The 72,089-nt window shown below is 36.5% G+C and overlaps 2 protein-coding genes across 5 annotated transcripts; one reads left to right on the forward strand and one right to left on the reverse strand.

The window, feature by feature from the left end:
• The first annotated feature begins 4,583 nt into the window (after window positions 1-4,583).
• On the forward strand, window positions 4,584-11,612 carry LOC130255330 (uncharacterized). The gene is made up of 4 exons (XM_056495872.1): window positions 4,584-4,657; window positions 6,100-6,447; window positions 7,693-7,796; window positions 11,112-11,612. The coding sequence occupies exons 1-4, from the start codon at window positions 4,606-4,608 to the stop codon at window positions 11,289-11,291; spliced, it is 684 nt and encodes a 227-aa protein (XP_056351847.1). The 5' UTR covers window positions 4,584-4,605; the 3' UTR covers window positions 11,292-11,612.
• Window positions 11,613-16,792: 5,180 nt separating this feature from the next.
• Window positions 16,793-39,002, reverse strand: PNPLA4 (patatin like phospholipase domain containing 4). 4 transcript variants are annotated; one of them, XM_056498897.1, is made up of 9 exons: window positions 38,755-39,000; window positions 37,550-37,858; window positions 36,733-36,859; window positions 32,067-32,251; window positions 28,177-28,271; window positions 27,873-28,008; window positions 24,554-24,619; window positions 19,467-19,619; window positions 16,793-17,637 (listed from the first exon to the last, which is right to left on the reverse strand). In XM_056498897.1, exons 2-9 carry the CDS (start codon window positions 37,706-37,708, stop codon window positions 17,488-17,490), a joined length of 1,071 nt encoding a protein of 356 aa, XP_056354872.1. In that variant the 5' UTR covers window positions 37,709-37,858; window positions 38,755-39,000; the 3' UTR covers window positions 16,793-17,487. The 4 variants fall into 4 exon arrangements, with proteins under 4 accessions (XP_056354872.1, XP_056354880.1, XP_056354898.1 ...); XM_056498905.1 differs by having other exon boundaries at window positions 16,793-17,619; window positions 38,755-38,998; XM_056498923.1 differs by having other exon boundaries at window positions 17,024-18,273; window positions 38,755-39,002.
• Between the last annotated feature and the right edge of the window lie 33,087 nt (window positions 39,003-72,089).

A 72,089-nucleotide genomic window follows, 5' to 3' on the forward strand; every position in this document is an offset into this window, starting at 1 on the left:
ATGATATTTGTTTAAACAGTAACTAGTTTCAATTTAGTAGTAATACATAACACTCCTAGGGTAGATGACTTCAGAAGAAACTTACTCTAATTTCCAACCTGCAGATCCACTACTGAAATGCACTCTTGGCATCTCTATCCATCCTGCCCCTCACAGAATGGTCTGGGCTGGAAGGGACCTTAAAGATCATCTAGTTCCAACCCCCTTGCCATTGACAGGGACACCTTCCACTAGACCAGACTGCTCAGAGCCCTATCCAATCCAGACTTAAAACTTCCAGGGATGGAGCAACTTACTGAAGGGAACACTGCATAAACTTGGGTTGCAGATTTCCAGTGACTAATGGCATTTTTAATTCACAGTGGTTAGTAAAGAGATGGTAAATAGCCTAGCATTGATGGAACACCCTCTCTTGGCTCCAAAAATTTGAAACTGGTAAATAATTAAAATAAGCTTGTAAATTTGGTCAAATAAGACGACATGCTCTTCCATGTATCATCTGTGTTATCATCCACTTTCTCTCCCAGCTGGGAATGTAGGGTACCATTAGAGTATTTGCTTTTCCCTTCTGAATTTAATGTATACTCCTGTATTTTCCAATGAAAAATTTAACTGGGGAACCTGCAGGTTTGCTCTGAAATTTTCAAGAGCACTCACTGGTCATAAAGCAGCTCTGGAGTTAGGTAGGTTCTCTCAGTCTGTGCTAGTGCTGCAACTCTCTCTCACCTTGTACCCCTGAGTAGAAAACAGAGAAATCCTGAGGCCATACACAGCAGCAGCAAATCACATCTTGCATTGTCAGAAAGTGCTGGATCCACAACATCTGTGTCATTCTTGCCTCATCCTTCTCAAATGTCTCCTGCCTCACAAAGGCAGCTATTTCAGAGGTCTGCTGTTTTACACTATTAGGAAGATTTTATTGTGCTAACCTGCTTTGTTGGACTCTATAATGAATAAACAATAAACTGAATGCAGGTTATGCTACTTGTTTAACAAATACTAAGCAGATGCCTATTTTAGGTTGTTCTATATTGTAAAGTAGCTGTTTTGGGGTAGTTGTCAAACAATAAGGCACTGGTTTATTTCATAAAGCCACATTCACCTCCACTTTTAAAGACTTCATAAAATGCTTGATTACTTCTCACAAATATCTCCAAATCCTTATTGGTAAAGGATATTACTGTCTGAGGCTGACTCATCCCTCATGTCTTGTTATCCTTTTCACTGCTTCAGTTGGAAATTAGCACAACATTTATTTTCTCATCTCTTGGTGATACTGTTATCAAAACAAATTACGTATGTGTTATTCATTTAGCCACTACATAACCATGCCACTCCTCCAGACTGCAACTGCAGAGCAGGAAAAGCAACCAGAATTATTGCAAACTTTGCTGTATTATATCATAGGCACTGCTCCCAGTGTAACTGAGCAGCCCCTCAGTTCCATTCCCAACTATCACATAAGTCTCAGCATAGTGGAAAATAATGTTGATAATGGAGGGGCTACAGTCTATTCATTACATACATCCATGTTTTTCTCCAGTCCCATGGAAGGACAATAATCAGAGGGAATTAAGGCCTTCTTAGTATGTATTGACATTTTTTATGAGCCAATATCTAATCCTTCTTTCAGCAGAAAATTAAAATATATACTTTTAAAGTAATCAATTTCTAAATTCCTGTGGAATTAGAGTTGAAGCCAGAATAAGAAACCACACAGAACTGACATGACAGAAAATCTAAATGTGATTTCACTTATATGTTAGTATGTCTTTAATATCATCATAGACCCAATTCTTATTTTCATCATCATGAGATGGTCCTGAAATAGATCTGAAACTGATCCTCTGACCCTTAGGTATCTCAAAGTTCTGCACTTCTTTTTAAGATTTATAATGTCATTGCCCATTTCCTAACTTGTTGGAAGTTCCAAATCTTAAAATCTTGTGTGTCAGCCATTTAATGCACAGGGAAAATATAAAATATTTAAAGATTAATATCACTTCTGTGCTAAGGAGTGAAAGCACTTTTTATTCAAGGGCATTTTAATAGTTCCTCTTCTATGCCATAAAAGAGCATTTTTATATTTCAACTTATTTAAACTCTTTATTTCAAATCTGTCATCATGTTTTCTCAGCCACTAGTTTCACTTGCATAGCAAAGTATAAAAGTCATCTGATCTCTCTTCCTGAAAGTGCTTCTGCCACATGCTTATCACTCCTATGGGACACAGCTTCTTCTCAAACATCTTTAATGAAGAGAAAAAGAGTAAAGCACAAGCTTGTCTATAAGTATGAACACAGATCCTGGTGAGGCAAACCTCAAGGTTATGGTAGGGTTTCAGCTCATCAGTAATTTTCTCCAGCATTTTAGAAAGATAAAACCTGCTTTTTGTCTTGTATACCAGTAACACAGAAACCTCAAGCAATTAAAATAGAAATTTTTATTGTTTAGGTAGTCACAACTGTAGGTAAGCTTTTCTGTTTTCTGAATATTCAGCCAATAAACCAATGCTTATTTATAGCCTGCAATTCTACTTAGTAATATAGTTCAGCACTATTGCAATTACATATTGTTAAGACCATGTTGAACCTTTTCAGGACCAAATTCATTGAATCAAGATACTAAGATAAACAGTGAATTAGAGTATAAAATAAATTCATTGCTATATAATTAATTAAATTAATTTCAGAAAAAAAAAAAAAAAAACAAAAAACAAAACAAAAACCCACCCCACTTTTTCTGAAACTGAATAGCTGCTTAAATGCACATGTGAATCCCAGACTAGCTTCATTAATTTATTTATGCTTGTCTTTGATCAGTTGTCTCTTTTCCTATTCAAGTCAGTACCTTAAAGGGCTTTTATCATTGTTTTTCAAAATGTTATAGATAAAAGTAGAGTGTTATCTGAGGAGTTACTATCTAATAACAGGAAATTGGCTGGTTTGCACTTTCTTTTTGTTTCTCTATTTAACCTAGTTAGTTTCAGATATGATGAATAAAAAGCATATCCAATTAGATATTTTTATATTCAAATGTTGGTAAAAGTAATTAAATACATGTGTTTATCTGCTGATAACAAAAAGAGGTAACACAATTAGGTTTTGGATTCTTTTTCCCCCAGGAAATGTCCTTTGAATGAATATAAATTAAAAGAATGGAATTCTTTCAGAATAAGTGCAAGGTATTATTAGAGTATACAATCAGTGATTGAAGATCAGTTTAACAAAACACCTCTGAAAGTTACCATTGAGGAGACATCTTAAAATAGCATCTACTGGAAAGCTGGAGGGTTTGATTGTAGCCTTAATTTTACTTAGGGAATGTGCAATATTCCTGTACCACATAAGAAAGCAGAGACTCTGAAAAGATACATTTCAAATAGAAAATCACTTGACAGGGAATTCCCAGTAGGACTCTGTGGAGAAATAGTGTTGTATCTATAAATAAGATGGAAGGAGAAAAAAATAGAAATTAGATTTTTAACACTGAATAAAGAGGTTTTAAAGGTGTCCAGCTTTAAATCACAACAGTTGCAAGAAATTTTGAATTTTTTAAAATAATATCAGGAAACTATCCTATATAAGGTATAAGTATTACCTTAAAAAAAAGGGGGAGTGGGTACTAAAGGGTGATAGAGGGGCTGCAAAGCTGTTTCAGTGATGAGAAACTGAAGACAGGGCTCAGAATACAAATTAAGGCACAGCCACTCATGGTGACAGTGAGTAGTCATTGCAGCAGCTGACCTCCACCTCTCAAAGCCTTCAGGTCAAAACTGAATATTCCCATGGAAGTTACCTCTTAGTCAAACCCCAAAATTGAAATCTGTAGGCAATGAGGCTGGGTAACCAGTTTTAACTAAGCTGAAGAGAAACGTTTTTGGATGAAATTTAATACTCTACAGAAGATGCTACAAGGACATTAACTAACCTAGTTGGCTCCTGTAAATCCAGAAGGTATATGTTAGGAGGTTAGATATATTGCCCTCTTTGCCATCATACAGTTTTTGGTAGTTAATGTTCACGTGTCCTGGAATGCAAGGATGATAATTAGACATTCAGCAAAATTTCAGTGAACAGAAATAATGTTTCCTCTGAATCATTCCTGTAGCACACTTGACTTTTCTAAATGAATCAATATTACATAAAGCAAAGTCACCATGTGGTGTTTAAGGTGTAAATGGAACTTTGAGAAAAAGCAATCAGAATTATTGCACTTAGCTGTACTACATCATAGGCACTGGTCCCAACCTTAGAGGGTTTTGCCTTTTTTTATTTTGAGATGGACAGCTTTGAGAAAAGCTGCTATACAAAACTAATCCTACTCCTGGTCATCTGAAGAAAATTCTCAGAATGGAAAAATAATCCCAGTTGTGTTAAATCTGAAACTATATTAGAAGCTAATATGCTGCAATGTCCAAGATGTCTGATGGTACAAAAGGAAATAGTTACAGTGAATGAAACCACAAGAACTTCCCCTTAAAAACAAGATGAAAAACATGTTTTTTGCAGAGATTGAATTTACTTTTCAGCTACTTGCTGAAAGCTGTGTTATCAGTAGTCTTGGCAGAGGTTTTAAAATTTCTGCATTAGCAATCCCAAGAAAATGATCCAACTTGATATATTAATGATGGCAACTTACTTCACTCACTTCGCTGGTAAGTAGGGATTTTTTTGTCTTTGTTTATTTATTTTAGCCCAGAATTCACTAAACCCTAACTGACTGAGGTAGGAAATGCTAATTTAATAATCAAGAATGAAAATTTCATTTGCCCAGTTTTACTCCTTAAACTTTTCAAGGTGCTGTTTTATGGAGGAAAGCAAAAATAAGGGGAAAAGAACAAAAGTACTTAGAAGAGTAGATAGAAATGAAAAGTGCATCTGACACAAAGCTAAAATTGTATCTGAATGAAAAAGTAGAAAACATGGGTTCATATCTATGCTGGTATTTTTATAATTATTTGAACTGGGCAATATATTATCTCAGGATTTTTATAAAACTCTGTCTTGGAGAACTTTTAAAAGTGCATGTAGTCACACCAAAGAACTTAAAAGAAAAAAAAAATGTTATTTCTTTATGGTCTGTTAAAAATGCAAAAGATATTTCATATATGAGCCAGCTTTTTCCCTTCAGAGTTATCTACCTCTCCTTCACTCAACTGAGATGAGACTGGTTTTCTATGGGTAGTGAAATATTCCTGTTGATGTGCTACACTGATGATATGCTGATTTTTTTGCCCAAGTTAAAAGTGAGACCCATAAACTTTTCTGGATTATTGCTATTTTAAAAGGTATTTCAAATTAGCTTTCAGGAATCTCTTTCAACAAAGACCCATAATTTCTGAAAACTCATTTCTTAGTAATTAAGTTCAAATTTCATGCCTTTTAAAGGGCATGTAGTGATAGGAAATGGTGTGACAGTTTTAAACTGAAAGAGGTAAGGTTTAGACTGGATATTGAAAACAAATATTTTATGATGGTGGTGGAGCACTGGGACAGGTGGTCCAGAGAAGCTGTGGCTGCCCCATCCCTAGAAGCATTCAAGGCAGATTGGATGGGGCTTTGAGCAACCTGATGTAGTGGAAGGTGTCCTTGCCCATGGCAGGAGGTTGGAACTAGATGAATTTTAAGGTCCCTTCCAACCCAAAACATTCCATGATACTGTAAAATAACAAAAAAGTCTAAAAAGAATGACTATATAAAAACAGGAGTAACCAGGTATTTTTAAAAACTTATTATTTTGTTCTTATTTATTTAAACCAAGTTTTATCTGCTCTTAGTAATGACTTTCCATCTTCTTATAGTCCATATAAAAATTATATGTAACCCTTAACAGACAAAACTGTTTTATTTGAAAGTACTTTTACAAATGCAAGGACATTTACAGTGGAAACATGGATTTGTGGTTTCTTGTAAGGCTGTAGCAAAAGTGCTGTTTGTTCCACTGGCGTGCACCTTTCACAGTAGGTGCTGTAGCTGTGGCTCTCTGTATATCCATGTATATCCATGTATATCCACGTATATCCACACCCGTGTGCTCAGCTGGCCAAGCCCACCCTTGTGATGAGAGGCTGCTCTGTGCTTTACTCACACCCCACAGCCAGCAGCAAGCCACAGCTTTCGGTGCTGCAGTACCCCCCAGACGCCAGCGTGCTGCTCAACTCCACGGTGTGGATGCTGTGCGTGTTCGAGTACCCCAGCCAGGAGGAGGAGGAGCCCGTCGTCTACTGGAGGAAAGGTCCGGAATGCCACAAGCAGCCCAGCCTCCAGATGAGCCCCAGCACAGGCAGGGCACAGGTGCAGATCACAAAAAACACCCTCAGGGGATTCTCCATCTTACAACTGAGCAACGTTGACCAGAGTGCCAGTAGCTCCTATTTCTGTAATGTGATGCTGACACAGAAAATACAGGGCACGTGTGGAAACGGCACCAGACTGACTGTGCATGGTAAGGAGCGTTTGGGAGTGACCAAAAAGGGAGTGATAGAAATCACACTTGATGTCTGCAAGCTGAAACAGATTTTCCTTCAGCCTTATTGCCTCCCCTCCTTCTGCTTGTGTCTGCCAAAAGAAGGGTGTAAAGGAGCAGTGTACAGTCATAGAGTAGGGGAGGGTAGGTACAACTTTTGTTTGGTGCTAACTATTTATACAGACTTCTCAGTGACAGTGAGTTTCTGTGGATCTAAATCAGTTCAGTTCATTGAACTGCAGAACATTCACTATATACTTTATGAAATTCTAAATATTTATATATAAAAATTATATGGCATCTGTATTTATTTTGATGTTTTTTCTTAATCTCCTCTGCAAATATTTGCTGAGTCTTTATGACAAACTTAAAAACACCCAATCCGAGCCCCTGGTAACTGTTTTTATAATTTTCTTCAGTCTTTATAAACAAATGGTCTCTTGAAAAATGCAATTTTGGCTTTCTCTTCCAGTTTGTCAAAAGATGTATAGTAAATTCACACAGGAGTGTGTGTTTTTAGAGAGTGTAGAGTGCAAAAGTAGAGATATGTGGAAGCAGAGTTTTCTTTCCATTTGATGGTAAAATGTTTTTCAATAATTTATAACCTTTCCCTGTTTTCTAATTATGAATTGAATTTCCAGAATTCTGCTGAGCATATAGCTCAGTGACTGATTTACACTATTTCACATGAGCCAAACTGTCTTAGTGAACTTTCCAGAAAAATCAGGTTAGCAAATGCTAAAATGCCACAAAGCAGTTTTCTCATTCCAGATTTCATTTTTATTTAACAATTGTCCAACAGTTCTTCAGAGTTCCTAAAAAACAGCAATCAAGGAAATTCTATCGACAATTACACCATATGCATATGTTAGTTTTAGCCTGAAGAAAAAAAAAAAGAAAAAGTTTCCTGAGACTTGGTAAGATAACTGTCATTTACATTGCCTTTTCTACATAACAGATGTTTTCAGATATTCCACTTCTATTGAACAGAGAATCTTATTTACTTTCCATTGCATAAGTAATTTGCAACAGGTTCAAAAATCTTATGTCTGGACTAAAAAGAGAGAAGCTTTGATCCTGCAAAAACAGTAAAAGAAAATGCAATGAAGACAAAGACAATTATTCTTTCTGATCAATTCTCACTAATTATACAAATTAAATCTCATCAGAAAAACATTTTTTTTCTCTATTTGAAAGACCTAATTTTCATTCTCTTTGTTCCAGATTTGAAATGCAGAGACTGTTCAACATCAGATAAGATCTGGTGGGGTTGGTTCCTTCTTCTTGGATATACCATCTTTGTCACCACAGTTATCATAGCTTTTGGTGTAAGTAATAACTTCAAAAACAAATAATACAAACCTAAAGATGGATAGATGGATAAAGTGTGATGGAAAGAAACAATAAGCCAATTAGCCTGAATATTCACCTGTGATAAAGTAAGAAGTCCCTCTATTTTCTGTTAAATAAAGAGTCAAGAGGTTTAGCCCCCATCCTGTTTTGAGGACATGGCCATTAAAAAAAAGGGAATCTGTGACATACAAATAAATTACAAGGGGTCTTTCTCTGAGCTTGCTGAAAACAGGAAAGCTATTTTCTGTGTTGCTGGGTGATCTTGTTACTTTAACCTGGACACAAAAGAGAAAACAAATACTTAAAGTGATTAGTAGCTTGAAACACATCCTGCTTGTTTCATGCTTCTGAAAACCAGCTCCTAATTTTATGAGTTCCTCTGGACACACATCACTGTCTGCTCATCTCTTGTCTTACTCATGTTCTGTCCAACCAACCATTCATGCCAGGGCTTTTTGCCCAACCCCACCCACTAGTTGGTTTGGGCCATTTCTGCACATTTACCTGGCCAGGAGTGCAGCACCCTGACAGCAGGAATACTTGGAAAGACTTTAGCAAGAGAACAAAAAAGCATTTGTTTGTATGTACAACAATGTCTAAACCTAGGGTGAGTTTGCATGCTTCCCATTGTATTTTAAAAACCCTTCCCTTTTTTCTAGTTGTGATTTTGTTCCCCACTTCAGGAAAAACTACATAGTCATTTTAATTGAGTACTTTTTATGGAATCAAATCTTAAAATGATAAGTTAATGAATAGCTGTACTTTGATCCTACTTGGTAATAATCTTCATGTAAATGAAACCATTTGGAAACAAACAAACCTGTGTGGAAGCCAGCTGAGCTATGCCATAACTTGAGGCAAATGTGCATCACAAGTCCTTGAAATCATGGATGACACTATAGTCCTGCCTAACCCTCAACAGTACAACATGCTCCACTTATCTTTACAAGGTCTGTACTTGGAAGTGTAATTCCAAATTATACTTTATATGAGACCTCAAAAACTCCTGCCACTTCAACAATATCTCTCCTCAAAGTTACTGTAGTAGAATCCCTTAAAAGTTAAAAAACATGTGCTAAATTGGATCAAGAGGGAATAGGTACCAAACTCACACAGGCTTAGGGGAACAAGACTCAGCTCTGGATGAATCAACATGAATTAAACCAATCTCTAACCCTAGAGAGGTGCATCGTTCAGACAGTCAAATCCTTTCTGAAAAGCAAGATTTCCTTCACTGTTCTGTCTTTCTCTGCTTGTGCTGCTTAAAGGTACTGCTACTTCTGTATTACTGAATTTGGTATTATGGAACCATTCTCTCTCTGCTGATACTGTCAGAGAGCTAAGAACTGCATTATCACATCAGACCCAGCACCAGTGTCAAAAATTACAAGAATTACAAAGATATTTACGGTATCTGATTGCCCTTCTAGGTCAAGGTTTAGGTTTTGTTTTCTTTAATAACTGGTTGTTAAGTACTGTTACCTCAAAGCCACAACAAAATGAGAAATGTTCACAGAACTGAGGCAGTAGGGACAAGATATGAGTATTGAGTGGCACAGTGAACTCCTGCCAGAGAGATGTGGTAAAGAGTCAAACCTTGCTAAAATACAGCAGCAGCACAAGCCTGACAAAGGATGTACTGCATCTGAATATACAAGGTGAGCCAACCAAGTCTCCTAAAATTAATCACTGTGAGCACAATTAGCAAGCAGCAACAGTAAACTGGGATGGAGTTTGCTTTCTTCATAGCAGTCCAAACGGTGCTGTTTTGGATTTGTAACCACAAAACAGTGTAGATACCACAGCAGTGATTTGACTAAGCAGTGCTTGAATGGCATCAAGGCTTTCTCTGCTTCTTACTCTGCTGCTCCAAAGAGGAGGCTGGGAGTGGGCAAGAGATGCTCAGCAATAAAAGCTGGGGTAGGAGAGTTGCTTTTGATCTGCAGAGACTGCCTGGGCATTGTTTTGCTGGATGGAGGTGCTGAGTGATTTCCCCTGCATTACTTTGTAGGAGTTTTTTGTTACTTTGTTTGTTAGGTTTTTTGCTTTCTTATTTTTTCTTTTTTTCCCCTCTTTCCTTCAGCTGTTAGATTGTTTTTATATTGACACATGAGTTTTTTTTTTGTTTTGTTCTTCATGTTCTCTCCCCTGTCCCAATCTGGGGATGGGGAAGTAAGCAAGCAAGCCACTCTGCAGATGCTTGCGTGCTTGCTGGGCTATACCTACTGCATAGAACAACACTGAAATTTATAAAGTTAGGAACTTTTAGAAGGTCATTTCATTACTAAATGACAAATGTTTCCTGTCACGAAAATGTACATTGTGTCAAAAACAGAGTGTAAACTAATGGAAGTGGGACTGGGTGACTCAAAGGTCCTTTGGCCCTCACAGTCCACTGCTTAAACCCAGTGTCATAGCAGGTTAAAGGCAGCTTCTGTACACACCTCAAAAACAAGTCTGGCCTGCTTCTTCTGAGCCTAAATCCCACTCAGCTGTTCCCTTGCTTCTTACTTCTGCCAAACTCTCTCAGGGCTTCCAAGTCTAGAGTAGGACACAGCAAGGACTATCCCAACACCTGTGCCTGATAACTGCATCAGTACAAGTGCATGTTTGGGGATCCTCCCCAAGAGAAGACATCTATCTCCAAAAAGCCCTGTCTGTACTAGCTAAGAATGAATGAACTTCCACCACTCCCATGCCCTATTTTTTTTCAAAAGTAACAGTACACAAAAATCTTGAAGAGTAATATTGGAAAATGGAGAAGCATTATATGAAACCACTGGTACACACTTTCAGCCCATTTCTTGTATATATGCTCTTATTTTGGTACCTGTAAAGGCCTAGAATTCATCATATATTATGCTAATTAATTGAAATTAATTAATCTAACACTGTAAGATATTAATTCTAAACTTTAAACCAAAATTTACCATAATTATTCTGCTCTATCATAATAATGTCGCCATATTCTAAGTATTTATTAAGTTAGAACCAAATAAGGTATAAAACAATAACTACACAGGTATTAACTTAGCTATTATTTTTAGTAGTAAAAATGTTAGTAATATGTAAGCTATTAATAGCCTATGAAAATTCATGAAGGTGTAGTTAAATTTAATTCTCACATTTCATTTCAACTGCAATATGCATAACAACTTTAAAACCAATTCAGAATAAACACAAGACTGATATCCCACTGAACCTACCCATCACTTGTCTAAACAGATGAGGTATCTGATGGAAACATTTTTACTGCCTAACAATATATATTGTTGTGCCTATTGCAACAGATTCACCACTGCCATACAAAGAGCAAGAATAAACTGAGAAACACAGACAGCAGCGCTACCATGCAAAGTGAATGGATTTATGACCAGCCATCAAGACCAGTTAATAATGGGTTTAGTCAAGAATATGAAGATATGTCAGTAATAAGAGCTCTGTGTGACACTGGAAGGGAGATGATATGAAGAAGCAAGTGCATGCAGTTGTAACCAAGATATGAGCACATGTGGTGCTACTTCTATCAAGGTAGAAAAGAAACATATGTAAAAATCTCTCCATTAACATGGAATGCTTTTTGTTCATGTAGTTATTTCAAGTTAAACAACCTTATAGTCCACACAGCTACAAATTAAATGAGCATTAATGTATGTAACTATTATTAAAATACTGTGAAATATAAAGGTATTCAAACCTCTTTTCAATACCAACATCTCTGACCACATATATTGGGTTTTTTCTACTTCAAACAAAAGCATACAGTTACAATTTTGTTTTTACTCAGGTTAAGGCAGCTTCTTTGGTTTTAAAAATGCAATTCTGTAAAACAGTATCTGCCCACTGTAATGATAGATTGTCAGAGAGGAATTCCTCACACACTCCCAGGGCACTGTCTGACATTATTTCTAACTCCTTTCATATCCCCCACATTTACAAGTCCCTGCAATTCCTTCCCCTCTTAACTATTTAGCCAGCGGTGCCATCTTGTAATGCACATTTCATTCCAATATAAAATACCTAATGTCATTTTTAAAGTCATAGCTTATATGTTTTTAAATAAATATTAATAACCAAAATAATCTTGACAGGTAGATAGGCTAAATGGTTTACTGCTGTAGGGCTTATGTGTCATATCTGGGACTGTAACAGAAATTATTTGGATTAAAATTGTGTATTTTACACTTGTCTTAAAGTGCTTAGAATACTTGTGTAACCTAAGGAAATAACAATACAACTAAGATGCATAGAAAGAGATTATCATAATTTCCATAGTACTTGAAGTAATGCAGCCTTGACATAGTTAAATATGTGTGACTTGAAGGAAATGAACTTTTTCACAGTGAAATAATGCAAGCTGAACACTATGTTTCAAAGTTGCTTACAACTGTAGATACGTGAAACAGTTCATAGAATAAAATGAGAGGTCACAGCCTTATACTTTAATTGTGCTGTAAGAACAGATACATGCTGCTCACTGGATTCAGCATCAACTTCATCCCTAGCCTTTTTTTTTTTTTTCTGTGACAGTAAAGATGCCAAGTCACTTAAAGAAATTTATCTGAGCATTTGTTTCCTTTTGCTGAAAGTGCTGGCTACCACTCTTAGGCAAAGTGAGATGTGACTTTCATTGCAAAAGATTGACTGCAAGCATTCAGATAGGGAAGAATAGTAATGATCTTTTGAAAAATTATTATTATTACTTGGACATTGGGAAGTAAATAATGGTTTTCCCTCCTTCTCTATCTAAACTGAGAACTGACTCCATTTGCAGACATACATATTCAGGTTTCCAGAGTCAGTAAATCCAATTTCAATTGTGCATGTGTATTTTCCAGCAAAACTTATCTTTTCAGAAGAACAGATTTCCTGTTTTGAAACTCTTCAAAAATTAAATCTTTATTGCACATAATACATGCCTAACTTTTAATTTTAAATGTAAAATTATAAATTGGGTTAAATATTAAGGGGTTAAATGTACTGAATGTTTATATATTTAGCATAGAGCTCTAAGGACAGATATAGCCATTCCATCATTTCAGATGTGTGAAGTCCATCTGAGCCACAGATGCAGTTCTTTGAAGAAAAGAACTGAAGGCAGCAGCCACTGAACCAAAGTCACCTCCAAGTACAAAAAGCACAAAGGTCAATGCCTTCAGCAAAGCCTTTCAGCTATGACATTTTGTCAAAAACCAACAGTTCATAGCTAATCCAGCGCACAACTAGAAGGTGCATTCAAAAAGCACCTGATTCAGATAACTCATATATCTAAATTGGGCTCTTTTCTTTCCACTTGATAACACTGCCTCCACTTCTGATCAAATGAAGGCCCTTCAAATGAAGGTCAGTGTGGTTTCTGCAGTTTTTCACATGCTTCTCAGAAACAGCTGAAAGTTGCTTCGAAAGAAGTTGGACATAAACTTCCACCCTGACAGGTTAAAAATTCAGCAAGTTCTGGGGAACTAAAAAACATAAAACATAGTATGTTCTATCATCTAACACAAACAGCAAAGACATTACTTGTTATGTTCCAATCAGTAACTTGTTATGTTTCATGGATTTTTATGGAAGCCTACCACAGAATGAAACATCAGGACTAAATTCAGAATGAGTTTAATATTAGATATATGAAAAATCCTTTTTTAAAAATTTATGCTTTTTTAAAAAAATTGCATATTGTACTGTAAAGAACATTAATATTTATATAAAATAAGAATGGACTGCAGTAAGTCAAAGAATAACAGAGCCACTGGTTAGAGGGGACCTCTGAAGGTCATACATTCCAACATCCCTACTCAAAATAGAAAAGGTTGGCCAGATGTCTTTTGAGTATCTCCAAGGAGACGTTCCCAATATTCTGATGGACCCTCTCGTGTTTCATATTGTGTTTTTGCCTCTGATCCTGCCCCTGGGCACCACTGAACAGAGCCTGGCTCTGCTGTCCACAGCTATTTATACTAACTGCTAAGATTCCCCTGATCCTTCTCTTCTCCAGGGTATCCTATCACAGCCCTCCCAGGCTCTCTAGTCCTTGATCATTCTTCATGGGCTTGCAGATGACTTACTCCAGAAAGTCCATAATATTCCTATCCTGGGGAACCCAGAACTGAGAATGCATTCCAGATCTGGTCCAGCATCTTCAGAGGACACAGGAAGGACTCTCATCCTTGAACTGCTGGCAGTGCTCTGCCTAATGCCAGGCAGGATGCTGTTGGATGCCTTTGCCATGAAAGCATGCTGGCTCGTGGTCTATTTGTTGTTCCTCAGTACCCCATCAGGGATACATCTGTACAAAGCAGGTGCAGAAACTTGCCCATTTCTTTGATGAATCTGAGAGATACTCTTCAGTCCAATTCTGCAGCCTGTCCAGATCCCTCTGGACAATGAATATATCTTTAGTTACAAATGACTTAAGAACCTCAAGTTCATGATCCAGTATCAGAACAATGGAGTCTCAGCCCTCCAGGGACTGGGGAGAGAATTCCTGATAATTTTAGTAGGACTCAAATTTACCTTCAAATTGTTTAAATATATTCTCTGATAGGAAACATGCAGACAAGCTGAAGGAAAATAGTAATTGAAACAGTAACTTCCAATTATTTCATCTGGTATTAAGGGTTATTTAACACGTCCTTAACTAGACTTTAACAGTAATTACAGATTCCAGGATGCATTCTGTGGAAAACTGGACAGAAAACACTTCATTGGACCCTGGGAAAAATATATAGAATAATAATAGCACACATGCCATTTAGTTTCCCTAGAGGAAAGAAAGAAAATGTCCGTAAGAAGAGTGAGATAGGAGAAACAATAGGTATGATAGCACATGAAAAACTTCTCTTGAAGAAATAAAATACCTGTCCAGGCATCAGACATCCATGGATGTACCTACATCTGGATGATAAGCATTACTGCTTAGCCTGGTACTTCCAGCCAATTACAGTTTTTATTAAACAGTAAATTAGCTGTTGTATATTCATAGTGATCTTCATTTCCAATCTGTACACATCAACAAAGGCGACCAAAGTTTTCAAGGTCAGAGCAGAGTTCGGAATCCAGAGTCTTTTAGGAAAACAGAGGTCTTAGAAAATATAGAATCATTGCATTTCTGAAATATGGAAAATTATGAAAGAATAAAATAGATGCTTATAATTTGTATGTCCTACCTGTTTAAACACAGTTTAAACTTCACATTTTTCAAACTTCAGAATATATAAACACAAAAAAGTACTTAGCATATCCTTATCATAATCTGAAGAAATATCAATACAGATATGAACATCTGCTTTTTAATAAAGTATTTTCATTCTCATGAGAAAAATATTACTTTAGCCTGTCTCATCTTCTAGATTTGACTGTGCTTGTACTGATTTTCAAAAGAATTCATGAAATCTGAATTAAAAAACCAAACAAAACCAAAACAATGGTTTCCCAGACAACAGAACTACTGTTTCAGCAAAAAACCAGAACTTTCCATTTAAAGTATTGCTGGCAATCATCTTCATTGCAACACTTATCAACAGCATCATGGTACAAAGCAGGTACGAATTTTTGCAAGTTTCATCTCCTTCAGCTTTTTAAGGTATTAGTAACATTTTTTTAAAATAGTTATGCAGCCTATTTGTGTAGCAAGTCCATCAGAAGACAAAATTTTGTTGAGTGTAGGTTTTGCACCTCCAGTCACACAAGGACTACACCCAAAACACATCTAAAAGAAGAGAAGCAACAAACTATCTAGGAAATATTCCTGAAATTAAAAATCCAGTTATTTCATTGGGGTTTGTTTTGACAAAGAGATCACAAACTGATTTTCAACTCCACTTATTTAGGACCTGGTAAAGATGATTCTCTAATATCTTAGGCTGTTGTGAGAAAACAAAAAGTGCCAAGGATCCTTTTTCAGCACGTCTGATTTATGACATTCTAACAGAGCATTCCAGCTATTACTCAGGCAGCCTAGCTAGGAAAGATCCATATAAACTGAAGGTCTTGTGAAGTGGTAAAAACCCCCTGAACTTCCTCCATTCAAAAATGATCATATTCACTCCCTAAAGAACACAACTATTGTAAATAGGAAACAAAATCTAAGAGGCTCTGACCTTGTTAGATTTCTCTGAGTGAAAAAGAGCTGTTTCAAGATTTCACCAGAATTGCAGGACAGTTATTACCACTGGATCAGAGACTTTGACCACAGCAGATCAGAAAGATCTGAGAATGAAAGAAGATAATTTTTTAATAGCATTATCTAGAATTGCAATTCATGCTGGAAGCTATTCTCTGCACAAATGAGGATGCAAGTGGGCAACACACTTGTTACAAAGGTAACTTCTTTCAGTTTTACATCAAAAATGCTATCCTAAAATCTGGAAGTCATGAAAGCTATCTTGTATTTCATTATCATTGTATACAGAACGTCACACATTTAGAAACAAATGCTGTTCTAAAACTAATTTAAGGGACTTCACAGCAGTCTCTTTTTTTTCTTTCATTATCAAAAACAGTAATAAAATAATTAAATCCCTGCTCATGATTCCTAATGCGATCAATCTACACATTAATATAAATCTGGTGGTTACTTGCTGAGGTTTTCAAACAGCTATAAAAGATTTTTTTTTTCATTTGTTTTTAGGAATTCTAAAGCTTCATATATGCTTGATTCAACCTCAATTTCTACAATTTTAACTTTTTTGTTTTGTTTTACTTATTAATAAATCAACTTAAGCCCCACACTTCTAAAACCAAACACTCTTTGCTTTTATATAAACAGTTGAAGATTTTAGCATTTGGACATTGAGACAGGAAATCTTGAACTTGAGGTAGTTCAATACAATGTGAATGTTAAAATAACAAGATATGTGAATCTGAGTTCATTACCAACTGACTCTCATCAATTACTCTCCAGCAGACTGATAGTAGATAATCAGATAATAACAGCATTCCAAGACACACGTAAATAAACACTTTACAAAAGTTTCAAGAAAATATATTTATTCAGTTTTGGCAGAGGAAGCAAACATAATAAATATAACAATTTTTACACCCTTCTTTACAAGTTATTTTTATATCACATTTCTGCTAAAAATTTCAGGTAGTATTTAAAGTTTTAAAAACGTTCATTGAAAACAGAACTTTTAATGTAAAAAAATACATAAGAGTGCAAATGTTTTATTTTCTTGTGGCTAGTACTTAATTTTCAAGTCCTTTAAAACAGTGCAAGTTATATTTTAGTTCAGTAACACTGTGAGCATCCAATTAATATGCAGAACTAATACGCAGAATTATGTTAAATGAATAATACAGATTGCAATTTTTCATGATATAACATGAATTCTCCTCTCAAATAACACTAAAAAAGGCTTTCCCAAACCTCTGTAATTATGACAACACTTTTTACAAGCTTTTTACAAATCTTACACTCAGCTGAAGCAAAGTGAATCGAAGTGGAACCTCCTCAAAACAAGACATCCACAGCAGGCACATCCAGCTCCTGTTCTGACATGTTTATACAGCTCTGTGGAGTGCAGCTGATACTTCCTCAGCAGAAGCAGATAAAAGTCCATTGGGATGTTTATTTTCACAAAAATAGCAGTAATCCCTGAGATTCTCTAGGACGCCTGTAGCTGTGTTTTGACAGCCATCATGTTTTGCTAATTTTCTATGAGCAGTCTACTCAAACCAGTTTTCTTTCAATAAAAAGCGTACAGCATCATCAAAGCCATTTTGGTACAACAATTCCATTTTCTCCTGGTCTGGTGGGAACAAAGCTTGATTAAGTCTTACTAAGTTGGCCAGGGACAGCTGTAACAAAGCAAGAAGCTGTAAATTAGTTTATTAATGCAACTTATCTAGATGTGACTGTTCTGTCATCTGTTTCATGGAGCAAATGTAAAATGAAAAGACTGGCATGGCTTTGTCTACATCAGGAATTAACTACATCCAGGGTCACTGCTGAGTGCCAGGAGAAACTGGCACAAACAGTGCACGCACACAGAGTTAAACTCACAGCATCCAAGACAGACTGTCTGCCTGGAAAACTGTCCAAAGCTTCTGAAACACTCCCAACACTGTCTCACAGAGTGGTAGCTGGCACATGTTAAACTTGTGCAAAGAAATACTTTGACAACTTACTAGTGCAAACAACCACATTCTTGGGAACATTCCCAGGCAATGTTTAACATATGAGTATAAATATAGGTTGTACTACCAACAAATTAAGAATTACTCAGCATCTTAAGTGGGCATTCTGATCATGTGAAAAGATTATGAAGCTTTATTCTTGAATACAGACTTCATAAAATTGTTTACAACAGAATAAAAATATAATTTGATTTAATAAAGTTCTGAACAATTTCTTTATATAATTAATACTTAGCCATTATTATAAACAATTTTGCAAAACAATATCAAAATCATCTTCATTATTTGAAGTAAGCAATTATTCAAATTTTGACACTAGGAGATAAAGAGAAAGAAAACTATTTACATTCCAATAGAGATAAATAAGATCTACCACTCTTCAATTTATGTAATTACAATATTGCTGAAATGAAATTATTCTTAGTAATCATTTTTACAATGCTAAAAGCAGAGGTGCTTCAATTTCAATAGTTTAAAATGTCGCTTGGGATTCTGCACAAGTCTGCACATGACACCAGAAGCAATATAACTGTGCAATTAATTTTTTATCACTAAACTAATACCCAGTTCATTTTTCAACCTCTAGATACAAAACACAACCAAGAAATATACAATCGCATATCAAGATACATGAAAATCAATAATTTCACACTTTATGATCTTTACCAAGAACTACCATGCTTAATATCTGTGAAACAAAGATTCAAAACCTGATCCAATTGAGAAAGCCATTACATAACATTAATTTCTGTAAAATTAAGAAAACATTAAGAACTGGTAGAAAGGAAGTTTTAAACTAATTACTAATTATTGTTAATCTTTCTTTCTAATGGAATATTGTTGACTACTATGTCTATCACTATTCAGTATTTTCTTTCAGCATGTTGAAAAAGCAAAACTGGTTAAAGTCTGTAAGACAAAGACTGCAAAGACAGAAATGTCAACAATAAAAAGGAAGCAATAAAAATCAGTCTCATGTTTCAATATACAGAAAGGTTTCTGCTACTTCTCACAGAACTTCTGGAAATGCATTTTAGTCACAAATGTTCACAAGCTCTCTTGTGCAATGCAGTGACAAGTCACTGTATATACCATTTTAAACATCCTACTTAAACTTGCATTTTAAATTCAGTTAGAGCAATTGATTTAAGTAAGTATGAAGAAGTGTTCTGCAGCTCTCCTCTCCTGAGGTATTCCACCTATTTTTTTTCTATAAACATCTTGGCTAGTCAAAGACACCTGAGTGTAAAAGGAAACCTAGTATTATTTACACTGAACAGCCTGTTATAACTTACTCAATTTTGTACTAGATCAATGTTTTTCAAACTTTCTTTTCTTCTACATTCACCTTTCCTTGTGTTTAAGAATAGGCTTAACCTCCGTTTGCAAAACAGAAAATGCCAAAATGTTACATAAGATGACATATAAGCACAAAATAGACTCTTAAATATGAACATAACTGCAGAAGTACTTTTCAGTGTTTTGAAGTTAATAAACAAGCAACTTACCATCATATCTTGTTTTGCTAATTTAATATACAGGTCCACACGCCCTTTATCTTCTGGACAAATATCTAATCGACCGCTGAAAGGGGAAATTGTCACAGTTCTTCCAACAGGCAAGATGGGAAGGCCATTGGTAAGGCCACCATCAATCCATTTCTATGGGAAAACAGAAATATTTTCAAAGTAACACCAGTACAGTATGATTACAATGCAATACTTTACAGTTGCTGACCCTGCCTCCTCCACTCTCAAGAAAACTTGCAAGATTCCCTCTAGGAATACAATGAATAAGCTTCAGTAGGTGCCAAACATCAAGGAACTGAAGATGTACACACAGATATTTGAATCAATGAGTATTTGATACCATGTGCAAATTTGCATGTCAGGTATTTATCAAGCTACTTATAAGACTTTTTAGTTAATTAAAAAATAAAGTGCCCCATATGGAATTTCTCTCAACACATACAGGTAAAGACAAGACTATTTAATATTAATTATTATTAATTATTTAATATTAATATTACACAAACTGTATCAGATAACTTATACTCCTCTAGAACAGTATTCTGACTGACAACAGGAGCTGTACAATCTGTATGTGCAGGTACTCTGACTGTAGAAGCTAAACCATAAATTACTCCTCTCCTCTTCTGTGATTTTTCTTCCAGAGCCTCATTTCTTCTTACATACACTACACAAGATAGGAGTAGCTGGAAGAATAAAGATGGGAAGGAGCTGAACATCCATGACATAAGATGGAGCAGACCTAAGTCTGCTGCAGGAGTTGAGTATAGTGAAGAATGAGATTTAGGTGCCAAATTCCATCCCAATATAAGCAGGACAGCTGTGACATCCCTTGTTAATGTATTTATACCATCCTATTTCTTTCTGAGCTTACAGGCATAGCCCAAAATTCAACATCAGTCTGCTGGCTAGATGGATTCACTGACATCATACATGAGATCTGTTGACCAGATGCATCTCACTGAACTTTATATATCTATATATATATATCTATTACTATATATAGTAATTCTACACTTCTTTCATCATCAAGGGAGAGTAAACACTTCTAACACGTGATTCACCTTGTCTTAAAGTAGATGTTTATATCTCATTTTAATTGTGCTCAAAAAGTGCTTTTGTCTTCATTAATTATAAAGGAAACAACCATTAACTATATAAGTTGTAGAGTACTGCAGATGCACAAAGACAGGCAAGCTGAAATACTGTAAGGAATAGTAAGATTCACAGGATTAAGTGCTCCTTAAGAGTTTCACCTCCAGGATATCATCCTCAAGTTACATTAACACAGACTACTAAAAAGAAATGGCAAATGGTACTTCAGCACCAATCAAACACTGTTTTCCTGATGTAAGTGATGCTCTGACCACCATAAATGGCAAAATACTGCCAGTTTTACATTAGAATTCCTGAAAATACCACAGGAACTTAGTCACAAAAATTTGAAAAACAAACAACAACAACAATGAAACCAAAAAACCCAAACCAACAAAACCCTCTCACAAAAAGTAAATTATTGGCTGTTGGCAAGATACTAGCTCTCAGTGTCAGTACTGCTATACAGGATGCATTGACTCCAGTTACAGTATTTGTTCTTCAGAAGCCCCTGAAATTCTCATCATTTATATAGATCCCCCTCAGCACTTAAAGCAGATCTTTGATTTTACACAGATTTCTCCCAGTGCCACGTTTGGCTTTCCCTGTGAACTCCTGTACCTGGTGACAGACTGAATTTAACACATGGATACATAGCAGAGGGGTAGTGGTGGCATCCATCCATCCATCCGTTTGTCTGCATACACATTCCCCCCACATCAGTCTTTTTTTCACTCTCTCAGATCAGTTTTATGCTCCTGATCTCAGAACCTAAGCTACAAATATTAACATTTAGTAGTTTCTATGGCTCTTTTCATCCTATTATTTCATTATATGCTATAGGACTTGATTCTTGACATTAACTGATGTCAGTACCACAATATACCACTGAATTTTTTCACTCTGCAAAAACATCAAATTTCTCAATAAGGAGTAAGATAATTTCACCTTAGAAAGAGGCAAAAAAAAGAATAAAATTCCAGAATCACTTACAGCTATCTTTCAGATTTCTTAAACTCCCACTATAGCTTTGCTGTGAGTAAAGCTGCACATACCAGAACATGTCTAGCACCAAGGCTTTTTCATGTCTGTCTATAAATAATAATTTACTATTGATTCATGTGCAATATTCCTTAGAGTATTGAGTGTCTTTTTCTTGCATTTCTGATATTGAAAAGTACAGTAGAATCTCTGTGCAAGCCATGTCAAAGACACCATAACAAATGAGATTATTGATCTTTTTCACAAGTATAACTCAGGACTTTTAAAACTCAGAAGTTCTCTCATTTTTAGAAATTCTGATTATTTATTTTTCCCCCTTCCCCCCTTAAGTAAATTCAATACTTACCTGAAAATCAAAGCATTTACTAAGGCATGAGCAAAGCTGTTAATTTAGTACTATTTTCTGTAGATTTTGTTAGTTTCTTTTGAGCATTTAAGAGAAACTGCTTTTCACTCAAAAATATTTTAGCTCTATAGTCCCTCATATTTCCTAGTTGTAAAACACCTATAAAACATCTATTTGCTGCAAAAAGACATGTGAAGCACCATCTTCTTTTAATTTCACCAATCAATTCTTGAAAAATGCTTCTTAGCTAATGAGACCAATTCTGATAGCTTCTGGATGGATTTCATTAATACTCTAGTACAATGCAAAAACAGAGAAAGTTTTGAAATTACTTGCAATGAAAACCAAGCCAGACAATGACATTAAGGCTTGACCTTACAGAACCTACCCATTCACCAGCTGATGGTTTCTACAAAGCTATTCCATGAGAACTACAGTTACACCAACTAGAGACTCATCAGCAGACAGAGCCAACTCCATCTTATGCAGATCTTTATCTGTCTTGAAAATTAACCTTGTCAGAGACTCAAAGGATACCAAACCAAGTCAAAGAAAGATAATTCCACATGGAACAAGCTTGCACTAGTGTTACTGGAAGCTTAGTTCCAGGATATCTGAAATCCCTAAACCTGACAATAAATTAGTCCAATCAGGTTAAGGCCATTAACAGACTATAAATTCCCATATGCCATCTTAGAGTTCCTCTTTAGTCAGATTATTTTTCAAATCATTAATCAGAAAACATATTATGAGCAGACTAATGTTCTGTACATACTAACATGAAATTTAGCTTACTCATCCCAAGAGTCTAGCCTGCAGGCATGCATATTTACAGGTAAACTAGCTAATGCCCTGTGAAACCAAACGCTTCCCAAAAAATACTCTTCCTAAAAATAAAACTAAAGTTCAATGCATTGAGGGTTTAGTCTCTGTAGGTATATGGGCAGGCTAGCAACATGTTTGATTAATTCAGCAAAGTGCACCTTCCTCACTCACCAATGTGCACAATGGTAACTGGTAACATAGCACAAGTGACACAGTGAAATACATTTTAGAAACAGTCCTCCATGAGCTGGTGATGTGTGTGCAGGTGACACATGCAGCCCAAAGAAAATCCACATCAACTGCTCTAAAGTACTGATAAGGCCAGTAGACTCAAGCAGCTAGCAGGAAGTCATCTTGATTCCATGCTGCCATGGACTCCTGGCCTAAGGAATTTACCTCCTGAAACTACAGTAAATGCAGACAGACAGAACCTGGTCTGTTAGATGAAACTTCCAGGAAACCTGGAATGTGATGCTATATAATAAGTGACTTTGCAGAGCCAAATCCATATCCAATCCACCTTCTGGGTTGGTGCTTACATGTCTGAGGCATGACAGTCCAGAATGTACATGTATACAGTGTGTGTTTTGGGGCCCCTGCCACACACCCACACACCCCCATTACTCACTATTCCAAACCACAGAAATGCTGCTGCAAGTGACAGCTCTCACCCAGATCTCAACACCTGGGACTAAAGAATGCAAGTCAGAAGCATTTACAGGCAATAGCTTTCTCAAAAAACACCCTCCAAAAAACTCCCCAATCCACATATGCACTGTTTTGTAGAGTTTGAAAAAGGTCAGGGCAGACATGCAGAACTAATTATTCCAACAAGTAACGATAAGTGAAAGCAACCTCATCCCAGAAACTGCCTTTTCTGAATCTCACTAAAGGAGAGCAGCAAGAAGCTTTGGGAATGACAAGAAGTTTTCAAGTAACAGAAGAACCTATTTCCATGAAGCTTTCATTGATTTAATTTTGAATGCAAAAAACACTCAGAAATGAGAACTGTCCCCTAGAAAAAAGGCTGCAGTACAATACTACAAGGCTAAAAAAAATATCTAAAAAGGCTTAATTAAATATTACAATACCTATACAAATCATAATAGAACTGTTCATCCAGTAAAATGGGTTTTAAGTAACTTTTGGCCAAAGCTCTGAGCCAACTTTTCAATTTCTTAATTGAAAGAATACTACAATGACATTTTCTTTCCTTTAACTAATGGCAGAATCAACCTAAAATAGCTATATATTCCCTTTAAAAGTGCATAAGCAACATATAGACTCAGTCAACAAAATTCCACTCCCTGGGAAGCTGCAAGCAGTCTCCATCTAACTCAAGCAGTCAAACAATACTGATTTAAACCCTTCCAATATTTCAGCTGATATACACTGCTATATATACAATTCTAAAGCTGACAAACTTTCTGATATAATGACTACCTAGCCAGCAGCAAATACATATGGGTTTTGTGAGGCTTTTTGGCAGGGGAGGCTGTGAGGGTCATAAAAGTTCTAGAGGCATCATTTGTATGAATGAGGAACTGAAGTATCATGTATTTCTCATAGGAAGAAATAGCCATTTTCATGCTTTTGAAATTATTCTTAAAGTGTTAATATATTTATGTATGAAAGATAAAAAAGTTGTAGGAGCTAGACTGAGTAAAGACAGCTGTAAAAAGGTTTTCTTATAAGAAATACTAAATATAGTATTGAAGTTGTTTTTCCTTAAGACAAAATAGTTACACCATAAATTAAGAACATATAAAAAGAAAGTTAATAGCTAATGAAAAATTACCTGTCCTTTAAATTCCACTGGCTTAATTCCTGCATACACTGGTATAAAACTACTTGCTAGCAGGACCTAGGGAGAAGAAAACAGAAAGAAAAGAGAAAAAAAATGAAAAATGCCAACGAAGTAATTTAGAACCAATACACATTTTCATACATATTTACCAGTCAATATAGCTTTACATAAATCCACTGTCATCTCAAAATGTCTTCTTATTGTGGTATGCCAAAATTTGATTAAAATTATTCAATAGTGTTTGTTTTTAATGACTTGACAGTGACAACTCTCAAAACAAAATATGAAAAATTAACTCAATTATTAATGTGATTCAAGACTATGAACTTAGTTTTGCACAATGTGAAATAAATCTATGGTTTTCAAGAAATTAAATATACATATGATGAAGAAAAAGCAGTATATTGTCAAAGAAAAAGCTGACCAAGTAATTCTGTTAGCATATTAATATAGTGTTTACTTTTCTAATAAATTAGATTTTCAAAGTTTCAAAAATACCATGAACATGCTGGAAATTCACATGTGTATACCTTTACCCATGTTTGTATTTATACATTCAAGAATTAAGAAACTACTAATTCCTCTATTGTAAGGCTTCATTCCCATCTATAGCTGTTCCCAATTTTTGTTTAATTTTTTAGATGAAGACATCTCTTCTATCATGTACAGCACACACATATACCTTTCTATCCATTCATAGCAATACCTATGAGACAGTGTGGGTCTCCATACCATATATATATATATAAAATCAGTATACAGCATTTCCAGGAGAAGAGGTAAATGCATGGACAAAGTCCATCATGTCAGAACTTTTCATACAGCTAAACAGGGTGAATATGCACATGTTTCTCTGGTGGCATGGATCTGGGGAACAGAAGCAGGTCACAAAGTGGTGCATACACTAGTGAAAGATGAACAGGTGCAGAAAAAAAACACAATCCATAGAGATTATGGAAGAAAATGCCTGAGCTTTTTTGGCTGGACTTACATTTACTTTTACAAAATTTAAGCTATTTCAGTATTAAGCCCCTCTGCTCTCCTAATAAGTTTTAATTAAGATATATGAAGTCTTCAACTTCCACTTTGAGAACTGATTTCCTGTCTATTTCTCTTCCTAGTGATGTAGACCTTTGTCTGAGCCCAGAAAAAAAGGCTCTCTCAGTTTTCTAACATGAAACTGCAGCTATTTCTCTCCCAAAAAAGCCTGTCGCTCACAAAAGCCTCAGACAAGATTCCCAAGTTCCCAAAATCAACTTCTTCCCCAGTCCAGCACCTTTTTAGCTCTCTTCCTCAACTGCATCTCATTGACTTTGGCCCTTTTAAACTAAGAGAAATTTAGAAAAAAGATTTAGTGAATGGAGTCAAAACCAGGTGAATCCTGCAAAGTTTGAGCTCTTTTCAAGAGGACTGAAGAAAGGAGTTGTTCTTATAAAGTCACTGAGATCTCCAGAGAGGGAGGACAAGTTTGAAGAACAAACACTTTCAGTTTTTCCTGCCACTAACAGACCAGTGTAGACTTCCAGGCACTGCCTTACCTTCCCAAACTAAATATACCAGTGTTCTGTGTCTTGCTCCCTCACAAACACACAAATTGTGCCTCTCTTCCCTTTCTTCTCCAGTTTAAGAACTGCATGTCTAGGAATGCTGATACCAGATGATAGTCTTCACATATGGAAAGACTATTTCAAAAGTGGAAGATTATTAAATCAATAAATTAATAAACAGGCCTTTCCAAGTCCACTGAGAATAGTCAAAAAGATAAAAGCTTAACATTCTAGCAACACATATTCAGTTTAGCCATTATGAAAACCTTTGGAAGTATAAGGCTTGTTTATTAAGCATTGATATCAAGTCCATTTGAAGTTGAATGATTTCTGGAAGGGGTACAGATGTTTTGCTGTTTATAAAACAATCTGCACAGCAGGACCTTTTCCATGCCTTGGATGCAGGTCATGCCTAGGCATGATACAATAAAATAACCTAACAAGCTCTACCCTCCCTGCTCCTGCGGCAGCCACCAGCATTCAGACAGCTGCACTCATGCTACAGGCAGAGCTGAAGGTATGCACAAAAACAGGTATTAGAAGCTGGACTGGAAGATAAGACAATATGAATGTATTTTAATGAGCAGTTATATGCAATTTTATTACTATTATTCCAACTCACCCTACTGCTACCATAGAGAACAAAAGAATAGAACAGAAATGGTTAAATCAATGAAAAAACTATTGAAATACTAGTAAAATGTACATATTTCCAAAGTCATCCTGATGCTTCTAATTGTCTCCAGGTTAGAAGATTTCACTCCAAAAACAGGAAGAACAAAAATCTCCATGCTTTCTACCACTGCATACTATAGCTAGAAATAACAGTGCATACTTTGAGATAAACTTTTCACATAATTATATTTGCGTTACCAAGTCCTGTAAATTTTGAGGACTGTTCGTGTAGAATACAATAGGGTCAAAATTTTTTAAAAAATATTCTTTAAAGTCAAACTCCCAAAGTACACTTTGAGGTTTTTTTAACAAATGTCATTAAAAAAAAAGTGATAACTATAAAGAATCTCTTATTTGCTGTAAGCACCCACAAGGATAGAGAAATAAGGAATTCCTTCTTATTCTATTTTCTCCTTTATTCTGCTATATCTTATTATATCTTCCACTAAGATACAATCAATTACTAGAAAGAACATCTGCTTCACATGCATCTGAATTGCTCCTACCATCTCACATCAGCTTATGCATGCAATCCTGATCCAAATTTAAAACGTGGCATTCAGATGAAAAGAAGGGCAGTGAAAGACATACTTTACAGTTAAAATGCAGCTTATATACAGTACTTAGCATTACATTATACTATTAATCACAAGTACCTGTAAGAATTATTCCATTTTTTTACACTTCTTTTACTTTGTGATGAAACATGGTATCAGTGAAGTGAGAGATGCAAACATTTTTACAACATTTTGAGACTCTCTACTGTGTTCTCATATACTGCAACAATTAGTTACCTGTTACTTTTAGAAACACTTTTTAGAAACATTTGTACAAACATCTACAAAGTAGAACTTGCATAACCAATGAAGGAAACACACACAAATACCAAATGAATTTAGCAAAATTTGTGAAGTTATAGGATCAAACTCTGCTTTAAACATGGTTTATATTATGGTTGCAGAACCACTGGGAGTAGAAGTGGTTACCTGAATAAACCAGTGTTTTTACTGTACAATTAATAATATACTCTTAAGCCTTGAAGAAACTCCAATATTTTTATTTACAACTTCCACATTCAACATGATTACCTTAATGAGGTCCTCCCTGGAGGAAAAATTTGAAACCAAGTGATTTTCCCCACTCTTTGAGTTAGTGACTGACACATAGAGCCGGTTCTCAGCTATCTCATGAACATCAGAAGGAAGAATAGACTCTATGCCCTGCCTAGAGAAAAGAAAATGCTCAGCATTACTCACCACTATTATTTAAAAACCTTTCAAAAGCATTAGGGGTGAGCACCCCACAGTACAGAAGAAATATGCACCCTGCAAATATGCATTTGCATAGCTTTTTAACACAAAAATGATCTTGCAGAAGAATTAAGATAGGTACCTAAGTGTTTTCATAAAATCATAACCAGGCGTTACAGCACCAAAGTTCAATCTTCTGACTTCCTCTGCAAATCCATAGGCAAAGTGCTTACATTTCTGGAAATGAAAGCATTAACCATTTAGGATGTTTAAGCGATGGGAAGCATGTTCAGCTGCAGTGCTTAAAATATACTAGAGGCTAAAGCTTTAATAAAAGAGTTATTAGACCAAACTGAAGGATTTGCCCATATGTGCTTAGTTTGTAACAAGACATGCATAACAAAATGTTGATACTTTTCTAAGGATTAATTTGTAAGGAAAAAAAAAATCCCTAATGAAAAAAAATTATAAACTTTGAGGGTACCACTTCAACAACCAAAGAAAGTTAAAGGCTATTTTTCTATATACTACCACTGCTAAATAATCAGTTCCCTAGTTCATGCCATTACAAGAACAATCATTTAGTTCAAACTCTAAGCCACCTTTTATTTTAAAATCTACTTTAGAACTTAAATCAGACACAAGTAACTTAAGATGCTTATAAGCAATAAAAAAAATTACAACTATTTCTTCTCATTAAAGCAAAAAACAAGTTACTAGCAGATACACATATTTAATTAATAAAATACTATGGAAGTATTTAATGACTGGAAAGCTATAATGGGTGACATAAGAAGAAAATACACTGCAGAAAACCAGGCAACAGATTCCTGCACAAAGAACATTTTACACAAGCTGAAATGCCCAGCATTTATGGCTGCAGAAAAATTGCTTGAAGTGTGAGTTATAAGAACTCTAAAGGGAAAGTAAAGGAATTGGTATAATTTCTTTTTCAGCCATAACATGCTGAAACAATGAATTATGATCCTGAGTGCTTAAGACGCACTATTCAATATTTATAATCCTTTTTTTATCTTTTCATGCAGGCTTTTCTAATGATTTTAGGGATTTTGTAAAAAAACTAAATTCAATCTTATGCAACCGTCTAAAACTGGTACTTTATAAATTCCCCCACCTTCACCTATATATCCACAAGAATTGGATTTTCTGGATTGTTAGGTCTGTGCATAAAGAAGAACTAAGTTGCTAGTAACAAAAGAGATGATTGATTAAGGAAAGGAGGGGAAAAAAAAAAAAAAAAAAAAAAAAAAAAAGGAGAGACAAATGTATCCCATTGAGGAGGAGGATACAGAATCTATGGAAAGCAAAAGAAGGTGGGGTGAGGATTACCATGAGATCAGAGCCAGCTAAGTGAAGGACTTAAACTTCCTCACATTACTTGTGTGACAAAGCACTCACTCAAGTGAAAGGTAGAAATGGAGTTCTTGCATCCACTTCCTTTATATGGCCTTTGAATAAACGTATCAAAAAGTTCAATGAGAGGTTCATACCTCCTAAAGAAACAATTATTTGTTTCAGGCCAGTTAGCCTCATATTGGGCTTTACCCTCTTATTGCACCTTTACCTCATGAGATACTTGCCATTGACAGCTCAAAGCCAATTAAACTATGTAAGGCACATTCAGACACTTGTCTCTATAAATGCAGAAGAATTCCACAAAATCCTACATAGAAGCACATCAGAACTACTATCTCTGTATCTAAGATGCTTAAATAAAGTTATGGGAGCAAAGAGTACCAAGCTAGGGGAATGACAGAAAACTACTTCCCATATTACAAGTGCTAAGAAAAAAACTGTATCTAGACTCTCAATTTCTGCTCTCAAAAGGGACTTCTTACAGCTAGGAATTGTTTTAGAATCTGAGAGCTATAAGCTTTAAACAGTACATCTACATTTTAAATAATGACTGAGGCCATGTTTAGAAATTTTAATTGTTTGTATTAAGCAAACTTGGTATCAAAAATGACCAAGGTAATTTTGAAATAAATGGTTATTTATCCATAACTAAATATGCCTACTTAGAATTCTCAAGTCCCACACCTTTACAAACAATGACAAAAATCCAATATATGACAGAAAAACATTTGGAAGCTGTCTTAGAACAGTAACAGTCAAAACAATAAATTTTCAACTTTACATTCTTTACTTTACATTTACAAGATAAGGACATGTTGCATTACAGCTTTGAGACTAGGAGATGCAGAAAGTCCTAATTATGGCTTATCTAACATTGCCATCTCTGGAGAAGGGTGGCGGGGGGGTGGGGGGGAACAAACAAAAAAAAAAAATTAACTGATCAGGAGCTACATTTGTGGATACAAATGTTTCAAGCTAGAAATGTAGCAGAGATAATAATATAATTATCCTGATATGAAAAGTTAATTCTTTTCAGTACAGAATGCTGCCTTTACTTAAATTCTGTGAGAATTAGAATTATTCCCACTGACAAAAGAACTCTCAATTTCCATTTAAACATAACAGAATAACTAAAAAGTACACAAAAAATAAAAGGACTAGAAAAGTTCATGAAGTTTTCTTTAGTTTACAATACCATGACAAATTTTCAAGGAAAAATACACCAGATTCAATATAATATAGACTCAGTTTCCACAAACAAAAACAAAAAACTGTTTTAATATTTTTACTTAGAAAGATCTTTGTAAGTTGGACCAGGCTGAGAACAAGGGCTCATACTCAGGGTCTGCAATAAGCAGAAGAATTTCCTTGGGCTAACAAAGGGCTGCCATGCTCACCACAGAGGAAATTAAAGTCAAAGGTACACATTATACCAGGCAAACTTGAAACTGAACTACCAGTCAGAGGTGACAGGAGGGGAGTAATGCCTGTACAGAATACAATGAGGTTCTCTCCACAACAGAGCAGAACTTGCCTCATACCAAGTCATATAAAGAATGCTTGCAGGGGAGTGGAGTGGGGGAAATAAGCCAGGGAAAAACCTACTGCTGAAAGCAATAGAAGTATAGTTAATGCTGCAAGCTGAGTTCACATCCCAGCAGAAACAACCAACAAACAGAAATATCAGTGGCAAAGTGGGGTTTGGCTGGGACTATTATCTGAATCAAATGAAGTGAAATAGGCAAAGAGAAAGTTATCAGATGCTAACTTGGAATTAAATGTGTTACTCTAGACCAAAAATCAAACAGCCTATTTTTCCCCACAATAATTAAAAATATTAAAGAAATACTAACATTTTGGCAATGCCTGTTCCTCCACATTTTTAAGGCAAAGTCACTAAAGACAGTTCAGGATGGCAAAGCAGCCTCAACCTGTGGAGGAAAACCAAGCAAACAGACACCAAAAAAAACCAAACCCTTATGACCTCCACAGTACCTGCAACATTATAATCACTGAATACAACCTTGGTGTCTCTGGATGACACCATATCCCAGGTGGGAAAGAAGTGGCATCTCTGGAGATGAAACAACCCAGACACAGAATGCTGTGAGGGTTAATCCTACTGGGTGCTCTTATAGCAGTAGTGAGTCTAAAGGAGATGCAAAGCCTTTAACCCTGTTCACTGGAGCACAGGCAGCAGGAAAAAGATGTGAGCAGGTGGGAGCTGTTTATGAAGACACTCCATCTACAATTTTCATCTCCTTTCAGAAAAGGTTAAAAGGGTGGTGCTATGCACTTGCTTAACAAAGCCTATCTCTAGCCAACAGAATAATGATTCACTTTATAATGTACCATCATTAACTAAACATATATTTTGGTATATTAAAGTGTAGCTGTTGCCTACAAATCAAGATTTAAACACATGAGATTTGTAGTTTAAAATACAAGGTTCATATGAATATTTTTATCATTAACATTTTTGCTCATGAGTCATAGATGTGGTTAATGAAAACATGATGCAAGAGTCCTGTTCCTAGCAAGTAACAAGAAAAAAAACAAGACACAAAACATTTTAATAAACTTAATGGAAGCTGATTATACAAAAAATGTCCTTTGAAAATTATCATGGCCTATACCTACGAGTTATTAATTTACCTCTATATTTTCTGGCACTGCTAACAAGACAGCGGCAGCCAGAGATCCTGCAGAAGCTCCAGCAAAAGCTTTCACATCTCTCAGTAACTTCTTACCATGCCTGTGAAAAGCAGCTGCTGCCCCCAAGTGGTAAATGCCCAGAAAGCCACAAGCTGCAAAGGACAGGTTGATGGGTTTCATTTGGGCTGTGGAAACAGCGTGTCACAGTCAGAAAAAATTTGTCTTGCAATATACATTTATTCTTTTTGCATAATATACTATAACTATATAAAAACCCACAAGTTATTTGAGAACAGTAAAAGCTTTTGGTTACTAAATACATCAAATAATTAACAGTTAATTTAGTATCTCCAAAACTGAAAATAATTCTAAATCTTTAGTACAAATAATTTTTAATTAATCAAAAATATATACCTTTATATACAATGTAACTACATATTTTCAACTCATTTGTCAAGGAGCAGCTACACAAAAGTGATAAAAGAATACCTTTGAAGAACAAATATTGTTAGCCACCTTTATCAAAAATCAAATTAATTATAAACTGCTGGTCACCGTCTCATCATGGACAGGATTGGGAAAATGGATTCAAACTGAGGTAAGGTTAAGACTGGATATTTGGAAAAAAAATTTTATTGTGAGGGTGGTGAGGCACTGGAATAGGTTGCCCAGAGGTGCTGTGGATACCCCTTCTCTGGCAGTGTTCAAGGCCAGGCTGTATGGAGCTCTGAGCAACCTGGCCTAGTGGGAGGTGTCCCTGCCCTGGGAAGGGGGTTGGAACGAGATGATGTTTAAGGTGTCCCATAGCCCAGGGCATTCCATGAATCTATGATCACATTCCCTCTTACACAAGCAGAGCCTTCAATCCATTATAATTCTCTAAGAAAGGAACTCATTTGCTTACTAGAATTATTAACAGACAAAATTTTAAAATAATTACTAGATTATCAAAGAAAAACAAAACATATTGTTACTACTATTAAAATAAGAAGGAGTAGGAAAAAAAAAACCAAAATAAAATACAAAGGACTAAATGTATGAAGATACAGACACATCTAGACATCTTTGTTTGTGTGTGTGAATTTGCACCACAGGCTACTTTGACAAAAAGGCGAAGCTGGTTAAAGCAACTGCATTCTTTCACAGGAATGGAAGAACCAACTCCCATTTCTGTGCAAAACAGATCTCAAGATCAAGACACTGTTAATATGAAGCACTATATGAAATAAAGATTATGTTTATATAGCTGATTGGTCAAAAAGTATGCAAAGTACAAGTTGCCAAATCCAAAGAATTATATCTAAGTGACCTATGAAATGTAACTAAGAAATGCAAGTGTAAGATAACATGGTTATGTAAATCAAAATAAGTATATGTATGCTTATATACATGTATACACACATTTAAACCTTCTACGAGGCTCATACTCCAAAAAAGTATCCCTCTCTGCTGCAAAATAATTAAATGTTCACAAATTAAAAACTATGAGAACCACAGAGTATCTAAAGCATTGTTACAGTAAAAAACTTTAGATTAAAAGGTTTTTTTAAAAAGAAAAAGTCCCTACAAATGTGAAAGAAAAATCATACTTCATTGTATAAATAAGAGGCTGGTACATTTTCTCCAAAGCAGAATCAGAAAATAAGGCTATGTGAACTGAGGAAACTATTTGAATCTCAGATCAAAAACTACTGAACATATCAATCTGAAGTCAGATACCCATACCTCCTCTTACACACCTTCATGAGGAACCTGTAGTTTCTTAGACAAGCTTTAGTCCCATCTAACTATCAGCTACTGGGAGTAACCACTATTCTCTTTTGAGTGTCTGGACACATGGCATTCACTCTTTCATGTGAGTTAATTTCCTAATACTTAGACCCCACACTTTTCTGCCTCCTTCATTTCCCTACCCAAGGACAGAGAGATTATTGAATGAGTATTCACATCAGTTGCTTGACTGACAAAAGGATTCAGTGAGAGAAGAACACACAAGAAGAAAAAACAGTACTAAGATTTCAAGTCAAGGAATACTGTTCAAGAATGCTGCTTGTCTAACTCTGTGAAGAGTAGACTAATTTCAAATCCAAAAACATTAAATTAATACAATGCAAAAATAAGGTGGTTTTTTTTACTTTTAGTGAACAGAAGTACTTACCCACTGGATTTGTATGGCATGCTATACAACAGTGTTTTACAGATTCCACAAGAGAACCTCAAATTAAGGGTAGCAACAGCACAGCTGTGTTACCCAAACACTACATTTTTGTTCATTAGGTATACATTAAGTATTTGTCATATACACAAAAAATGTTAAAATTCCTAAGTACAAATGTTAATTGGCAGATGACATTCATCCTCAAATGACAGATCCACTGGTTACATCTAGCAGCATGACTGAGAAATGGGGTATGCACACACATCTATCAACCCTCTAAGTGGGTAAATAATGAGAAGGAAAAATCACTGAATCATAGAATCATTCAAGTGACTTTTTGCCCAACCTTCTTATGCTTAAAACAGGGTCAACAATCAGATCAAATTTGGTCACTCAGGGCTTTACCTGTTTGTTAACTTGAAAATCTTGTAATGTTTAGCTCCTAAGTGATACCTAGCATTTGTCTGTTGTTGGGTGGAACAATCAGGTTTTCTTTCATTTGTTCAGAATACTAAAATCAGTAGAATATTGCAAATACTGAGTATCACAGAGAAGAAACAGAACATTAGTATCTTCAACCAGTACTATGCATCCATCTGCAGGAAAGTGGAACTGAGGCCTCTTCAATAAATCTGCAAAAAAGCACTTAACCTACAAAGGATGCAGATGACCAAGATGAAACAGATAAAAAAGAATCATGGTTCTATAAGGAACTACTGCTTCACAGATGCAGTTAAGCAACGTTGTTTCACCTTGCAAACAGATCTGCCATTAAGAGGAAAAGAAAGCACTTGTTAGATGAATGTCTTGTAAAATCAGAGAGGCACAAAATAGGAAACAGGACCCTTTTAAAAGAATTCTTGCAAATATGTTATGGCATCACTCGATTTGCAAGATATAATGGTGTATTTCAGCCAAAGAATGATTCAAAAACGTCCTTTGCTTTGATGATCTGGTAGATAGCTGCCTTTTTGAGAAAAAAAGTATAGCATGATTATAAAAACTCCAAAAAGAGAATTTTAATTAAGTATACATTATGACTATTCCCTAACAATTTCTTACAGTGTAACAGAAATAGGGCGTAGTCACGTGTGGACACAAATAACTTCTTTCAGCTCCCAGAGCAGAGAGCAGAAATCTTGCTATCTTAGAAACAGTATGAAACACCTGTTTCACAAGACTTCAAAATAAACATCCTTAGAGAACTTAACATAAATTGTGACTACTAAATTGTGACTATTAACACAAAGTTTTCATATTGGCATGTCTTAAGAAAACGTTTAAATTAACCTTGAAGATGCCCAAGTACATTTCAGCTAGACAGTGCACATTATGTAGAGACATGATATGAACAGGACAGAGCAAACACTTCTGCCACTGTTTTTCAAAAAATGTCATCTTACATGATTTGCAAAATTCAAAATAGAAAGATTTCAACTGGCCAAGGGGATAGAAATGCTTCTGGTGTCTACAAGAGAAAAAAACCAGAAGCATAAGATAAGATGTACAAAAAGAACACTGGGGTTGTTCAGTTTCATTATTTGGCAGATATTGCAGGAGCATTCAGGAATAAATACAAATCTAAGAGTTCCCTTTAAAAGATTACCACATCTGCAGGAAAAAAACAACCCACTGGTGATTAAAAATCTACTTGAGGGTGGGGGCATTTCTGTTTACTCAGCATATCTCATCCATTTTGTAATGCAAACCTTCAAGAGAATGTATGAAAGGAGACAAGGCTGTACAGAAAAATTATGATACAGTACCACACAGCTTTGAGGACAGGTACTGTCTTCCTGATTGTCATGCACATGAAATAGCACAGCAGCTTCTCATAGGGCTTTCCTGAGCAATGTAATTACATAAACATTGTACCATCCCAGTGTCTTAACCTGTCATAACTACCTCCCTGTCATCCCACTTGTAAACAGAAGCTGAAAATGCCCAAAGCAACTGAGTACAAACACCTTTACAAACAAAATCTGAATATGCATAGAATGCAAATGACCAAGCACCCTGAAGCACAGGAGCTAAATGTGTGATGCATAACAGCACAGGATAAGTTATTAGCAAAGAGTGACTAAACAAGCAAAAAAAGTCACAGAGAAAACTATTTAGCACATCAGCATTGCTAAAATAAAAGGTCATAAAGGTAACTACTGAATCAAAAATCACCACTGACACAGAAATGTTTGTTGTTACACATTTCTATCTGGAAAAAAGTGAGCTAGCATAACAACTCACAGCCTTCAGTGAATATAAGAGCTTGATGAAGTTGAAGGAAAAAAATAATAAGTACATAATCTAACCAGCCATTATTAATCTTAATGAAACTACGAGTGTTTGCAAACTGTAACATCTGAGTATAATCCCCTTAAAATCAAAAAAGGAAACACACCACATGATACAAAACCTTCAAATTAAGATTCGAGACCTTGATCCTTAAGATGTCAACAGAGGGCAGGGAAGGCTGACTTCTCCAGAAGAGGGTGGCAAAAAGTTCAATACCTTGTAACGAACGTTGTCTTCCATCACGTACTCCACTGGCACTTTTTCCAACAGCTATTTTGGTTTCCTCTGCATTAGTAGACATTTTTCTATCAATTACTGATTGTTTATCATTTACCTTGGAGACCTGCAGAGGGTCAGATATATTAGTACTAAAAAGAAAAACAACAGCAATATGACATTACTTGAAAATAATTTTTAAGTCATCTAGATTAGCTACCAAGAAATAAGTTCAAACCTCAATGCTCCATAACTTATGCCTGCAGCAATTTACATTTTAAAGATGAACTGAACTAGATATTGAAAAACACTGTCATTGGATATGCTAGTGACCAAAATGAGCTTTATTTTGTGGTTTTTACCATACTTTTATTTATATCTAGTTTTTTTAATAACCAAACTCTACTCTTTTTATCCTCCCTTATCCATCCATTTCCTCCCTACTCTCTGTTGCACAACATTGCATCTATAAGTCATTTTCCAGAGAATTCTGGTCCCATTCTTCACTTACTGACTGTCACTCTAACTAATCAGACAGTCTGTTAGTTATCCTGCGCTACTGTCTGACATATAGTTTGAATAAAATTAACATTTCTCCCCAACTTAGAACTATCACACTCAAAAATTCACTCTGAAACACTGGTACTCCAGCAATTATTGCTGCCTGCCCCTTTATCTTGATAAACTGAAGGCATCTTCAATATATAATCAATGCTGCAAAATCAAAAGTTTAGCTCTGTAGAGTCTAAAATAAACTATTTTATCACTGTATTTATGCAGATCACTAGTATCTTTAGAGAATCACAAAAATACTTACCTGGAATTCAACTCTGTTATGAGGCACTCCTACAGTGCAATAGTTTGGAATTCCAATGCAGAACTGCTGAGTTTTGGCAAACATGCAACTACACAATCGGCCTTCTTTCATCTGGAGCAACAGTATTCGAACACTGCAAAGCTTTCTGGCAGTCCACATTTTAGTAAAAGTGATCTCTGGATCCAGATGATGTGGTAACCAAACTGATACTCACAGAAGCTGTTTTACCAGGAAGTTACAAAGGAAACATCAGTAGGTGAGCTTGGGCACCATAAAAGCACACGGCAGAAACTTTCTTTTAAGCATAACCTGTTTAAAAGATATTACCAAAAAAAAAAAAAAAAAAATAGTTGAAAGGTTCACATCAAGACCCTGATATTGTAACCTCCTCACACCCATCCAACTCAAAAACACAGAGGCATTAACAGCTGATTCACCTGACAATGAAAAATTCACTTGACAACGAAGACATTTATTTTAGTAGCTCCTCTCTCTCCCTCTCACCAGCCCCCCGTGTTGTTCACCACGGACTATAAAGTCATTTGTGCATTTCACAGACAGGAAGAACTAAAATTGCTAATAATGGAGACCCCCAAACCAACAAGCTGCTCCTTAAGATTAACAACGTGAATACACTGCTCCTTCTACCTCAGCTGAAAATTGTGGATGCAGTGATCCTGCAACTTCAAACAACTTGTTCACGAAAACAAAGTGCCGCTGTCAAGATCCCAGTAAGAGACACCCCGGCATGCCGGCTGGTACAAGGCAAGCCTCGTCATCCCCTCAGTTACTAAGAAAGCACAGGGGTTACTCACACACCCAGCGTAAGCCTGGCTTACACCCTGACCATAAAAAAAACGGGTGGAATTGCGCACGGAAAGCAGGTTCCTGCCTGACGCCCACTGCAAACAGCCCCGCTGTGACCCTGTGCCGGCGAGGTCTCGGCGGAACTCCGCCAATTTCCAAATTAATCCAACCAAGTAAGTGAGTAAAGGTGTTCTGTTTCAGCTCGTGCGCCATGAGTTCAGGCCCGCGGTGCAACCGGATTTTTCCTATCTGCACTTTCAGCAAACAACCAAAACAAACCAGCAAAACAGCCGAAACGGCGAGACAAGTTTTTTAAAGCCAGCAAACACAGAACGTGAAGTGACAACCGCAGGGCAGACAGCCCCAAAGCGCGGCCACCTCTAACCTCGGACACTCACAGCAAGCGGGCGATCCCACGCGGGACACGGCCCTGCAGAGGTCAGTCACCCCAACCCCGTCCCGATCGCCCGCAGGCTCCCGCGGGGCTAACGCGGCCTCCGCCGGGCTCTGTGCCCGCCTCGGGCTCTGTGCCCGCCTCGGCCCCGCTCCCGGCAGCGGCCCCGCGGCAGCGCCGGCAGCGGCCCCTGAGCGCGGCGGGGACCGGGAAAGGGCGGCGGGACCCGCCCGCCTCAATCCCCGCGCCTGCGCAGCGCGGGCCCGGCGGCGCTGGGAGAGGCGGCGGGACCGGGCCCGCGGCCGCTGAGGCGGCACCGCCCCGCCTGGGCCCGCGGCACCGCCTTGCCTCGGCCTTGGCCTTGGCCTTGGCCTGAGGCACCGCCCCGCCTCCGCCTCCGCCTTCGCCTCCTGCCGGCGGCGCTGGGTGTGCGGCGGGCCCGGCCCGGCCCGGCCCGGCCCCCGGGGGTTGTCGTGTGGGTGGGTGTCCCTTCCCTCAGCACCGCCCTTGTGCCGAGCGCCCGCCGGGTGACAGCGTCCTGTTGCTGATAGGGCAAAAAGATTATAAAGATTTTTTTTTTTTTTTTTTTTTTTTTTTTTTTTTAATATCAGGAGTTTCCTTTTACTAAAGTGAGTCCGGCCCGAGCCACAGCAAACATGGCACCCAGATTCAAGATGCAGATGGATCCTGGAGGAAGAACTCCTGCTGAGGGAGGGCAAAGATGCCTGTGAAACACAAGTGTAGATGTATGAGCTCTCCCTGGAGTCTGTCTGACTGGGGTTCAAACTAAACTTGTGAATAAACATTATGTTAGATTTCACACAAATTTGTCTCCATCACCTGCAGCATCCATTATCTGTGTTAATGTGGGATGGATTTGAGGTAGGAGACCATGCAGCAGTGTTGGTGGAGCCTTGGCACCCGCTGTTGTCTGCAGGGTCTCGTCAGGGTTTAGCCAGCCTTTTAACTGCTAAAGAGCAATAGTTACAAATGAGAGCCCTAGGACTGTCTTACAGCATTGGCACCATCTTGTGCAGCTACTGCCTGCTGATTTCATCATCCTGCACTCTTTCCCCATGTTTACAGGATGAGATTTTAGATGAGAACGTCAGATGAGGCCTAGTGGTGGAAAAAAAATTCTTGCCTTAATTATAGCCAGAGTTGTAATTTTTAGTTGTCAGTACTGTCATTAAGACCACACTTGCATCTAAATTAATACTTGGTTGACAGCTGTGGCAAGTCACAAATATGTCAGGAGGGCCCTTCTGTTAGATGTGGACTCAAGTACATTAGTTAGCCTCTTGGTTCTTCTGTGCTGTGTCTGATCTATGAACGAATTGGAGAACGTGTGAGGTAGATGAAGCTTTCTGAGTTGGTGACAACCCTTAAATTGAGATAGGTTACAAGTGTCAACACAGCAAGTCATTGTGAGAGACAGCAAATGAGATGGTGTCTCACATATAGCAGCTGGCACTAAAAGTCACAGAATTGTGGGGGTTGGAAGGACCCTGTAGAGATCATCTAGTCCAACCCCCTTGCCAAGGCAGATTCACCTGAAACAGGTGACAGGAACAAATCCAGGTGGGTTTTACAGAGAGGGAGACTCCAGAATGAACCATCCTGTTCCACTGCTCTGTCATCCTCTACGTAAAGAAGTTCTTTCTCAAGTTGAGGTGGAACTTCTTGTATTTTAGTTTGTGGTCATAAAAGAGAAACATTCATGTCTCCTTTGGCCTTAAGATTTCCTATGTGCTAGAGCATGTCCAGAGAAGGGCAACAAAGCCCATGAAGGATCTGGAGTGAATGGCTGAGAGAGCTGGGGTTGTTTAGCCTGGAGAAGAGGAGGCTCAGGGAGACTTTATAACTCTCTACAACTGCCTGAAAGGAGGCTGTAGCTGTGGGGGGTCAGCCTCTTCTGCCAGACAACCAGTGACAGGATGAGAGGAAATGGCCTCAAGCTGTACCAGGGAAGATTCAGGTTGAACATCAGGAAGAATTTCTTCATGGAAGTGGTTGTTAAGCATTGGAATGGATGGCTCAGGGAAGCGGTGGAGTCATTGTTCCTGAGGGTGTTTAAGGAAATTCTGGGTGTGGCACCCAGTGCCCTGGTCTGGTTGTCACATGGTGGTGCTCTGTCAGAGGTTGGACTTGATGATCTCAGAGGTCTTTTCCAGCCTCATTGATTCTGTGATTTTTTGGCTCCCTAACTCAGACTCAATCCATTCTCTTTCCCATAGCTAGACATTATCAGACCCTTATCCTTCAAATGTCTAAGCTCATTTCTTCTGCTGCGTTTAGAAAAAATTATCCATATTCAACCTTTTATAGCATCATATACATCTTTCGTTCTTTGCTCCTTTAGTAGTTGTTCCTTAGAATTCTCTGACATTTTCTTAAGAATAAAGTGCACCAAAAAAATCTTACATGAGTTACATAAGTGCTTAAATGGCTTTACAACATGGTGTTTATCAGGACAGGTATTTTGGAGCATCCTTATATTTAAGGAACAAGGCATTTCAAAGTGTGTGTAAAATAATTTCCCAAAAGAGACTAAGCTACAGGAGCAAAGGGAGCTTTTAGTAGAAGCACTTTAACTTAGTTATATATTTGGTCAGCACAATTATGCTGGTTAGTGGTGTGACTACTGCACCATGTCTCTGTCAACAAGACTGAATTCAGAAATTTGAGGCCCACATGGAAAATGAGGGAATATATAAAGAAAATCATTGAGGATCAAACTTAACTTAAAGGTCTTCTTTTATTACTGACAAAAATGCTGTGTATATAATTCAGAAGTAGACATATAAAAATATGTCTCTTCAATAAGCCCTGCAGAGTAAATTTTAATGGAGAGAGTGCAAGATTCTTGTTATGGATAGGTGTCATTAAAGGATTTAATGCAGTTTTTTGCAATGTTTATTCAAATTGGCCTTTATCTGACTGCTGGTCAATGGATTGAAATGTTCAAGGAAATGTAATGATTTATGGCATTGTATTATGATTTATGGCAGCAACATATAGTAGTGCATCACAAAGAAAAGATGAGCTTTTTATAGGATAAGCATAAGAATAGTGCTAAGCAGCTGATACTCAGAACTACGGGTTTGACTGGTGACCACTGAAAACTAATTTCTTTCCTTATTACCTTTGTCACTTTCATCACAGTGCTAAAATAGAGTGTGACTCCCTCTGTCTAGAAGTCCATGCAGGTGCCTGTGCCTGAGGATACCAGGTCCATTGCTGAAGGTGTGCAACCATGGCTTGGAATTCTGAGGAAAATGCTAAGTTCCAGGAGGAAAAAAAAAAAAAAAAAAAAAAAAAGTTGGCTGAAAGTCTGAAGAGGAGATTCATGTGAGATGAGAAAGTTGAAATTGCAGACAAGGGAAAGCACTGAGATGAGCAAGTATAAAATCATTAAGAAAAAAACGTGTCAGAAGGAGACATGACTGTGGCTGTGCTTCAGGGAGCTGTAGGAGCTCCCCTTTCTCCTTCCTGACTTTTGCCTGCCTACCTAGCAGAGACTCTGCATGTGTCTTATAAAGGGTTGTGAGCACATTAATGCTTAACCTAGTAGTGATTGTGTGAGTGTGATAATGAATAAATAATTTTTAAACTTCTTAGTATGTCCTGCTGACAGAATCGCATTGTGCTTGGCTAAGGTGTCCAAACAGGGACACAAAAGGAATGGTTACAGGACGCTAAAGTTGACAGATAAAACATATGTGGGAATTGTACCCTCAAAAAATCAGTTCGAAAGAAAATATGTGCTCCCAGATAAAAAAAATTAAAAAAAGATGATTTTGGAGGGAGACTGGTGACTGTTGATCCAGCCAGGAAGTCAAGAAATATTTTCTAAAAAACAAGCAAGCAAACAAAACCTCAAAACGAAACAAATGTTCAGTATTTCTAAGGGATTAATTGGGGAAAAAGAGTCAGTGAAAAACCTCAAGGAAACATTATAAATCTGCAAATATAAAGCAAATTTTTGTCATATGTTGAAAATTGTCTTTAGAAATTTCCTAGTAATCTTATGACCTACTGAACACAACATGGAAATATTTTATGAAATTGGGAACAATCACAGCAGGGGTATTGGGTTTGCACTTTTGTTCTTTTTTTCCCCCCCAGTCTTCTCTTTTTGTTTGATTTTATTGTAGCTGAAGCCACATATCGAATTCACAATGAAGTTTTTTTCAGGTATTTGAGAATTGCTCTTGGTTCTTTAAGAGCCCCCAAATAAAGGGGGTTTTTGCATCCCGAAGTGTATGTTACTTGATATTTTCAGTAAACCTTCATATAGTTCATTAAAGGGCCCAGCAGTTTTTTTTTCCTTGTTTCTTCCTGCATAACCAGACAGTTTGATATTTTCCCTCTCACTTTTCGACATCTTGGGTGGGATTTGTCAAAGGAATGCAGGCGTGGGATACAGTCTAGACATGGGTATTTGAGCTAGTCATTCTAATCTGTTTCAATGGTCAGCAAAGAGAAAAAGACACTTTTGGAAAGGAATTAATTTCCACATAGAGTACAGTTTTGAAATATGTTAGATGCATCATTCTCTAAATCTGCTTATTTTTCTTTACTGACATTGAAGAAGGTCTGAGAAGACCACCTCAGAGGTAAATGACTGAAGTTTTGCAAAAGAGCCTCTGTCCTGGCAATGGTGTAGACTCACTTGGCTGCCAAATGCTGAGTCTGCCATCACTTGAAATTCTGAGGTGAGATGAATTACTGTCTGGAAGCCAGAGAGCAAAACCTGAAACCATCCATTAAACAGAAAACTCAGTCAGAAAACGGACACTATGGAAGGGCAATGCCTCAGTGCTTTTAAATCACTCCATCTGCTCACAATTTGTCTCATTTCATTTCCTAACACTTCATTTAAAGTGTCTACTTTTGCATTTCATCTTTTTCCTCTTGTCACAGCCTTTGGGGATGCCCGTGTTCAGGTTCACAGCTGCTATGCCCATGTAGAGGTTGCCCAAAAAATTCTGTATGCTCCACCCTATAAGTGTTCAGGGCCAGTTTAGATGGGTCCCTGAGCAACCTGATCTAGTGGAAGCTGTTCCTGCCTAGGGCAGAGGGTGGTTGAACTAGATGATCTTTAAGGTCTTTTGCAGCCCAAAACAGTTTATAATTCTGTGATTTTGTTCCTCTGAAAATTCTTTTGCAGATGCTGGTTTGTTGTTTCTTCTACTAAGTACAAGCTGCTTAGAATCAGCACAGGAATGAGAAGAGGTGTGTTTGTAAACAGTGAGAAGACTTAATCATCAGTATTGATGTGCAGGTTACCGTTAGTTTTCAAGTTCAAGTTTGATATGTAAGCAATTAAGTTTTTTTTGCATCTTTCACAGTCCAAAATGCTTCAGCTTTAGGAGATTGATAAGTTATTGTATTTTTGCCTGATTCCATATGAAACTATCTATTTTTTCCCCCCAGAGTCCTGTACAAACTTTGGAAAAATAATTTTTATGTGGCTTGATAAAGATTTCAAAATATTTATACTAATAATGACTTCCCTGTATTTCATAATGTGTTGTATATTTGATTACCAGGAGTTAATATTTTGCGGGTGGGTTTTTTTCATCTTGCCATCTACTCTTTTGAGCTGTTATCTTTCCATTGTTTTATCTTGCCTTCTTTATATTTTAGATGTTAAAAGTGTTGAAAATATGTGTAGTAGCAATGATATTAACTGTGCTTACATCTTATCTGTATATAGGTATTTCCCATGCATCCACTATATTTAGCATGAGATGTTTTTGTAGCAACATTTGTCTTTTGGTGACTCATTAAGCAAATCATCACTCAGTTTATTTCTTGTAATATGCCTTCTATCAATTTATTAGCCATTGTTAAGCTTATGAGAACATGAGAACAATCAAGAAAATTAATCTAAATAAACTAATGGTGTGAGTATAGAGTGAATTTTTTAGGCTCCATTAATTCTTTGTACCTACTGATTCAGAATTAAAAAGGTCATAGCTGAGTTTGTAGACATAAAAAATGTTTGGATATTAAAATAGAGCTCTCAAGACATATTAAAGCATTTTCATCTTTGGTTTTGTTTTTTTTTCCATACATGAAAAGGTGAAAATAACAGATAAGACTGATTCCTTTATTTAGATGGGAATTCGATCTTTAAAAAAAAAATAAAAAAATAAAAAAAATAATTGAGGTAAAAGACAGACTCCTGAGTGAGAACATAAATGATTGCTTTAGCTTTTTGTGGGGGGATTTTTAACCTTCCTATGACCTAATATCTCCCTTTCGTATAGGGGAAGCTCCCCTTCAGCTTTATATTTCTGTTTGCAGTATGTGGTGAGTCCACACAGCCTCAAAGGTCTCACAAATTGTATTTAGCAACTGATGGGATGTGTCCACCCTTTCACCATGTAATACACCTCATGTGCACATAATCTGTTTTTACTATCTGCAGATATTATTAATTACACAATCATTGCCATTTAACTGAAACATCTTCTTTTCTGCCTGAGACAGCACGAGACTGTGAGAAGAAAGGTATTTTTTGATTTACAATGACAAAATATTCTTTTATATCTAAAAATAGCCTGTTCACAGGAAATCGTGGCAAGAAAAATTACTGAGCAGAGCAGTAGAAAAGTGCTTTGAGCAGCTGAATAAAAATTTTTGTAGACAGGAGGCAAGAGAAGACAAAATTATCTCATTTTCAATTAATATTTTGATCTGTTTTGGCATGTATGGTGTTGGTTAATTTTCTAAAATATCAGATTTGTCTCTGCTGTGGCTCCACTGTTCCTTCAGCTCTATATTTCACTTCATTTTTTATGCTTTTAGATTTTAACCTTACTAGCTAATATCATCTCCATCACTGTAAAATATGTAAAGGACATTATTGTATTGATAATTGGCAGCATCATTAAAATCTATGGAACAACATTTGCATAAGGCAAAAAACTAGTGAATTGAAACTTTTTTTACATTACTGTAGTACATAAAGGTTAGATTTGATTTGTACTCTATGATAGAGTGAAGCTGTAAATATGATGAGTTTCCATGACCTTTCCTTTCTTAAGAATCTACCGCCAGTTTCATAGAATACACATTTACAGTAATTGTCTGGTTAAATTACTTGAAGTTCTAGTAATAGACATGTGCATAAATACAATATAGTCATATAAAAATCAGTTTTAAAAGGAGGCAAAGTAGATATGACATTTCTGTCCTTCAAAGCTGAAGCTCATGTGCTGAATGATTTGTGTATATCCTCCACTTCACAACCATGACTCCAAGATAATAACCATTACCAGACTCAAAGAAATTTAGTGAGGTAAAAAAATTGTGAAACATCACCAGTTTAGTAATGTTTACTTTAAACTAACTAATATCTCAAAAAATGGCTAATTGAACCTGAATCTGCCACACTGAAATATCTTTGCTAATCAAAACTGCTGTAATAATATTTTCTGACAGATTTCACTGAATTCTCCTGAAAGGTAAGGGGTTATTTTGATAATTTTATCTATCAGGGGATCAAGATTTATAGGCAGGGATTTTGGGAAAATATTATCCAGTTTTCTGCCTGACTTAGTGTATCCTTAAACAAGTGGTAAGCTTCCTGCTGGGGAATATAGGCATGAGGAAGTTATGGCAGTTTAAATCTGAATTGTATGGAAAGGATAAAATAACATTTTGCTTCCATGAATTAACATGTTTTGATACTGTTTTATACATATTTCTATGATGTGAATTTTAGACATAATTCTTGTTCATTCATATTATTTTTGAGTTTAAAATGTGAATTCAATTTCAAATATTCAATAGACATGTATGTAGCTTAGCTCCAACAGAAACTGTGGAAATATATAGCTATCCTGAAATAGCTAAGTGATGAAAAGCACATCTGAGTTGAAATCTGTTTTGGATAGGGTAGAGCTGGGATTAGAATGATGACCATTATCTAAATATAAAGCCACTTGGTGGGAGGCCACTCTATACTATCAGAAATGGCATCCTGAGAATTTTTTTTAAGGAATTATTAATTTGAACAGTTTATCTCCTGTAGGTAAAAACGAATTGTTTGAGAAATTCTGGTGTCTTTGCTTGTCGGTGCTGACTGACTGTAATTTCTTGCTGTGTATCCTCAGGAGCATTTGCACCAGCTTCATAGACAATGAATAAGGAATATCACAGTTTTCCCCAGTGGCGTGGGGAAAGGGTCAAGACTTTTTGAATCCAGCTTACATGTGGCAGCAAGCAGCTGGAGCTGCCATCGAATCACAAGCCTCTGACTCTGCTTGTCTGGAATCCTGAGCCAGAGCAATGAGGTTTGCCCATGAGCTGGGAGTTTTCACTTCTCAACCCAGACCCTTTTCATACTGGGGCAGGACTTGTCACTTCTGTAAAGCCTGGGGGAGACTGGAGAACTGAGAACTATAGAATAATTTCAGAGTGCAGGAATTCTTACAGGTGAAATCAAATTAAAAATATTAATTTTCCTAAAAGCACACTTTAAAATATCATAGTACTTTCAGTACGATTTACTCTTTTATAACATTTTAAATGCTATAGATAGCTACTGATGACTTTTGGCATCAATGTGTTCTAAGTGCATGGTTTCTGAATACTGGGATATTTTGCTCTAACTGGCAGTCATCCTTTTGAATATTTTTTCACATTTGATAGTAATTCAATTTCCAACTTTTTGCCTGCATTGTTGTAACCTGGATGAGACCTTCATGAATAGAGGTAGTGATACCTCTGTGTATCACTGTATACCCTGACTGATGTTTTCATAGGAGTTGGACAATTTAAAATTAAGAGCATTTTCCAGTTGGTGTTTATTTACAATTTCATAGTTGTCTTCATCTGTATGTCTGACATGCTTACTGGTTTGAGTAGCTTTGATTATGGCAGTCCCACATTCAGATTATATGCAGGCAACTGGAAGTACGTTGCATTATGTATGTACTGGAAGTTTCTGAAGCACAAGTTGTCAGATACTGAAACGCTGTAAATTCATCATGTGGCCATATAGGCTTTGCACTACAAAAAGTTTAAGCTTGTTCAGCAAAAATCTGTGCCATTCTTGCAACTATCTGGGGAAAAATGTTCTTTTTTTTAATTACCTATTTTACTAAAAGTAATCTTAGTTCTTTTCTCTTTGGGCTTTTTCGCTACAAAAGGATTTTTCTTATCATCCTTTAGAGTCTAATTTATTGCATTTTAAATTAAGGTTAACAGATTATATTTTGACAGTCTCTGGATATTTGTGTTTTCCAATTTGGTGAATCCAGGAGGAAAGCATTCTTATCTTCTAATCTTGAGTTGTACAAAATTAAGATATTTGCATAGTTTTTTACTCAATCTGTGAGTTACAAAAATCCTCAAATAGGATAACCCTCAATTATTTTATTCTGCTTCTGGAACAGCTCAAACTGTGTCCCAGTGTTCTTGGAATAAATTTGATTGCAGGTTTGCATATCTCCATTGTATTTTCCTTTTCTGTACAATTAATCCCAGCCTGCCTGATTTCTAATGTGTAGAATGGAAAAAATTTTATGACGCTATAAATTTTAAAGACAAAAGAGAATGGAACTTTGAAGAAAAACAGAAATTAGATTAAGTTGTAACATTTAATAAGTATCTGTCTAAAAAAATTCTCCCTTAATAAGAATGTCAACTAAGAGCAGAAATAACAGTGGTTATTTAATGTTTGATGTCAGAAGTTGACAGAAGTCTAGTGCAAGACTGCAGTAGAAGGAAGGAAAATGATTTACTTGAACATATGAGCTCAGGGCTACACCACTGGGTGTTCTGAAAGGGTGTAACTAAGTATAACCTCTACCAAAGTTTCAGTTCTCTCTGCCTTTCTATTTTAAATAAAAAATGTGTATAATTATAAATTAAGCCAAGAAAATGTTAACATGGCACTAGATTTCTAATTTTTAAGAAATTAACTCCAAAAGGGCAATGCTCTTTTATCACACTAGCAAGGCTTGTTCTTATGCCAGTTGTTATCTAGTAGCTGCTCAGTCTCAATATTAGGCATTTGAAAAGCTGGAGTGAAACATTTTCTTAACTGTTTGATTAACTTTTAGCATTTTCAGTCAGAAAGAATGGATAGATGCCTTTAGTCTAATTTCCCTCAGACATGCTGCATTTTTTGCTGTTTTTTTCAGAAACCTAGTCAAGCATCTTCCTTCTTTCAGCTTGTGAAATGAAACAGCTCTTGAGCTGTTTGTAAGCAACAAATCAACACATATGACTTACCAGAATGAAACTTTTTCAACTGTGCACTGTCTGTTGTCAGTATATTGTAATTACTGCATGGAGTTTCTGTTTAACATACTTGCAGAGTTTAACAGGTAAGAGACATGACATTTAACTAATGCAATCAAATATTACCTGCCAACAACTTTGAAATCTCCTTGCTTTCTCATTTTATGACATGCTTTCTTAGGCAAGCTCCTAGTCTGTGAACAATTACCAAAAATCCTTCAAATTGCCTAGTTTTAACATTGCACTTGGGACAGACCAGGAGTCACTCTAATCATACACCTTGGTGTCAGAGTTTCATGTCTTCTCAAACTTCCCAGCTGTCTGCTCCATACTCTCTGTCTGAAACCTGTCAAAGAGGGATGAGCATCCTCTATTTGTCAAAGTATCTTCTGCAGGATAATAGTAATCAGCAGGTTTTTCTTTTTCCTTTATTCTTCTCTTTTGTATGTTATGAGTTGTTTTTGTTCTTTTGGCTTTGTTTTTTTTTTTTTTGGATTTTTTTGTTTTTTGTTTTTTGTTTTTTGATTTTTTTTGGTTTTTTTCTGTCATTGAAACAATATTTTCCAATTAGCAAGGGTTTTGAAAATCATGGGTTTGTCAGATGACATGCTTCCCCAAGGGGCTAAAGAAAATGCTATGGAGAAACAGAGGATCTGTTATACCTGCAGGGGGCATTGCAATACAAAGAAAGGAAAAATGAAAACTTCCAACCACATTGTCTGCTAATATTTTATGACATTCGACTATTAGATGTGTCTTTTCTTTCAAAAAGTGTCAAGTTTTTTTTTAAGATATTAATGAACTTTTTCCTAGTGTTTTTGAAAGAAATGTTAAATTACATTTGGAAGGATATTTTTCAGTGGTTTTGCACTTACTGATAGTGATGAAGAACATTGGTATAATGGTATTAAAATGGGACACAAAATGCCAGTAATTTTTTCTTTAATATAGAAAAAGAGTTTTCAAATGATCCATTAATAACCTTTAGACATCTTCCCTAGTTTAATGAGTCTAATTAGTCTTTATATATTATGACTCTCTATTCTTTTTGTATACATGTACTTTTATTTATTAAAAGGAATGAGGCATGGCATCTAAGCTGGCCAGCAGTTCTAAGACAAAATCTTATCTATTGTGTCATGCACATATATGAGATGTTGGCTATTTCATCATTCCTCATAGAGTTCATTAATTATCTTTTATGAAGTCTTGTCTGTAGTAGATTTTTATAGTTTTATTATCTATGATGAGTGAAAACAAGCTGATGTGTAACTTCTGCTTCACAAATAATAAGTGGACACTTATAAACATTGGAAATTATGGAATCACTCCTAAGATACAATATGTACATATATTTCTGTGTACAGCAGAATATGATTTCAGTCTTTTGTCAACAATACCTCAGCCTTTTTCTTCTTAGTTGTGGAAAATCTTTCCTCTTAGAAGCAGGAAAAAAGCTGTATCTCCTGGTAAAAAAGGAAGGTGAACAGATTTGGGAGCTGTCACTGGGAGGAAAAAGTTGATTAGATGAAGTTGCTAACCACTCATAAAGAAAAGATTAGCCAAACTCTCAAGTGCAATAGAATGACTGGTTTTGTAGCTGCATGGTTGACATTAGTTCTATGCAATTTCTGCTTACTTTACTTCCTTTCACTTCTGAAGTGTAATTTTTGTTGTTTCTTCTCCCACTAGCAGTCATTATAATGAATTGCAAGATTTATTTGCAGTGTGATTTATGATAGAAAACTGTATTTTTTTCAAAATGGAGTCAGTCATTTCTTTGGATTCCATTATACCCAGGGCAAATGGAAGACCACTTTTCTTTGGTAAAATATTCATAGATTAGTGGCTTGGCTTAGAAGACATCATTTTATTTCCAGGATTTATCAGCAAAGTGCTTATGAATGCTGCTGATTTGTTGACTGCTTCTTTGTAGTCTTAAAGTAAAGATTTGACACCATGTTCCTGATATTCTGCACTTTCTGATAGACTCCCTGCATTGCAATTGTGTTCTTGAAGCAGATCCTTATCTCTAGTTTTGTCAAAATTGAATTCAAGGCCATTAGCATCCACTTGCTATATTTTTTCCTGCATAAGTCTTCAGTACTTTTTTTGCACTTTCTGTCATATTATTAAAAAGAAAACAGTGGTCTGATTTTTTATCAATTTTCTTACCTCTTTGACATTATTCTAGGAAAAAGAAAAATCCAGCATTGGAGTTGAATTTCTCTTAGGTGTGGCAAACCTCTTTAGTTTCATATAATCACTTGAAAAAGGAAAATACTTTATCCACACTAATAAGGTGACATTATCGATTTCAGATGTGCATTTAATTTATACAAATTTCTTAACTGACCTAACTTCCACATTTTTTAGCCAGTTGTGGAATTTTCTTGCAGATTTCTTCACCAGATTCTTCAGGCAAGGCTGTGTTCTATGTGTAAGTACTTTACTTAATCATCTGTATTGCATTAATAGCCATCTAAAATGAAAGCAGATGTATCTTCTTTATTCTTAACAGAGCAACTGGTAATTCTCATAGTTGTAATTCATACTTGTAAATGCTATGATGATCAAAAATAGGTTTCTATGATTTTTTTTGAGGTATCTGTTCCAAAATGAGAAAAATGAGGAAGGATCTCAATAGCATTGAGCAAATAAAGCTAATCAAATAGTGAACAATATGAAACAGATTAATTCCTAATTAGTTAAAGATTTGCTTGTTTCATCTGGACATCACTTGTTATTGATGCAGTAATGCTTGTGCTTGGGAGGGCACAGGTACTGCTGAGTTCCTTAAGATGACAGAGAGAAGAGTCATCACCTCTTGACACGTATTTGTTATAGTTTCCCTTTTGGTCTAGGAAGTGTTAAAGGTCAGGACCCTGGCATTCAGACTGAATCCCAAGAATTCATACTTGAAATTTCAACGTAAAATACATTTTCCACATCTACTGCAATTTGAAAACCTTTGCAAGGGTTATGTGAATAAGATAAGTAGTTCTTTCTTCATAGAGAAATTGAAAGATTGAAAACCATTGAATTTTATGGACTCAAAGACTGAACATATACATCAATTTTGAAGGGTTTCAGCTACTATTTTCTCATCCATAACAAAAGGCTGACAAAGACAAATTTTCTCTCTTCACTTTTATTGTCCACTTTTTGATATATATCTTGTTATCAACAGTGCTTAGCTGCAAGTTACATAATAAATTCTTCAATATTCAAATTAGTTTTGCTAGAATAACAGGTACACAATGCAAAAGGAATCTGAAAGCTCATCCTATAAAATCATCATTTCCTCAGTTAGTAAAAAAATATTTGATCACTTGATGTGGAGCCAGATATGTGCACTCCTTGCCCTAGTCACAGGGGTAAACACACGAAGGCAGCTGTGGATTTAGTTTTCTGGTGACAAGTGGTTTGTTACTTCTAGATACTGCTCTAGTATAATGTAGACATAGAATAACAATGTCAAACAGAAACTTTGGGGAAAATTGGCTAAATTAATAAACATGGAGTTAACTAGATTAAACTAGTTTAGTTTAAATAACCAAAATTCCCCCATCTTAATACAGCCAGGACTCTGGGCCTGATTATTTAGTACCATCACACAGAAATATCTCTTGCATTTGAAAACTGTTCTGCCTCAGATGAGACTGAAATATGAATCTTATTGCCATTTTTTAACACCTTATTTAACAATTTCCATACCATTGCTATTGCCAAGGATCCAAGGATTTGCCACAGTCCAAAAACTGATTTTCTGTGGTGCTTTTTACTGACAGCCTATTGAAATAATTACCGTGTCTTGGTGGTAATCACAACCTGGTCAGACCCTTACTTCTGCTAGTTTTCTGCACTCTATGAAAGGCAGCTTTCATTCCCAAGGTAGGGACTTAGCAATTCTTTGTTTTTTCCTTCATCTTTTGTGAAAATTCAAGGCCGACTTGATGCTGGAAAAGGGATTCTTTGTGCCTTCAGCCAGACTCACTACACTGAGTTTATTACTTCCTTGTTACACTGCATTGCACTAGGTGGTGGTGGTGGAAGGCAAAACAGTATCTCTGTCTCCATTTGGTGTTATAAAATTGCCTAATAACTTGCCTGAAGAGAAAGAAGATAAGTAAAAAGATCATTTTATATCCGCAGTCTTTCTGCTGAAAGTTTCATGGTGTTTTTGTAAACTGTCAATAGAAGAGGTCTTCAGGATGTGATAAAGTTCAGAGGGCTGAACACTGGAACAGGCTGCCCAAAGAGGTTGTGGTGTCTCCCTTGCTGAAGATATCCAAGAACTGTCCAAATTCAATTCTGTTCAATGTTCAGGGATGACCCTGCTTGAGCAGGGAGATTGGACCAGATGATCCACTGTGTTCCCTTCCAACCTCACCAATGAGGAAAGGTGAGAGCTACCAAAGGCTTGACAGGGTTAGGACATGTCACGTCATGAGTAGAGAAATTCTTTGTCCTAATCTCTAAGCCAGATGTGGAATCAAGGAAATGAATCATTCAAAAGATTTTCAGGCTCATAGTTGTTACCACTCTCTTGGTGAAAGATATTGCTTTGTAGTTTGGTGCTGATGAGACAAGTATAGACATTCCTGGCAATCCAGCCCCTGTCATCTTAGACCAGCACACAAGGTAACCCCACACTACACAGCTCTGACTATTCATCTGTAGGCAACTAAGCCTTGCTGTCCATCAAATTCTCTCTGATTCAAGGAGACAATAAATAGAGCATCTGTTTTTTATTATATATTTTATTTTAAAAGTATCTTCATTAATTTCTCTGCTCCTTTCACCAACATGGAGTGCTCCCTGCTGTAGATGCCTACTACCTTGGTGCTGAGTAGTGGAAATGCTTCAGAAGGTCAGGTACAGGTCCAAGCACCTACAAAGTTCTTCCAGGAAATCTGAGAGGTTTTATTTGATGAATCACCGTTCAAGGTAGTAGTGATTCCTCCATTCTTCCAGGAAAAGGAGGAGTAATTTGTAATTATAAAGTGTATATTGCAAGGAGATTTCATACTTTGATATGAGATATGTAGTCCTCCCTCTTAAAAATTTAGCTAGACATTTCATAAGATAAAAAAGGGATTTCTCTTGTTCCTCGAATATGTAGTCCCTTGATGGTCTTCAGAGCCTACTCTAGAATCAGAAATAAGTTATGATCAAATTTCCAATACATATTCTTAAAACTGTAACAGCTTTGTAATATTTGTCTTCCATGCCAAGGATGTATGTACTGTCAATGGATGACAATTTTCATAAAGAGCTGACTTATGACAGGCATATTAGAAATAAGTTTGCCTGTCTGTGACTTGATCTTATATTTTAAAACTGCAGCTATTGGCCCCAGTTCATGAGGGACAGTCACAGAAGAATACAATCAGTTTGTGACTAAATGTAGGGTATTCAGAAAAATAGAATGATCAGCATGACTGGTGTCACCTTTCCAATCTAATTTTTGGCAAGACTTTCTCTGATTACTAGAGACAGACATTTTGGCAGTCCCAACTCATAAAAAAGCAAAAAATTATAGAAATAGCAAAATTAGTTGCATACTTTTGGTTGAAATGAAGAAAAAATTCCTTATTTTTTTCATTTTATAAAAATATTTTACACACCACAATTAATATAGAGAAATGTTAGTTTCTTTGCATTTCTTTGAATCTAACTTTTTAAGTGACTTCTCAGGGTAATGGTCTTTATTAATGAGCAAATACCATATATTTCATATATGAAAGAAGAGAAAGAAACAGTTAGGATACTACTGGTTAATTTTGGAAGGTGTATAAACTGTAGCGGCATTTCTTCTCTGAGATTATTTTCACAAAATAAAAAATACAGATCAAAGAACTTCAATTCATATGGACATTTAGGCCTTTACAGGCTTTGCTATTGAACCAAGTGAAACTGTAATATATTAAGGACTTAAGACCTCTGTACTCAAGTAAAACTGACCTTTCAATTGGCTGCCACATGGCAAGAATTTTTTGTCATTTTAAACTTGTGGACATATCCTTACCACTATTTCATCTCAACATAAAATATGTTGATAAATAAAAACTGCATCTGGCAGCTGATATTTAACATGAATAATCTTGAGAACACCTGCATCTACCTCAAGCCTTTTTCTGAAGTGCTGATTCTCAAGGCAATATCGTGTGCAATAACTTTTGTCCTTGAGAAGGAAGGAAGTCATCTGGCTCCCATCAGAGAACCCCACTGAGATCAAGGTGGCTGTTCACTCTCATCTGTGTTTAGTTACCTGAAACAGCCCTGAAGTAGTCAATTCCTATTGTCAAAAGGCATGCACCCCCAGTTTCTTTTCCTGACAGGTTTTATGGTTAGGGTGCAGCCAAGTGAAGTAACCAGTACCCGAGGGTGGAAGCAGGAGGTCTGGGCCCTCCATTATGAAAGCCCCATCCACAGTGCCCAGTGAGGAAGCAGAGCTGGGAGCAGTATGGTGACCATGACCAGCCCAGAGCAGTGTGTCCATCCAGAAAGGTCATGGTGACAAGGAGGGCTGACTTCATCTCTCTAAATCCAATTATTTGAATTTGGCAAATTAGTCTTTAAGTCTTGGTAATACTTTTAGGTGCTTCAGATATACTTGCTATATGAGCAAATGATGAAGCAAATTGTTATGGGGGGACTGAAAGGTATGTACTTTATGAGAAAGTTTTGATTTTGGATGTTTATCTTTTCTTGCAAAGATAGCACTTGAGTTAGTCAGTGATTTTCTCAAAGTTTATGGCCCCTTATACTATGCATGCATTTGCTCTGAAAAATGTTTTATATACATTGTGGAAATTATGTTGTCTGTTTAAGAGAATGACATTTCCATGATAACCACGTAGTAGATATCTTAATTTTCAAGAGGTGGCATTTCTAGGCACAGTGGTTGGTTGAGACTTTGTTGACATCCTGATGTTGCTGAAGAGCTAATCCAGCTGTAATACATGAACTTGTAACACATGAGCCCTAGTTAGAGTGAAGTTGGTGGGCTCTGAGGGTGGACTTCACTGTGCAGGAACCCCCCAAATTCTCATGCCCTCATGACCTCCAGCCACTCAAGCACCACGGCTGTTCTTGGGAACTTTTCACAGATTTAGCAGCCGTACTCTTCAGGTTGGCAACTCTTTTTTCTCATGACCCATCGACCTTTGGGTCTTCATGCGTTGTGAGTATCCATGGGAACTTGATAGGCTGTTATCCTCACACAACACTTGGCCTAGAAGGTTTCTCTGGGTACTCTTGAGCAGTGTACATGTAATTTTATCATGTCTAATAAATTGGTGATATAAGATGAACTTAAGGCAATCCATATCCTAGAAATCTGGTGTTCTCTTAAGCAACGTTAAATATCCCCATATATCTCCCAAGAAAGGAAAAAAATATTTTTCATTTTGGAAGAAAGAAAACTCATCAGCATGTTATCAAAAGATGAAAAGAAGAAAATAATTTGCTTTCTCTCCAGTTTTTCAGCCATCTTAGTGAATATTATGACATGGAGAATGAGCCATACTATACTTTCAATTAACTTTTGTGGAGAGATATTACTGTCCTGGGGATGTTTAAGAGTTTTACAGAAATACCAAAACATTTTTACAGAAATTCTGAGAGAAATACCATTTTTACTGTCTATAGTGAAGCCATTTTAAGAGCTGCTTTTCATTAAGCATTTATACTACCTGCAAATTGTTGTAGGCTTTGTTAATCATATCCATTTCATTGCTTATTTTCAATCCTGCAGAACTATGGTAAGGCAAAAATTACTTCTTTGGGGTTATTGACCATGATATGTAGATCTGAGCTTTACTGTTTCTTCACTTCCATTTATAGAAAAGGTTTTGCACGTTAACAGTGCTATTTCTTTACCCTGGTTATTATGGAATATATAAATTTAAGCTGCCCCTTATGGCCCATGTGCTGTTGCATGTAATCTAATGCTATTACCAGCAGATGGATTTTCCCACATTCTCTTCCTTCAGTAGACAATGTTAGATTTATGCTTACAAGTCAAGAGTTCTGCGTGTTTGATTAGGTAAGAGAATTAAAGATAAGATTGTATTCTTTACTGCTGTATCCTGTAATATTGCAACATATATTGCCACTGGCTTATCAGTGTAGGAAAATATGTGTGGTTTTGTGAAATCCACTATTTATCAGAAAGAAAGTCCAAAAATTAAGAACACCTTCTATCTGAGAATATAGATAGTTTTATAGTGTTTCAATTTCTGTTCGCAAAAAGAACTCAGAATCTCTGAATGTGAAAAAAAACTTACTGTGTGAAATACTAATTGTAAAAAAAACCATCTTGTACATTGTTTTTTTATTAGGAAGGTATTTTTTTAGTTTCCTACCTCTGCAATGTTGCCTATGGAATCCTTCATCCAGCTTCTGATCCTGAATGCTCATTGTGTTAAAGATAGGCAGTAGGTGTCCTTTAAGGTTGTCAGTGTGCACAGAAAAATGAGGTCCAGTCTCTTCAGGTAAGTAAATAGGATGGAAAACACAAATGCTTGGAAATGTTTTTCTAGATTATTCTCTCCTGATCCTGTTTTAAGTTTCTCTGAGCAGCAAAAATTATTTAGGTGCTAGTGTCTGCAGAATCTGGTCCATCATTACAGTGAAAGTTTTATACCACTTTTCATTGTAAGCAGGAATGTGTAGGAAGAAGAGTTGGGGGGATTGGTGTGAGACTGAAGACAAATGGAAGGAGAGCAGTACAGTAGAGATCCAAAGCCTAAAGCCAGTGGGTGTAAATCCACCAGCTTCAGTGCAATTACAATGAATGACACCAATGCAGATCTTCTATTTTTATTTTCGGGTGTACAAGGTGAAAGTGATAGAAAAATTTCAGATCCTGCATATTTTTGTGATTATAATTTAATTTTCTTTTCTTCAATTTTCTATGTGTAAATGGCAGTTTTTTCAACGTTCAGGACAGTAAAGTTGCCTAAGAAGCTTTAAAAGATGGTTTTAATAAATATTTGATGTCTCTGTCAGCCACCCTAATATATTGCTAATAAGAGTCTATTACATGGCTGAGATGTTCCATTTTTTTAAATACTTGTTTGTTACTCTCTGGTAGATCCAAATCAACATTTTGTTATTAAATTAATTTTTTTTTGTTTGTCATTTAAATACTTTTAAAAAATTAGATGTTGTAGCTCTAACTTATTACTGAGGAATAATTCAATGAATGGAGAAAAAATATTCAGTAAAAATAGTTGAGCTCCTTTAATGTATAATCATACTCTAGCTCCTGGTGTGTTGAAAACCGTTTAAACCAATAAAATACAAGTTTCTTAAGTAGCTGTTTCAATTATGTGTTAACAGCCAAGTGGGAAAACTGTGAAAGTGATCAGACACTGTCTCAGGCCTAATAAAGCTTCAAAGGCTAACCACATTATTGAAGTGATGAGGTGTTTAGACTTTAAAGCCTCACTCACAGCCTTCACCATCAGTCTCTGTATTAGATTTCTAATGGACCTTTCTGTAAAAAAGGACTGAGGAAGCCAGGTCTAAAAAAAGATTAGTAAGAGTGAAGTAGGTAAGGGAGACATCAAAATATAAGCGATTTAATAAAATTTTTGAGGACTAAGGATAATTTTGATATGAAATATGATTATTTATACCAAAGAAAAGAAGAAAATTAAAGGAACATTTGAAAATAAAACATTGTTTTGTAAGTTCTAAGGAAATCAATCATTTCATTAATGGTTGCTATTCTGGCAGCTCTTGACATAAAACAAGCTCATCAGAAGTTTTGCCAGATAACCTCTGGCTCTTCTCAGAGATTTTTTAAAAACATGTATAAATTATGCGTCATGTGAAACTCTGACAATCAAACACAAAGAGTACAAATCTATAGCTACTGTTTCCTAAATTGGTAGACATTTTCACTGACAATTTGGTAAATTATGAAATTGCAGTAGAGGTTATTTTCATGTTGAAGTTGTTCAAAATTTCCTTTAACTGCTTCTCACAGAAGATTTTGCATAAAAGGAAACTTCAAAAAAGATTTTAAAGAAATCAAGAGGCTGTTTCTGTGTTAGAAAATTCAGAAATATTATGTGTCCAGTTCTCAATTTTTTTTTCTCAATTATCATTCCACACATAGTTGGGTTTAAAAGTAATTTACTGAGTAATCACTACTGTGTTAAAAGGGTGGGGATCACATACCTGAGATAATTTTAGACTATACCTCCTTTATTATTAATCATAACAAAGGAAGCAAGTAATTCAGGACAGGCTAAAAACTCATCAGATTCAATTTAGCTTCATTCAGGGTTTCAACCATTTTAATTGTTGAAAAAGCAGAGTGAAATAGTTGATACTTGTCTCCAAGATCAGTTCACATCTGAGGTGTAATTCTGCTTGCCATTTGGTGGGAGTCAATAAAGCTCTTTGCTGTCAGGATTGTTAAGAGACAGAGAGCCTGGAATAAAAATAAAAGAAGTTTCTAATTCTCTTTGAACAGTCATATGAGTGGTTTGATTGAGTGCCAGGACTAAAAGGTTCTTCTGAGTAGAGGTTCTGGCTCAGAGAATGTGGTGGAGAAAGGCCTGACCCTGAGAAGTTCTGGCAAAGAGGGACATGGCAAGGGCCATCATCTGCTTGTAGGTTCTGGACTTAGAAAATGGAAGAGGAGTAGGCAAGAGACCAAATAAGATGCATACTCAAGAATATTCTATAGGCATTTTAAAGCAAGAAAATCTGTTTGTCCAAAGTTGTTATCACATATATTCTTTGACAAATTCAACCCATTTTGCTACCTTCCCAGGTGATCTCAGCAATTTTGCTGTAAATCTGGTTTCACTGTAACATTTGACCACATCCTCCATTTCAGTTCTTCACAATGATTGTCTCTTGTATTGATTATCTTACAATCAGGTTAGCTGCACACATTTCTTGACTGATCTGATATCAGGAACATACTCACTCAAGAGAATAAGATGTCTATATATAGTATAAAATACAGATCAAGAGCCATAAAAAAACAATAAGTCTATTTGGCACTTTGATTCATTTTCTACACTTTTCCCCTCAAACCAACTCCTAAACTGTACAAATTGTAGTTACAAATTATAACTGTGTCTTCACTATTCTAAACTTGGGGCTGGATGCTAGAACCTGGGCTTAGTTCAGTGGAGCCAGGAACCTTAAAGACTTCAGACACATTGTGCTGTGTAACTTTCCACTTTATAGACTCTCCCCTTTCTGCCCCCCAAATGATCATCACTTACTGTAAATAAAACTTGATATGGTTAAGACATAACACATGGATATGTTACAGAAAGATGTCTTGCTCTATTTCACTGGTTTCTTGATTTTCACTCTCCTGAAACTTGCTTGAACACCACTGAACACCTTCCAGGAGTTCTGCACTAAGTATGTTTTCTTTGTCATTTATGTCATTATTAAGTGTCATAGATGTACATGTATACATATGAAGGAAAATATGTAATCCAACCTTAAAAAACTCTTCTGAGCTGTGTTCTGGCTCTCTAAGAAACTTGTTAAGTTTCAGTTTTCCTCAGCCCAGCAGAGGAATAAAGCACAACAAAGGCTGTTTAACTCAGGCAGATCACTCAATCAGGTTAAAAATGTTAAGCATCAATCTTTAATCAGCCAGTTTAAGCACAAAATATTATTCTTTTCAATGTTAAATGTTGTGAGGAAGTTAACCAAGACTTTTTACATTATTTATTTTTACTTACTCACTTTAGGTCTTGCACGTGCTATTTCAAAATCCCTTGGGTGTGAGAGGAATTTAAACCTAATTGTGGCTTATTTAGTTTGTTTATAGAGCTAACAATTTTCACTTCTGAGTCTTTACATTACCTGTGTAAGAAATTACTATTCCATGAAATTAAAACTGTAAAATAACCAAGTTTAAAACAAATGGCAAAATTATTGCTTGCAGTATATTACAACATAAATGCTTACTCTAAACTATACTCTCTCATGTACATTTTTGTGGAAATAAATTACTTTATTTTCCAAAAGCCAAATTTTACTGTAATCCACACAACTTGTAAGCTTCATATGAGTAATATATGAAGATATTTTTATTTGGAATTTTTCTCTCAAATGTGTATACAAGAGGGGACAAGGAAGTAAGCTTATAAGTGTGTAGTTAGATTATGTCATGTAAGAGATAAAGATGCTGGTAAATTTTTTTGGCAAATAATATACAGTTCCTGCTTTTTATTAGCTTTCTCTTTATTATTCACTCTCTAGAAATACCTGAAAGGAGATTGTAGCCAGGTGGGGGTTGGTGTCCTCTCCCAGGCAACCAGCAACAGAACAAGAGTACAGAGTCTTAAGCTGCACCAGGGGAGGCTTTGGTTGGACATTAGGAAGAAATTCTTCTCAGAGAAGGTGATTAGGCACTGGGAGGTGGTGGAGTGACCATCCCTGGGGATGTTTAAGGAAATTGTAGATGTGGTGATGGTGCCATGGTGTAGCTGACACATGGTGGTGTTCAGCCATGGTTTGGGCTCTATGATCTCAAAGGTCTTTTCCAACCTGATGGATTCTGTGATTCTGTCTCACAATTTCAAAATGAGCTTGTATGACCCACAGTGTCAAGTAAGCTCCACCACACTCTGCAGCCAGGACACACTGTACAAAACAGAAGTGAGGGGAACTTTTTTACTTTTGGAAGAGTTCTCTTAATTCACCCATTGGGGTTAAAATTTAAGAGTTTGTTAAAATGTTACAGCTTTGAACTGTACAGACATCTCTTTTTTATAGCTTTTCAAATTTCTTTGCTCACCTAAAATAGTTTTTTCTCTTAAGGCAAACAGTAGAGATACCTTAATTTCAGCAAGACTCTGTAAGGGTTTGAGAAGACAGTCTGTCACCAACCCACTGAAAAGAAGTTGAGTTTTGAATAAAGGCATTCTTATGTATCCTTTTTTATCTTCAGCCAGGAAAGTTTTAATTCACATGGCAGTATTAATCTTTTCACCAATGTAGCCTCACAAGTGTGCTAGTCTAGCCCATAAACTAAACAGGCTGAAACCTAGTCTCTGGCAGCAAGGCCAGCTGGCGTGCAATGGCCTGTACCCATACAATTAAACTTTTTTAGCCTCCAAAAGAGAGTGGTGGCAGGCAAAATAATTATTTTGAACGATCCCTTGCTTGTGCTTATCCCTGAATCTGGCACATAAGTTCTTTGGGAGTCTAATATTTGTTTAATTTAAAAGTCTGGCAGGTCTCTTTTATCAATAGATGGTCAAGTCAGAGGACACAAATCTGAGCTCTTGCTTTAATTAGTTTGCTGGTACAGACAAAACTGCAAAGACAAAACATAGTATTTCCTTTAAAGCTGACTTAGAAAATAAAGAGTTCTGCAAAGCAATCATTTCAGTCAGTAAAAAGCAGAGGTTGATGATTGAATAGGGAGGAGGCAAACTGCTGTGCTGGTTTTAGCTGGTGGGAAGTTGTGTATATGTGTGTTTCAACATTTATCTCTTTGAAAAACAAACTTTACATTTTTCCTCTGAATCAGTGGGCTGTTAGTATGTGTCAGATAGTTTAGCCAAGCACTACAAAAACTTGCAAATTATAATTGTTTTTAAATAATCCATGTTTGGATCGCATGTTTCAGTGTCTTGGTTCTCTGGTAATCTACTCCATTTGAAAAAAGTTATAAAAATCATCACTACATAATAAAATTGACCTAACAATTACCTACAAGGTAATCTATATAAAGGCCTTTTAAATATTTATCCCCAAAAGAGAGCTGGGAGCTGGGTGGAGTCTAGCTTAATTAAGTCAACTGCGTAATTGCTTGGAACGTTGTTCCCAAAGTATGACTTTCAGAGAAAATCTCATGCCTTAAAGAAGTATGTTATTAGACTACATTTTATGGGTGGCTTTTTTGTTTTATGTTTTTTTCTAATATATTTAAATATCTAGAATATCAGATTTATCTGCAAACTAAATCCCTGACTGAGCTGTTTCAATTCCTGACTGAACTGTTAAAAAGAATGGTCTCATACTGGCCTTTATAAGGATCTGTTTTTGTCTAAGAGGTCAGTTTAAATTTCTCAAGTGCTGCTAATAAAGCAGAACTGCTAATGATTACACTTTGGTTTTTTTTTCAACTTCAAGAATGAGCACAGAATACAGATGAGTCAAAATCACAGTGTGCAGATACAATAAGCCTGCAGTGGTAAGGAAAGTTTATCTTCACTTTTCATGGAGGTGACCCAAATCACCTTAAAACTTCTGATTTGCAGAGAAGAGGAGAGGGGAGAATTTCCTGGGTAGCCCTTCTCTGAGGAAGATTCACACTTAGACAGATACAAGGTCCCACCAGCTCTGAGAACCCCTTCCATTCAAAATCTTCCCATCCTCATGGAGTGCCCAAGTGTTTTCGGGGCAACTATGCAACTAAAAAGAGATGTTTTCTTATTTTTGCTTTCCACAGATAGCTTAGGGTTTGGTTTCTAGAGGCAAAATATCCTCTTTAGTAAAACCATGGACCTGAATTCCAGCAAGTTCTCCAGACAAGCTAAATATTAAAATCAAAGTTGTTCTGCAGTTGGTGCCCTTTGGGCTGGATTTGTGTGGGATCCTCATCTAGCTGATTCCTATTTAGTGACAAGCTTTCTCAGTCTGGAAGTACCTTTTTCTACATTTTCTGTTGCACAAAGATGACCATTAAGTTTGATTGCTAAGTTTGGGTATCAGTTATAGGAAATAAGATACAATCATCACTGTAAAGATTATTATTAGAGTTACTTTGATAGATTATATATATAAATATATATCTCTTCAGATATATCTATATATCTAGAGTAGTTTTAATACTTAATTTTTTTTTTACCAGTCCAATCTTTGATTTGTTGGACAAAAATTTAATTTTATTTCTTTGGTTTGGAAACCAGCAGAGTACCTTTTTTCTTTTCCCCAAATGTGAAATTATAAGATTTTTTTGTTTTCTCTTCTGGGAGAGAGAATTTCTAGCTTTATTCTTTTCAACATCCTTTAACTATGTAATAGAAATTTTGTATTGTAGAAGCAACAACAACAAAAAAAAGGATGACTACAGCTTTCATGCATCATATATCAACCTGAAATATTCTGTGAACTGAAACTAAATATTAATTTAATAAGTTACACAAAATATTTGCACAAATACAAATCTTAATTAATATTTTTTTTTCATTTGGAAGATGAAAGAACTTATCGATCTCTGATTGATTTCTTTTTGAAATCTTATACCAGATACTTGACAAGAGCCTGTATAATAACCTGGAATCTAGATTCCTGCAAGTTTTAATGCCTGTTTCTGTAACTGTGTGCAGATGCCTAAAGTGATGGATACCATAATTTGTATGGCTATGAATTATAAGCATTATAAATCATGATATTTGATAATGTTTTTGCATGGCAATCTGTAGTGAATTATTGTGTGTTTGTACTTTACCCAATGTTTTGTTTTCCCTGCCACCCTGTCACCACTTGCCTCAGGATTTCAGACCTCTAGTCTTACAGCCCTGCTGTAAATATTTGACCTCTCATTTGTCTGTTTTCTCCTGCTGAGCCTTTTCCTCTTCTCATAAAAGTCAGCTGGGGAGACAGCAACCCATTGAGCTGTGCTCTGCCCCTGGCGGCTGCCAAAGCTGTGCTGCACAGCACTGCCCCTCAGCAGGTCACACCCCAACAGAGGATGCTGCCAGTGTGGCAGGTTCCAGACAGGGGAGATTTCTTCAGCATTGCTAAAAAGGACAAGGGTCGTTTTGCAGCTTGTATTGGGGAAGGACTAATGGAATGAGGCAGAGGGTGTAGCACACTGTGTGCCTGGCCTTAAAGGCTCAGTGTGAATCTGCTCTTGACACTACCTTTCAAATTTTGTTCTCCCCAGATGAAAAATGTACAATACTTCCAGCCTTTTAGGTATTTTAAGGATCTTTTATTTTCCCAACATTCACCTCTGTTATACTGCAGGATGTTTTGACCTTTAAAAAATAAGATTTTGAAAACAATAGGCCAATAGCCTAGAGGACTTCTGCAATCCATATGTGCATTTATTCTGCTTTGGTTAATGAAACAGTTGGAAGAAGAATGAAAGTGAAAGTTCAGATAGTTTCTTACCAGCTTGAGACATCACATCAATTTCAGGAGGAATATAAACTGAAGTAAATGACTCAAATAAAAATACACTACTGTACAGCCTTCAGCAGGGGTATTTTCATTATTACAGCACATAGGTTAGATCACAGATCTGGTAGCAATTAAAGTATTACACATAGGGAAAAAGCACCAGAAAAAAAACCCCAAAAGAATACCCTGCAGAAAGAAAAACAAAAATTAAATATTTTTTTTTCAATATAGCATTTAACACCATGACTTTCTCTAAACTGGTCTTTAAGTGCCCAAAATTTATTTAGCCCTACAATGGCTCTCTCTGATCTTTGTACTGCCTGGGTAGAACAAGACACATTTTATAGGTGCTAGCAAGAGCTCTGCTCTTACCAACCCTTAGAGAAAATCCTGCCAAAGATGGTCCCTCAGTTTAGCTAATCTGTTTGTATGACCAAATTATTACAGGTCTGTTCCAAAACTATCTTCTGGCACATTTTTTTAATACAATATTCTCATTTGCTCTTTCCAGAGTGTCTTTAACTCCCAAACCCAGAGAAATCATCTTATCTTTCCCATTAAATGACTTAACTATGTTCTTGCCATGCTTTCTCTGCACTCCTAGGTAATTAATGAGGATCTGTATTTTCTTTTGTTTCTCTGGCTCCTTGTCTTTTGAGACTTGTTTTCTCCAGTCAACACATAGGCTTGGAGAACATGACAAAATTATTGTCCTCACTGGTCTGGATGCCTGGCCTGTTATCATAAATTTTTATTACTTGCCTGGACCAGACACTGGTGACTTCTGAAAGAAGCCATTTGGGCTTTTTGCTCTTAGTTTTTATCAGTGTTTCTTTACCACTGCCATGCAGGAGCCACTGCTGACATGCCTGGGTGAATTGGAGAACATCACCAGCTAAACCATTCAGCTGAGTGAAGTGAATCTGTCTTCACTTACCTGGAGAGAGCAAGGAAAGTGTTGATGTATCAGACATCATTTATTGATTTATTGTAACTCCACCAAAATGAGCTGCCAGGCACTCTAACACAGGTATGTACTAATAAGGGTTTTGTGATCCCCAAAGAATTTATAAAAATGTTTCTACATAGCCTTTTGTGGGATATTTAGTTGACAATTGGCTGCAAGAAGGCATACAATCTTTGCCTGAATAAAAGAGAGACATTAAAACCTGTAAATATAGTTATCTTGAAGAAAAATGCTCCATAACAGCATTTGGCAGAAACCTTCTTACAGTTTATCCCAAGATCACCATGCAACTAAGGCTTTAGAAAAATTGTTTAGATACAGAGTTATTATGATCATTTAACAAAAAAAATTATACAACATTGCTGTTAAATGAAAAATTGTTTTCCAATTGATTTTTATGTAGCTAGGGGAAATAATTAAGATTAAAACTATGAAAGATTAGAAATATATGGCAAATCCTAAAACTAAATGGGATGCATTTTAGTATATGGCTCTCAGTGCTTTATGACTCTGGTAACAGAAATTTGCATTGTCAACAGGCTATAAGCAAATCATATTTCTCTACTTATCTTTATTCATACTAAAGTTTAACTTGATTATTGAAGCAGAAATCTACAATAAAAATCACAGGACTTAATTAATCCACTTCTCTGATTATAATCTGTCAAAAAAATTAGGATAACAAGTAAATTAATTTTGTCAGTTGCATTTTGTTGCAATGTATTTGATTGTAAGAATTGCTCTTACACAAAATGTGTTTTCCAGTGTTTTAAACTCAGTTAGAAGCCATTAGCTTCAGGTACTAGACAAAAAGTTGCTGAGTAGGCTTTGAAAGCAGATAATCATCATCTGCCTCAGCTTCACTCTGCTATTAGATTATGGTTAGCATGAAAAAGAAAAAAACACAAGGAAAAGGCATTTGGCCATGAGACCTGAATGTTCATTGTTTACATACCAGCTATGGTAATTCTGGGTATCAGTAACCTGGAGGCACTTCTGGAGTTGCATTTGATCATATTTCCTCCATCAGGATAGGATTGGTAAATAGCTGTTTCTAACTTCATGGCTTCCTGCATCTCAATTAGGCAGAAGAGATGATTAAATAGATATACATCTACAGATACAATTTTTATTTCTTTCTTCTGGAAATCTTACTCCAGGACTGAACTGTAATTAGGTATCAGGAAAGATAGAAAAATTAGGTTTTTTCAGTTTTGCAGAAAATAAGCATTTCACAGTCATTATTCAACCTTCACAGAAAAGAGAGAAGAAAATTCCATATGTGGGAGGATAATTTTGCTGAAAGCACTGTTCAGTACTAAAATGTCAAAAGGCCTTTAAAGGCACAGCCACTGTTCCACCATGGAAGAAAAAAACAGCTAAAATCTTTACAAAGCATCTGTGGCCAGAGTGCAAATATTAGTCAAAACCTTAGTTTATGAACACATAGATTACTGCTTGGAGATAATCATAAGTTACAGGCATTCTTACTCACAATTTCAGCAGTTTCCATTACAGTTTAGAACCTGTCCCCCAGAGAGTGGTTCCTGCACATCCTGAAAGGGTCAAACAAACAAACAAATAAACAAACAAACAAAATTAAAAAGCCTCTAAAAGTTTGGAGAAGTCTTCAGAAAGACTCCTTGTGAGTTGGAGCAGCCTGGTGGTATATGATATAGAAGCCTAAGGCTTGTTATTTACATGGTGTACCAATTGTTTTAAAGACTCAAAGATCACCTGGAGAACATTTAAGTTCATAACCCAGGCTCCCCCAGCACATATTACAGCTGGGAGAAGTGACTGCAATTTTTTCCCAGCACATTTTTCCCAGATCTGCTACATGAGTCTGATACTTCCATTGCCAAGTCTGTGAAGTAACATTTTGCTTTAAACTATCAGAGCTGCAGAAAATTAGCTGTAACACAGCTGAAAACTGCAACAAACTGATTTTTCACTTTGGCTTTTGAATTGCCAACCACAGCAGATGGAAAAAGGAGTAGCTAATGAGTTTCATGTCTAAAACACATCTTGCTCAGCCCACTGGTTGGTGGCCAGCCTACTAAAATTGCTTCTTGTCAGTAGAAACTAAAAAACATAAAGTGATGCAGAACATAGAGTTTGCTGCAGTGGGTGGTTACTGTGCAGAGTTGCCCTCCCAAGGAGGCCTCAGTTCCAGGATGGAGCACCTGTTAACTTCATCTCTCAAGACAAAATGTGCACAGACTTCCTGCAGAACAAACAGCCTACTCAGGCTGCAGGCTTACTGCACTATGTGTGCCTCATTATTATTATTATTCATGTTTATTATTATCATGTTATTATTTTACAGTGCCTAAGAGGAATGTAGGGGTTTTGTCATCTGTTAAAGACAGAATCAGAAGAGCTAGGCTCAAAGGAGCAGCAGAGGCAGATGGTATATTGGCAGTTAAATTTATAAAACTCTTCTCTTAAGTCTTGCCAGCAAGAGATTTTTTTTTTTTTTTTGCTTTAAGGCAAACAGTTTATATCAAGAGGAGTATGCTGTAGTTGAGTGGGTAGAGAATGACATGATTTGGTCTCTCAAGAGTTTTTGACATTCAGAAAAAAAAAGAAACTGAAATTATTTTGACTGAGTCACAAATCATTTATTCATATGTTCTTGCCACAGAGAAAGCTCTGCTAGTTTCTAAGCCAAATAATCTGTGCCATGTGTCCAGCTTCTCTCCTCTGTCACGTTTCTAGTTAACCTTGTTAACTGGCTTAGTGGAAAAACAGTGGTGTAATGTAACAGAGGCAGTGACCTGCCAGATGACCTATGCAGATCAGATGAAGAATATCAATTTCAGGGTTGATTGGGGGTGTGAATAGGACACTGCTGCTAATAAAAACTAGTTTTTTTTACAATCACACCACCACAGCAAAGCAGTAGCTTTCTGAGGAACTGGGAGCTGAACTGAACTGCAAAGGAGAATGCAAGTGCCCACATACCAGAAGGGAAAAAAACTTTACTGAAAGGGCAAGTAGTAAGGCTGTCAGAGAGCTAGGATTACTTGTTTAAATGGCATTCTGGGTTAGGAAGCAGCTGGTCTTAAATAAGCAAATAATGCTCAGAAATGAGTCTTGTGCTCTGTAAATATGGTCATATACAGGAGTTAAAGGATTTATTGCAGAGTTCTCTAGTTTTCTGCTGGCAAAACATGCAACCTGTGAACATTTAACTAACATGACATTACAGTTCACAAGTATTATGTGCATGAAAACTGTCCCCAGAAATACCTTTTTGGCATAGATTGTTTGAATACACTTTTGCTCCTGGCAGTGGACCAAATTCTGCCAGTTTCTGTGTTAGAAGGTTTTGGAACAGCCCTGTTTTCTAGGTGGAGTATTTGAGTGCTCTGCTAAACTGCATACTGAAGTACCTTTTCTTAAGGACACATGATTTAGCCACTCTAGTTTGGTGTCCTCTTTAGTGTCTCAACAGGACAGTTTATCCTGCACACTTTTACTCTAGCACTGCATGGATGTGTGAAAACAGAGCCTCTCTACCACTCCTCATTCTGCCTATGCACTGGGGAGAAGGGCCAGGCATGCTTGTGAGAATCTTTTCTTACTAACCTGTAGACCTGGTGGAAGCACATGTGGTTTAGATACTCTGGAAGCAGGGAAAAAAGGGAAAAATAGAAAAGATTTATGAGTTCTGCTATGCTTTTCAGCCACCTTATAGAACAACTGGAAGTTTGCATTTATTCCAAAATGTAAAGGGGCATAGCTCATTTCAGATAAGTAATTCTGTTTTGTCTTTTCCAGCCAACTAGTTGCTCCAGGCAATGGGAAGTATATGTGCTATACCACACAGGAAGAGCTGGTGGTACCAGTGAAGTGATTAGCTGGTAAATCCCTACAAAAGAATCCCTGATTTTATCTCTACATCACTCTGCTTTCTTTCTTCAAAGGGGTCAAAACCACAATTAACTATGTAGAAGTATAACTAAACAGTTCTCAGTTGAGCTATGCAGAAACATGATTAGGACCCCAGGTCATTGCAGGGCCATAGCTCCTATTGTCCCCTTTAGAATTCTTCAACATCATCTGAAATATTTCTTTGGCATACATTTTCTATGATATCTGTGCAAAAGCCCCCACCCAGATGCCTCTCAGTTAGTTGTACCCTTGTTACAGTTTAGCTTAAATAGCTCATGTCCTGCCCTGCTTTTTATATTTCTGCCAAGTCAGTCTCAGTCCCCTCTGCTGAAAGGCCTTTTCTTTTTTTCAATGCCTTAAATATAATAAAAAAAATTATTTAGGCATTGTGTTAATAATACATGAGAATTAAAAAAACAAACAAACAAAAAAACAAAACAAAATAAAAACCTAAAACCAACTACAAACAAAAAAAGAGAAAAAAATCACCCAGAAATTCTGTTGACATTAGTATGCACAGTTTGATTCTGGTTTGTGCCAGGCAGAGATCTCCATCAGAGCTGCCTCCCAGACTGGATGCTCTCCAGACAGCTCTTTAACATTACATTTTATGGGACCCCATATGCTGTAAGCCTCTGGAGCCTGAACACAGTGCTAGCACTGCTTCTAGCTGTGCATCTGAAACGTGTCCCCCCAAGTGCTTAGCTCACACATGACACCCTTCTGTGAAGTCAGGACCCTACAGCTTCGTGCCAAGGCACAAAAATCAAGGCTGCCCTGATGTGGAATGGAAAAGTATGTAGCCCAGCATCAGAAGTCGCTGTAATTTCATAATATTTCAATTTAATAGCATGATATCAGCTGGAGACCACAAATGGTGGATAGAAAGAGATCCCAAATTACCACAGCTTGTAGGAAAACATTTGACAGCTTGATTACAGTAAATGATTATAGGTTAGCTCAAGCATTAAGATTTAGAAACCTGCCCTAAATTACAAAAAAAAAATAAAAAAATAAAAAAAATAAAAAAACCCCAAATCCCCAAACAACCCTATAAAACTTTAGAATTTTAGAAAACTTAAAGTGTGTGCAATCTGTTGCACAGATATTAATTTTCTCAGTGAATAGAATCAGAGCACAAACAGAGAAGCATTTATCCCAGTTTGGTATAAGTTACTTTCCCTGAAAAGGATAATTAGAGATCTACAATCCTCCATGGGCCTCAAGATTTTGCTCAGAGGCACTGTAGACAAGAGCTTCTCTTATTGTACAGAAAATAGAAGAAAAAAGAGGTTTTCTTCTTCCCAGAGAAAGGAGAAATCTCTGTTTGTTGTGATATGAGGAAACACAAAGGTCCAGCCTGGTATAACCTGGGTACATAAAGTAAGATCAGTGAGGAAAGGTGTGTGTGTCTCCTCCCCAGGTTTCAGCCATCCTGTTGGAAGGAAACCTAAAGCAGGAGTTGCTGTGAGAGGAGTTAGAAGCTCCTGGAGTGGAAGGAGGGACCATGAGAAGACATCCAGGCTTGGCCCTGATGCATGGCTTCCCTGCACAACTTTGCTTCCTGTGCACTGGGGAGGAGTGTGTAGGTATCTTCATCCTTACCAGTGTTATCAGGCACATTTTCAATGCTCATATTTATGCTGAGAAACAAATTAGCACCAGGAAAATATCCCTAGCTCAGAAGCTGAGAGATGCAGACAAGCTTGTGTGCACTTTGCTTACAGCTAACCTGTGCACTAAGTTGTCTTGCAATTTTTAATTTCCTTCTGGGATTTCCCTCTGGCCAGACTATTTTTTTGCAGTTGTGTTATTTTGATATGTTTCGTTTTTTTTTCCTAAGTTCAAAGTTTCTGGTGTAACATAAGAATATATAGCAGTGATACATCTAAAGCAATAAATTTAGAGGTGGTACTGCACATGATCCTGTGCAATGTAGGTGCATCTGGGGATGAAACTCTGCTGCTCTACACAGTCAAACTCTGTTTCTTTATTTTGCTTCCTCTCTGGCGGCTTTTGGGATCAGTCCCCATGGTGAAGGGGGATTTCCAGAAAAATGAATAGGAATGGTC

This window comes from Oenanthe melanoleuca, chromosome 1, assembly GCF_029582105.1.
Source record: "Oenanthe melanoleuca isolate GR-GAL-2019-014 chromosome 1, OMel1.0, whole genome shotgun sequence".
Lineage (NCBI taxonomy): Eukaryota > Metazoa > Chordata > Aves > Passeriformes > Muscicapidae > Oenanthe > Oenanthe melanoleuca.

Excerpts from the sequence above, each read along its gene's own strand:
- LOC130255330 (XM_056495872.1), top strand. The coding sequence starts at position 4,606 with ATGATCCAACTTGATATATTAATGATGGCAACTTACTTCACTCACTTC. Across the intron at positions 4,658-6,099 it reads TTACTTCACTCACTTCGCTG|CCAGCAGCAAGCCACAGCTT; the intron begins GTAAGTAGGGAT and ends CACACCCCACAG. Across the intron at positions 7,797-11,111 it reads CAGTTATCATAGCTTTTGGT|ATTCACCACTGCCATACAAA; the intron begins GTAAGTAATAAC and ends CTATTGCAACAG.
- PNPLA4 (XM_056498897.1), bottom strand. The coding sequence starts at position 37,708 with ATGTGGACTGCCAGAAAGCTTTGCAGTGTTCGAATACTGTTGCTCCAG. Across the intron at positions 32,252-36,732 it reads AAGACAACGTTCGTTACAAG|CCCAAATGAAACCCATCAAC; the intron begins GTATTGAACTTT and ends CTGTTTCCACAG. Across the intron at positions 28,272-32,066 it reads CAGTGCCAGAAAATATAGAG|AAATGTAAGCACTTTGCCTA; the intron begins GTAAATTAATAA and ends TTTCATTTCCAG.